Source organism: Dendronephthya gigantea, unplaced genomic scaffold (genome assembly GCF_004324835.1).
Source record: "Dendronephthya gigantea isolate DGI-Jeju-01 unplaced genomic scaffold, DenGig_1.0 000060F, whole genome shotgun sequence".
Classification (NCBI taxonomy): domain Eukaryota; kingdom Metazoa; phylum Cnidaria; class Anthozoa; order Malacalcyonacea; family Nephtheidae; genus Dendronephthya; species Dendronephthya gigantea.
Window position 1 is genome coordinate 365,631 of NW_021163070.1, and position 72,089 is coordinate 437,719.

At 37.7% G+C, this 72,089-nt stretch overlaps 6 protein-coding genes, 1 long non-coding RNA gene, 1 other non-coding gene and 3 pseudogenes across 8 annotated transcripts; 4 read left to right on the forward strand and 7 right to left on the reverse strand.

Moving 5' to 3' along the window:
* Positions 1 to 1,014: 1,014 nt before the first annotated feature.
* Positions 1,015 to 2,403, reverse strand: LOC114530138 (zinc finger BED domain-containing protein 1-like). The gene has a single exon (XM_028551722.1). It carries the CDS (start codon positions 2,401 to 2,403, stop codon positions 1,015 to 1,017), a length of 1,389 nt encoding a protein of 462 aa, XP_028407523.1.
* Positions 2,404 to 16,012: 13,609 nt separating this feature from the next.
* LOC114530139 lies at positions 16,013 to 16,459 on the forward strand. Its single transcript, XM_028551724.1, has one exon. It carries the CDS (start codon positions 16,013 to 16,015, stop codon positions 16,457 to 16,459), a length of 447 nt encoding a protein of 148 aa, XP_028407525.1.
* A 16,754-nt stretch (positions 16,460 to 33,213) lies between these two features.
* On the reverse strand, positions 33,214 to 34,441 carry LOC114530176. The gene is made up of 3 exons (XR_003687746.1): positions 34,343 to 34,441; positions 34,036 to 34,207; positions 33,214 to 33,610 (listed from the first exon to the last, which is right to left on the reverse strand). It is a non-coding gene; the product is annotated as an uncharacterized LOC114530176 (long non-coding RNA).
* A 3,861-nt stretch (positions 34,442 to 38,302) lies between these two features.
* Positions 38,303 to 38,421, reverse strand: LOC114530188 (annotated as a pseudogene).
* Positions 38,422 to 38,542: 121 nt separating this feature from the next.
* On the reverse strand, positions 38,543 to 38,661 carry LOC114530187 (annotated as a pseudogene).
* A 609-nt stretch (positions 38,662 to 39,270) lies between these two features.
* Positions 39,271 to 39,389, reverse strand: LOC114530183. Its single transcript, XR_003687748.1, has one exon. It is a non-coding gene; the product is annotated as a 5S ribosomal RNA (ribosomal RNA).
* A 124-nt stretch (positions 39,390 to 39,513) lies between these two features.
* LOC114530185 lies at positions 39,514 to 39,632 on the reverse strand (annotated as a pseudogene).
* Positions 39,633 to 41,435: 1,803 nt separating this feature from the next.
* On the forward strand, positions 41,436 to 42,065 carry LOC114530140 (putative nuclease HARBI1). The gene has a single exon (XM_028551725.1). The coding sequence runs from the start codon at positions 41,436 to 41,438 to the stop codon at positions 42,063 to 42,065; it is 630 nt and encodes a 209-aa protein (XP_028407526.1).
* Positions 42,066 to 55,168: 13,103 nt separating this feature from the next.
* Positions 55,169 to 57,003, forward strand: LOC114530141. Its single transcript, XM_028551726.1, has 2 exons — positions 55,169 to 55,414; positions 55,518 to 57,003. Exons 1-2 carry the CDS (start codon positions 55,251 to 55,253, stop codon positions 57,001 to 57,003), a joined length of 1,650 nt encoding a protein of 549 aa, XP_028407527.1. The 5' UTR covers positions 55,169 to 55,250.
* Positions 57,004 to 57,556: 553 nt separating this feature from the next.
* Positions 57,557 to 60,286, forward strand: LOC114530142 (zinc finger MYM-type protein 1-like). Its single transcript, XM_028551727.1, has one exon. It carries the CDS (start codon positions 57,557 to 57,559, stop codon positions 60,284 to 60,286), a length of 2,730 nt encoding a protein of 909 aa, XP_028407528.1.
* A 1,020-nt stretch (positions 60,287 to 61,306) lies between these two features.
* Positions 61,307 to 62,936, reverse strand: LOC114530143. The gene is made up of 2 exons (XM_028551728.1): positions 62,905 to 62,936; positions 61,307 to 62,795 (listed from the first exon to the last, which is right to left on the reverse strand). The coding sequence occupies exons 1-2, from the start codon at positions 62,934 to 62,936 to the stop codon at positions 61,307 to 61,309; spliced, it is 1,521 nt and encodes a 506-aa protein (XP_028407529.1).
* Between the last annotated feature and the right edge of the window lie 9,153 nt (positions 62,937 to 72,089).

Below are 72,089 nucleotides of genomic sequence, written 5' to 3' on the forward strand. Positions count from 1 at the left end.
ATTTTTTTTTCATTAAACGTTTACGCCATAAATGCTTTATCTATAAAAAAGTTTTAAAAAAATTCTAACATGGGGAATTTTTTCTATTTACAAAAACGTTATTTTTGCTTATTAAAAAATTCCCCTATGTTAGAATTTTTTAAAAACTTTTTCATAGATAAATAATCTATAGCGTAAACGCTTAATGCAAAAAAAATTGGGGATCACCGAACTCGTTTGTGATATAAACACGATAAAACCTTGTTTGGCGGCCATTTTGAAACGTCTCTGTTTCCATGGTTACGGATGCCCGGCACAGGTTCTGAGAATATTTCCGCTCTACATATGTTTCCTGCAAAGTATATTAACTTTTAGCCTTATAGTGAAATATTTAGGTGCTTAATATCCCTGTTTAAAATGAGCCCAAAAAAAATTCGAGAAACTGTATCGAGCCACCTTAAAGGCCTTTTATCAAGACTTCGAACAGGAGACATAAGTTTAAATTAGAGCTGCTCCCATCGGTTAATTTTCGTAATCGATTAATCGTTGTCAACAATCGATTAATATCGATTAATCGTATTGATAATTAATTTAAATATGACATGGTGGTTTGTCATTAACGTTTTTGCTAAATTTTTGGGGGTTGCACCAGTCACTATAAACGTTTTAAATCTGCGTTTTAAATGAACGTTAATCACAATTATAGATTGCCGATTGCGCACTTTCTCGCGCTCTTACGCTTCACACAAGAGACATGCATGAAAAGACAGAGACGATATTAAGGATGTTTAATTGTTTATGAATTATGACAGGCTTAATTAACTAAGACGTATTCGTAATCATAGTCCCTTATTACCTATCTGTTTAACAAAACTGTCAAATTGAAAACAAGATGTTTTAAGAATAATATTATCACTCTACAATAATTTTTCAAGTGAACAAAAAGTCAAAAACTAAAGAACGTAACAAATACAATGTATGTAAACTGTCTAAATTCTAATGCAGTTAATTGAAAACGTGACTCTCACCCAGAGTCTACATGTTATTTTTGTTTAAAAATAAAAGTGCGTCTACAACGGCTGGCTTAAGTGCGGCACGTTTCTTTGAGACGACAAGTCCAGCCTTGCTGAAAATCTGCTCGCTTGGCACAGACGTCGGCGGAGCTGCTAACACTCTGGCGGCAAGGTTCCGTACGAGAGGGTATCGTTTCTCGTTTTCTTTCCACCACATTAACGGATCTTCCGTCAAACCAATTGGTGCCTCGTTGCTGAGCTGCTGAATCTCCTTATCAATCCTTTGGTTCTTTTCCGCGCGAGATTCTACTTCGCAGGTGGATTCCCCAGAGCTGTTCAACGATTTTCCTTTACCAAGCAACTCTTCCATGGCTACCTCTGACTTGGACTTTTTCTTTGGCGGTGGCAAGATCTCCGGTTCCAATGAAGTGGCAGCAGCAACATCGCTGCTTGCAGGTGATGATGGCATGGCTTTCAGGGTCTTTGACGCAAACTCCACTAATGCACTCCGCTCGGTTTCGCTCAGAAATGACAGATCACGAAACCTGGGATCCATGAATGAAGCCAACAGATAAAATGGAACCGTTTCACAGGTGTCTGTTTGTTCACCGGTAACATCCAATTGGTCGAGAAAGAATCTGTCAGTCAGCGACTGGACCAGGGTATCCCTAAAATTCTGACCTGGCGGAGTGGTTGCTCGCCGTCGGCCATCGGTTACCGCACGCTCGAACGTCATGGCTTTCAATTGATGAACTAAACCGGTAATAGCAGGCAGGACAACACCGGATGTTGTTTTGGACTGCGAGCTAAAAAGAACAGTAGCCAGCTCCACCTTCCTAAGAACTGGAACTATTTCCTCAGCAAGTTTCCAAGATTCTACGGGCATATCTAGGACCCTTGCTTCTTGTGGCTTGGTCAGAGATTGATCAGACAACACCGCAACGACTGGCCAACGCAACAGCGACAGACGCTCCAACATGTAAAATGTTGAGTTCCACCTGGTAGACACGTCCTGAATCAATCCCTTGCCATGATGTTCAGACGCCATCATCTCTTTCACTTTAGCACGAAGACCATTTGTTGCCAGACTGGACATTTTAAAGTGCCCCACTAGCCTCCTGGCTGCAGCAACCATCTTTTCAAAGGGCTGGTCAACCCCTTTCTTCATTGCATCTCCGATCGATAAATTCAGACTATGCGCCGCACAGCCGATATTGAAGGCTATCGGTCTCTCTTTTGTGCCATTGATCATTTGGCCGGCGAGATTAACATTTGCAGCGTTATCGTGAATACAGGCAAACACATGATCTTCAAGGCCAAATTCTTTCATCGTCTCGTTCACCTCAACAGCTAAATTCACCCCGGTATGACGATCAAGGCTTGCTCTTGTCGCGAGGACATTGCATGTCATTTCCCATTCACGAAGGAAGTGCACTATAAAAAAATATTAAAATAAGATATAAATTAGCAGAGCAAAACATGAAAACAGGTGTAGATTGAAAGTTAACTTAGGAAGAAACTGTCAATTTAAATCTGTGACTTACCGGTAATTGTGCAGTAACTATCCTGAGCCATACTAGTCCAGCCGTCAGTTGTAATAGAGACGTCTGATTTCAATCTTTCCAGTTCGCTCTTTAATGCTTTTATGCCTGCAGTGTGCCGAAGCATGATCAGTTGGCGGATCGTTTCTCGTTTTGGAATTTGATAGGTTGGCCATGCATGCTTAATGAGAGCACGGAACCCAGCATCTTTAACAATACTAAATGGACGCAAATCTTTAACACAGACGTTGGCAATATGCGCAGTGATCTCTTTTGCTTTGTCTCCTGATGGGTCAATCTTCTTTTGAAAAAAGCTCGTTATCGATGAACTGCCAGCGCTAGTTGATGCGGTTGGTTGGTAAACATTCGAGTGGCGTCTAATAAGGTGTTCTCGAAGATTTGTTGTATTGCCATGTCGGCGAATTGTTGCATCGCAGTGCTTGCATTTTGCTGATGTTTGATTCTCGGCAACAAAATGATCCCAGACGTCACTTCGGCTTTTAGACATGACGAAAAAACAGAAAACTGTGCGACAAAGCGCAAGGTGGATGCCTCTCTAAGACTCTAACTTGATTAAAACTTGCGTCCAACCTTGCAGCATGCGGATTTTAAAACCTTATTCACGTTTCAAAACGTTTGTTTCACCACGCCAGGTGTCATGTTTGAGCAATGAAACTGACGTTTGGGCGGTTAAGTTAGCTAACAATAACAAACATGTTTTGCTCATGGGCATGGCATGCACTTGAAAGGCTTCCCGATTTTTTCGCACGTTTGTAAGCAAGTATTATACCTGTGGGCTGTGGCATTACTGAATAAAGAATACAGTTGTATTTCAAAACTTGATTGAACGTAACATCAGCATCATAACTTTATTCTTTATTACCTTACAACGTTGCTTACAAACGTGCGAAAAAAAGGAAACCTTTCTCTCACGCTGCGATTGAATTTGATATTTGCCTTAAGGTCGACACAGACCGGACGCGAAGCGGCAAAGCGATGCGAATTTTGAGTTTTCAGAAGCATATAAATTAAATACTGGACGCAAAATTTGGAAACTATGGACGCTAGAGCAGTCAAAATGTTTTATTGTTATGTAATCTACAAGAATATTATGATAGGTTAAAATTTATTTGATTTTGAAAAATTAAAAACGTTGAAAATTCGCGCCGCGTTGCCAATTCGCGTCCTGTCTGTGTGGGCCATTAATGTTTGTCATTTGATCACAATCTTGTCGCAATATTTTTAATCCGGAAAGAAATTAACTAATTCCCGCATCACGCTGTGTGGTGTTATAGATGATCCGATTATCTGATTACTGTTAAGCATAATCGATTGTGGAAAAATAATCGATTAATCGATCAATCGATTAATCGGGAGCAGCTCTAGTTTAAATGACTGGAAATTACTTCTCAGTCGTCAACCAAGTGTTGTGTCTAACACTCATGATTTTTCAAGTGCAACAAGGTTGTATTTTAGCAATGAAGAAGTAGCAAAATACAATTATGATCACTTAGTTAAGTTAAGAACACCAATCGCTGAAATCCAAGCTCGACATTCCAGTAATGATGCTAAACATATTGGTTCCCAAGATATGCTTGGTTTGCACCCATTTATTTTGATTTCCAAAGGAGCAAGAGTAATGTTAACAATGAATTTATGGGCATCTGTGGGTCTATGTAATGGCTCAACAGGAACCATTGTTAATATAATTTATGCAGGCAACCATGCTCCACCTGACTTGCCTATTGCTGTTATGGTAAAATTTGACAACTATCATGGCCCTTCATTTTCAAATATGCTTTCTTGTGTTCCTATTCCACCAGTGACTGCCACTGTAAGAGTTGAAAATAGCATACTTGAAAGACAGCAATTACCTTTAACACTTGCCTGAGTCGTCGTCACCGGTGAAAATTTCGAAGTTTCAACTGAAGAGGAATGACAGAACACATCAGGACGAGGTGCATATAAATAAGCGGACCAAATTGGCAGATCCACTAGATTCAGAGTATTCTTCGATATTAAGAAAATCGAGAATAAAGATAAATGTAAGCCTGGAATAACCACTGTCGCAGAGGTTTTCGAAGGAGACACCAACGCCGTTGTCAACGTTTGTAGGCCGCATCACGTTTACAGATGGCGAGGAAACGGTCTTGTCTAAAGGCAAGACACTTCGTAAACAAGAAGCCTTGTTCACTGACAACTCAGGCACAATTCGCCTTGTATTGTGGGAGAACGACATCAATTGGGTAACATCCGTGTTCGTTTACAGTATATTCAGAATTGTTGTTCGAGAGTACGAAATGGTCAAGTATCTCACACTCAATAAAGTGTCAAGCATCAGTAAATCCAATATCTCTATTACAAGAGAGGACGGGGTTGCCGAAGGGATGCCTAATACAGAAAAGGTCGAGTGCCCTGCGGAAGGTGTTCAATCTGTTCAACGCTTTGCCTCCTGCAAGAAGTGCCAAACGAAGCTGATTCGCAATGGTGCAAAACCACTGGTAAAATGTCCAGAGTGTGGTTTGGCACGATTATTTAACAAGTGTCAGCAGCGTTTAATCGCAAACATCATGTTCCTAAAGGCAGGAAATTCTTTGTCCTTAATTCTGTTTGAAGACAAACTCAAACAGTTGTATAATATTCACAAAAGTCAAATCGGTGAGGAAACCACGGAAGACTTGGAAACATTAGACGACGAGTCCATTATGGAATTTTTGCTAACCATTGAAGCTACTGTGTGCTTCAACAAGAAAAAGAATGTTATGTCTGTGCACAAAAAGAAATAAAAACCCTTATGACTATTTACAATTAAGTGCTTCGACAATTTATCGCTCACACGCAGTGATGCACTCGAGCTTCAATACATTTGATTTGTTCTTACTGTTTTGTTAGGTTAATAATTAGTTACGTTAATATTAGTTTAATAGTGACCTTGCGGACGTGAACTAATACTGTCGTCATTTCCACAGATCTTAAGGTCCCTATGTGTGTCCTAGAGTTCCATAAATCTAATTTAAAATAATATACAATTTTACAATGAACCAAGTCTGTGCTGTCTGTCTCGAAATTTACATTTACTTACTAGGGTATGTGCAAGCTCAGCATTGCTGTGTGCATTAAGCAAATAAGCAAATGAAACTACATGGCATATGACAAAAAGCAGTAGTAAATATAAAGAAATCGTACTCTTGCTATGTAGTTTTATTGGCTTATAATGCCCGCAGCAATCCCTACCTTGCAGGTACCCTAGTATTATCGTAACTTAACAGACGGATAATCCACGAAATTGTAAGTACGGCAATAGATGGCTGTTTATACAACGTTTATATTTATTAACTTGGAGTGTTACTTTGTTTTTATAGTTGACTCTGTAGTATCTGTACTGTATGAACCATACACGGCATATTGAATATTGAAGTATTGAACAATCTATTATAATATCGCCTGTACGAGAGTTACAGTTAGTACAAGATTAAAGATTAATCGTCTGTCTATTGTGATTTTTCGCATGAAGTAGTGTCCCACAACGAGGGTACGAAACACCTGGTGAAGTGAAATATGTCACATCAATATAAATGTTTCAGAGATACAGACATATACTACAGTATGTCAATTTTATAAATAATTCTATAATATATGACATTTCTTTGTACCCACAAAAGCCACCTTCCAAATTTGTATAACTGTGTTGCAGATTTTTGGATTCAAAACGACCTGCAACTTACAGAGTAATTCTTCCAAAAGAGGTTTCTTATCACCGCCCATTAAGCTCGTAAAATCATATAGACCACTCGCCCTACCATCATTCTCCCAGATGTTAAATGAGATACCACAACTGGTAATTGCACCTTTTAGAGCATCTACATGTGTGGTAGTTCTTTGACATGGTGGCTTGTTAATATTTTCCTTGGGGTCCCAATCTATTGCTTCGTTAACAAGGTTTTTCGTAAATACATCAGTCAATAGAAACTATGCCATTTTTTGTAATTATTTTGTGTAATCCACAGCGCTTTGGTAGAATGGGCGAAAGGTGAACCTTAGACGAACTTTGGGCAGTGGAGCCATTACTTGTGTTGCAAGCTTCTTACTTTTGTTTTTGCATTTGTTACATTCGTTTTCCCAGCTTCGAATCTCTTCCCGTGCTGCTATGATCCAAAATCTTTGCAATAATTGAGATAAGATAAAGTTACGCCCCCTGTGTGATTTGCTCTTTCGTGGTAATATTTAACTAGTTTTCTTACTTGGTTCCCCCCGGGGTAGGATTATGGGATGTTTTACGTCATACGGAAGGTAATCTGCATACATCAGCCTGCCGTCCATACGAATGATTCCGTTCTCATCAATTTGAGGTGATAACTTGATCAAAGAACTCTTCGATGGGATTGTCTTGTTGCTTTTCAGGGCTTGGTACTCTTCGGAAAAAGCTTCTATTTGTGCTTTGCGAATGATATCTGCTTCCGCATCCTGTGTGTAGTTCTATTTCAGATACCCAGTTTGATTTTTCTGCATGTTGCTCAAAACACGAATAACCCACGCGTGAATGCAAACCAGACACATCCATGATGTACTCATTGTGGATGTGTCTGGTTTGCATTCACGCGCGGGTCTGGTTTGCATTCACGGGTGGGTCTGGTTTGCATTGACAATCTATATAATATCTGCAGGATTCTGCTCCATAGACAGACATTGCCATTGCTGAGGGTTACTGAACATCTGTATTTCACCTACTCTATTAGCCACAAATACACAAAAATCCTTTCCATGTCAGAGTAGAATGTTACGGTGCTCATAGGAATCTCTAAAGCTTCAATAACTGTTTGCGTCAGTCATAGACCAGTTATTGCGGCCATTAACTCAAGACGCCGAACAGTGACTGGTACGGAGGGTGCAACTTTGCTCTTTGATGCTAATAGACAACATGGAGGAGGATGTGTGCGATTGTTGATACTCAAACCTCGCATGCACCACAGCCCCAAATGCGCTTGTCGAAGCATCAACGAAGGTGATCAATTTGAAAGACGTGATCGTTAATGCAAGTCTAATAAAACGAATGATATCTGCAGTTGTGCTACAATGGATAATTGAGTGAACCAAGCTTGAATTTTGCTAGGTCATCCTGTATCTCATCATCCCAATCATAACCTGGACTCCACAACGACTGAAGCAACATCTTTCCTTTAATAATCGCTGGCGAACAGGGCTGCTCCAGTTAAGCTTTGGCAGAGTCTTGCCATTTTTAGGCTAGTTGGTTTATTTGACATGTCTACTAAGCTCACAAACAGTCTCCAAAATTCTTCAAACCTTTTCTTGTCTCCGTCAAAGTTTGGCACCTTTAATGGCTTCAGCCGATGGGAAATAACATGCTCTTCGTGTCCACTACTAGTGGTTGTTACATCATGTGGGCCCTGTTGAAGTGGAACTATCGTGGTCACTAACCAATTGTTGCTAGTGATCACTCCCCCCCCTGATTCCACCGGAAACTGCGCATGAGGCCCCTGTTTTGTTACCTCATCCGGCACATTGAGTCCACCCCCATCCTCAGTTAAGGAATTAGAAGCCCCTTGATCATTTGTGACTTCAGCTACTGTGTCTCCCTCAGTGTTTGGGAAATCTTTATGAATGGTTTGACTTACCGCACAGCTTTCTGATGCATATTTAACAATAACTGCCTGCGCTTGTTCAATAACCTTTTGACATTCCGCGCCTCCAGCTCATTGGATTTTTGCATCCCTAGCTTTCGACTTTCAAAATCCTTTTGTCCCACCAAATGTGCAGACATTTCATCCATAGTAGTTTGTGTTTCGTCCAGCATTTGCCATAGTGTTTCTACACGATACTCCAATTCTTGTACATCAACCGTTACATTTCCAACTATCAACTTTTCAAGATGATGCCTTGCCTTTGTTGTATTACGTTTACTGGCTCGCTTTTGCCGGTTTAAATCGATCAGAACTTGCTTGTGCTAAACTTCCTCATCTGCTTTTGGTTCCTCTGATGTTTCACCAGGATCCAATTCGGAGTCTGACATGATAGCAATAAAGTTTCAGGTATGAAAACAAACTATCCCACTTAATACTTTATATTGTACTCCAAAGAAAGTCAAAGTGTACAAAAGGGGGAAAACCCACTTGGTCCAAATAGAGATAAATAATTCCATTTAAAAACAAGCACACACAATCTCTCACACGCTAAAACGTTTGTAATAAGTCCAATAATTAATACGATTCTTTGTTAAAGAACAACACTGTCTAAAAAATGTCTGTTCGTTCATTTATTCGATAACCGTTAATTTAGTCAATATTTTCAATCCTGCATTAATTACTCACTTACATGCTAACTTCGATATTTTCCGAGATCTTTTAATTTCCAATCTTTTTCGATATGTATCACCAATTTAAACCACATGCAACCGTACACACCAATTATAGACTCTCACTCTTTCGCCAAATAAAACCAGAAACGATACAAATTCTTTCTACCAAACGAATGCCACCTGTCTATATAATTTGCTATTACTCTCCCAATACTTCGAACGACAAATCACAATCATAAAAACTCCAATGTCCTGGCAGGATTGCCAAATATGTTCTCCAGAGTCAAACTAATTTATAAGACTTGAATTCAATAAAAGAAAAATTGAGAAATAAAAACAATAAGGGTAATATTTCCCCTTTACACTTTCGCGAAATAACTTTTTTTCACGAACCTTAAGCCCGTTGCTTGGCAACGCCCTTGTAGGTTGCCCAAACTTACTAAATTGTCTTTTCAAAATGTCAATTATAAAATGTCAATTATAAAAGATTAGAATTGTCTCAACAACACCCATTCCTGACCCAACCTGGAACTAAAAAAACAATGGAATACAATCATAATATCCCTTTAAATATTACCAGGCATAATATTGAAAATACATAAAATAATAGAGAACTTGTTTATAGATATTAGTTAAATTAGAATCATACAGTAATTTTGTATTTTGCTTCTTATAAGCAACATCATTATTTTAACTATTTGTGTAGTACCTCAATTGGAACATATTCCGTCCATCATAAGGTATATCTCAATTGGAACATTCCGTCTATTGACATCAATTTTTCCATCTTTAATAAGCTTATTTACTTTAGAAAATAGCTCAGAACATGAGTTCTTTAAGAGGTCATAGCTTTCATCTCTGTAGTGGAAGTACTGCATATTTTAGTATGGTAATTAACATCAAGTCGAGGGTATAAATATGGCAGCTTTTGTGTTAAGTCTGGTTAGACATATAGATTAAAATTTGTCTTTACTCAAAGGTCTGGCTGTGCTTTTGTACAAGAACACACAACATGGTGTCAGCAGGGCCGTAGCGAGGGGGGGTATTGGGGGGGTGGCTCACCCCCCCAACTTTTTGAGAATTGATATATTCGGAAAATTACGACAATTGAGAATTGATATATTCGGAAAATTACGACAACATTGAACAAGGAAAATTTCAGGAAATCAGCGGGAAAATTGCTTAATTGCATAATATTTCTACGATCCTACTGGCATGTACCCGGCTGCCTGTGGAATCCGTCAAACTTCGTGTCAGGTCAGCTCAAATAGGTATATTTACAGGCTGTTACAACCTATTCGCGGGTTGATTCGTAATACGTGCTATTTACATACAGCCTAGTGAAGTGTCAAGTGTTTACATTATGCCTCCAAAAAAGAAACGTTTTAAAGTAGAATGTCTTGTTTGTCATGCTACATTTGACTGTGACTACAGAAAGAAACACAACGAATTGTGTCATAGCGCTCTTTTAAAAGCGCGCAAGCAAATTGGTTACAAAATCGCTGGGGCACCAGATAATTCATTTCAGGTAAGCGCATAATGGTACTGGGACACAAATCATAGTAATGTAAACAGGCAGTGAGGAATAGAATGATCTACCCGTTACATATTGGGGACCTATTTAATGCTATGCCCCAAACTGCATGACAGAACTTTGTCAATTGCATTTATATCAAACTCTGTATCGACAAAAGGTATAGGTATATCGCGTTTCAAGTGAGCGTGCCTCTAGCTATGTAATTTGGCTCAAAAATCAGATAACACAACTCGATTCAGAATAAAAATATCTAATTTTCCGGTTTTATATGTCAAATTTGAATGTTTTGTTTGAACGATTATCATTTATCAAAGGACAAAGGGTAAATTTTTGGTCATCATTATTCAGGCTTCTGCGCAATCAACTTCCAAAACTGTGCATACAAAAACATCAAGTAATGAGCAGGCACCTGAGTTATGCAAAACACAAGAAATTATCCCTCCTGTGTCTGTGCCTGAAAATTTTGACAACATAGTCCCATGCACTGCGACTACATCTCCTGCCACCGAAACGGAAGAAACTGAACCCACCATCCCAGTCACTACGACCATGTCTGTGAAAACTAGTGAATCAACTGTTCCAGAGATAATCCAAGAAACCGCGCATACTTGTGATGAGTCTCACTCCGTGCTGCTTGCAAATCTTTCAACTGAGAGTACTGGACGTACTCGACAGGAAGAACGAAGAGATGACTTGGATAGTGAGTGTGAATCTTCAGATGATTCTGGTGATTTGATGTCCGAAGTCGATTGGGTGCGATGTGCTGGCCAGATGGGCCTTCTTATCCATCAGATGACGGACTTGAAACGAAATATAGAGAAGTGCGTTGTTCCGAATCAAAAAACTTCCTGATTGATGCGAAACAAGCGGCCATGTCATGTAGCGAAACAAGCAGCCATGTCATACAAATTGTTGTCGGGTTTATTTGGAACATGAAAATGCCAGGCTAAGAGAAGAAAATGCTCAGCTAAAGGAGGAAAATAACACTGTAAACGAGAGACTTGATGATTGTTCATACACGGTATCGGACTTAAAAACTAAATTAGAAAATATTGAAAACGAAAAGCGAAGTTTGCTTATGGTCATAAAAGTGCTACATGATGACAAAAATTCTATGTCAGCGAATAATAGTCAGTCGACTTCTAACACGTGGCAGGTTCCAAAGTCCAAAGTACTTTCTAAACCTAACACACATGAAATTTCAGTTAATCACGGGCAAAATAAAACCATATACCCTACTGAAGATAAACCACGGGAAACAATAAGAACATATAATAGATATGACCCATTATTACAAACTAAAGAAAACGACGAAGAAGTCTACACAATTGATGAAAATAGTTCGAATAAGTCTAATACACCGCCGGTGATTAAACGAAACTGTACGGGTGTCATTTTGCATGGGCATAACAAACAGCAAAAGGGAAATCAGCCAACTAAATCATACAAAACAGATGACAAAGCTGGTAAAACTAGTAAAACTAGTAAACTTGCATTTATTGCCGGGGATTCTATCCTGCAACATGTACATGGTTGGGAATTGTCTAACGCGGAGCAACGTGTGTCAGTGAAATCTTTCTCTGGCAGCAAAACAGAAGACATGCGAGACTATTTAAAACCTTTGATGCGTAAGAAGCCCGATACAATGATATTGCATATAGGCACTAACGATATTAAAGATGACACTAAATCGGCTGAGATAGTTGCAGCAGGTATATTAAACTTAGGTTCTGAAATTAAGGATAATTTGCCACAGACTAAATTATGTATATCCAGCATAACTGTCAGAAAAGACAAAGCCTCCATTCAAAACAAGATAAAGAATGTCAATAATATTCTTATGCGTGTTTGTGGCCAAAACTAATGGACCTTTATAGATAATAGCAATATAGATTACACTTGTTTAAATAGGCGTGGGCTACATTTAAATAAAAAGGGCAGTAGCATTATTAGCAAGAATTTTAATAATTATCTTAATCATCATAATTGAAATACAACAAGGCCAGGTGATGATGAACGAGCACCAATAAATCCAGACTTCCCTAATGTTAAAGGTTTTAAAATGAGTATGCTTAATATAGCTAGCTTACCTAAACATATTGAAGAAATAAGAATTCTATTAGCCGATCAATGTCTTGATATACTTGCTTTGAATGAGACACGGTTAGATGAAAATATCAGTAATCAGGATATCCATATACACAACTATGATGTAATTAGATTTGATCGCTCTAGAAAAGGGGGAGGCGTCTACATTTATGCTAAAAACTCTCTAAACTTTTTCGAGCGTAAAGATCTGGTTAGAGATGATCTTGAGGCTGTTTTTATCGAGATTAATAAACCTTTTAGCGCTCCTTTTATTGTTGGAACGATTTATAGACCTCCAAATGCTCCGGTGGACTCATTTTTAGCAATTGAAGCATTGGTGAAAATCATAGATGACGAGAGTAAGGAATTCTACTTACTTGGTGACCTAAATGCAAATATGCTAGAAACTTCAAATAATTCTACAAAGAACTTAATCTCAATAATGGAACAATATCAATTAACACAAACAATTAGCGCACCTACTCGTATGACGCTAACTTCATCTTCATTGTTAGACGTTTGTCTCACTTCGACTCCAGAGAAGTTAATTACATCCAAAGTAGTGTCAACTACAATTAGTGACCATTATATGATCGTTATCGTGCGTAAAAAAACGTGTTTTGTAAACAAAAATGCCACAAGAAAGTTGAGTTTCGAAATTTAAAATATTTTAATACCGAAAATTTTCTAACTGACTTGCGAAGCCAAGAATGGGAATTGATAGATAATCAATCCTGCGTGAATAAGATGTGGGATAAATGGAAAACGCTTTTTATGACTGTATTAGATAAACATGCTCCAATAACAGAGAAAAGAGTTAAAAATAAACCAAGTGTCCCTTGGCTAACCAATTCAATTAAAAGACAAATTAGAGAACGAGATCGTCTTAAACTCTTTGCAATAAGATATAAATCGAATAACTACTGGAATGCATACAAATTGTCCAGAAATCAAGTAACTGATACATTGCGAAAAACAAAAACAGCTTATTATAAAGTACAATTTGATAAAGTGAAACATGATCCAAAGCAAGCTTGGAAAACTGTCAATAAAATTTTAAACCGAAATCAGAAATTCTCTGAAATAAACTCTATCAAAACTCAAAACGGATAAATATCTGATCCAACTGAGTTAGCAGAATGTTTTAATGATTACTTCACAAATATCGGTCCAGATATTGCCACAACTGTCGAAAATTGTGACGAAAATTTTGCTGACTATATGACTAATAAAACAACAAGCAGCCTTAAGTTTCAAGCAGTGTCAGAATCCAAAGTATACAGACTTCTTTTGTCTTTAAATCCCCGTAAATCTACCGGAATTGATAAAATTCCAGCTAAAATTATTCGTATTGCGTCCCCAGTAATTACAAATTCTTTGAATATTTTCAATATGGCAATTAGCAATGAGTCCGTTCCGTCTGAATGGAAAGCAGCGAGAATTACGCCTTTATATAAGAAAGGTCCTCGAAATCTGTTAAACAATTATCGGCCTATATCTATTCTACCTATTGTAAGTAAAATTTTCGAAAAAGTATTATATGAACAATTATATGATTATCTTGTGGCAAATAACTTGTTATCCCATCACCAATTTGGTTTCAGGCAGTTTCATTCTACAGCGTCTGCTCTTTTAGACAGTACGAGCGAATGGTTCGTAAATATGGATCGCAGTCTTTTTAATATTGCGGTATTCCTTGATCTACAAAAGGCTTTCGACACGATAAATCATGATATATTATTGAAGAAACTTGGTTTATATGGCTTAGAAAAGCCAGCCTTAAACCTTCTAAAATCCTACCTAGCAAACAGAACCCAAATGTGCTCTGTAAATGGGGTAATTTCTCATAAAAATACTGTTACATGTGGAATTCCTCAAGGCTCAATTCTTGGTCCGCTTCTATTCCTAATCTATATAAATGATTTACCTAACAGTTTGCAGTATTCATCAACAAGAATGTTTGCAGACGATACGACCCTAACTGTTTCTGGTAAATCAATTTCTGATGTAGAAGTGGCCATCAATTGTGACCTTGCTAACGTCAAGCGGTGGCTCTCTGTTAACAAATTATCCTTAAATCTTATAAAATTACAAAATAGGGCTGCTAGAGTGATTACAGGTCGTAAAAATGAACACAGCCAATCTGAACTTGCGTTAAATGAACTAAAATGGACTACTTTGAAAGAACGTAGAATTCAATTTTCAGCAAGTCTCATGTATAAAATAACTCATGAAATAGCACCCAAGCAATTAACCGATCTTTTTCATAAGATGCCTTCCTCTCAGCATTATAATCTACGAGGTTCTACCACGCAGCTCCAATTGCCTAAACCTAAGACAGAATATCTTAAGAAAAGTCTTAGTTATAGAGGAGCAAAGTTGTGGAATAGCCTTCCAGATGAAGTAAGAAATATACAATCATTTAATCTATTTAACTCAAGTGTGCGACACCTGGCCAGTAGACTAAACTAATTTAGTAATATATGTGTTAATTAATAATTTGTAATTAGTAGATGTGAGTGTAATGTGTAATTGTAACTTTTCGTTTATATCTGTAATCTCTGTTGTAAGCTAATTATTTGTAACATTTTTTAACCTACGCCCCTCTTGGAAACCAGCGTATGCTGTAGGGGTTAGCGTAGTCAAATAAAGTTTTTACTTACTTACTTACTTACTATGTAAAGATATAGCTATCAGGCTTGAAGAGAGTGCAGACTTGGCTCTCACAAAATACGAAGAAAGAGAAATCCCCGTTGCTGAATATGATTTACCCGAACCGGTCTCGAGAGATCCAGGACTTAGACCATTGATTACGACAAAGCAACAGAGGATGTTCTTATCTGAAATTGGTCCTCAGCAACCTAAGCTTTTCAATTATCCCCGAAACGAAGATATTGCTTCAAACAGCAAACAAAATCGTTTCACGGCAGTTTGGTTTTCCCAGTATCCGTTCATAGAATACAGTATTCAGAAGGATGCCGCTTTTTGCTTCATTTGCCAGATGTTCCCAAAAGGTGTACATCGAGAACGTGCGACACAAAATTGGTCATCCAATGGAGTGAGAAGATGGGACAAGATGAAAAGCAGAGGTGCAGGAAAACCTGGAAAACTTTCAGAACATTTCTCGTCAAAAGCACACAACAGAGCATTTCTTGATTATGTCCATTTCATGAGTGGCAATTCTCACATCGAGGCGTTACTTGACCAGGAGGTTCGCGCCAAGGCAGTTCAGTTGGAAGAAGATAAGGAAAATAACCGAGCTATTATAAAGCTAATTTTTTATCTTTGTCGCACAATGGCAAGGCAGGGTATATCTTTTCGAGGCTCGCAATCGGACGCCAATAGTAATTTTTCCCAGCTTCTTTCCCTTATGTCAAGGCATTGCCCAAATTTAAAACGATGGATGGATGAGAAACACAATAGAGCGTACAAAGTTACCTACACCAGTCCACAGTCGCAGAACGAGTTCCTTTCCCTACTTGCTCTGGAAGTAAAGGACAAAATAACGAAAGATATCAAAGACGTCGAGGTTTTCTCAATAATGGCAGACACAACGCCTGACGTTAGCCACAAAGACCAGATGAGCGTTGTTTGCCGATACGTTGACCACGACGGAGCTGTGCGCGAACGTCTTCTTGACCTGAAAGAAGTCCGCGATAAAACTGGAGAAGGACAAGCTACCGCTACTATTCAATCAGTTGATCGAAATGGATTAAATAACGAATACATCGCTTTCCAATCGTACGATTTTACAAACAGCATGTCGGGACAATACAATGGCGCACAGGCAGTCGTCTCTAGGTTACTCGGAAGAGAAGTACCGTACATACCATGTCAAGGTCATCGTTCAAATACAGTCAATGAACATGCTTGCAAAGCTAGCCCAATTGTTTCCGAGCTGTTTGACATCCTTCAAGCCACTTACGCCTTCTTCTCTGGCAGTACAAAGCGGTATGCTATTTTGCACGATGAACTTGAAAAGGGTTGAAAACTCACTGAAGTTAAGGAATCTTTCTGGTACGAGATGGACAGCATGGGCAGAATCTCTTAGAGCGATGTGGATATCTTATGAAGCCGTGATTGAGGTATTAATGAAGATATCAAATACAGATTCCGTTGACGCGAAAGGTAAAGCTGCTGCGACTGGTTTGTTGGCTAAAGTTCTCCGCGTCGACTTTGTGGTCAGTTTGATGTTCATGAGGATTATTCTCTGGAAAACGAATATCCTGACGGAATCGCTCCAGAAGGAAGAATTAAATATTATTGATGCACTGGAATAATTGAATGGCACTGTGAAGTCTTTGGAAGATATAAGAAATGATGACGAAGGAATTGCAAATCAAATTCAGGCTTCAGTTGACATGTTGTCGGGAAAAGATGTTGATGCTGCTGCTGAATTTGCGAAATTGCATCGACCACGTAGGCAACCTCGCCGTTTAGATGAAAACCCAGAATCGGCCACTCATAGTTCTATGATATATTTTTATGACAGGGAGTTCAAAGAAGTCCTTGATATTTTAATACGGCAGTACAAGGAGAATATCAATGCCAGTTTAGAGAAGGTGAAAGCTCTTTCCATTGTCCTCCAACCACCGTTGATCCCTAATCATAATGAGAGAGATGTGAAACAGCTCCTTAGTCTCTTCCCGCAACAAGCACCTGACCAAGCTGCATTTGTTGCCGAATTCGAAATTTTTGTGAATGTAGTGAGCAACGAGCAAGACACAAAGCCTATCCAATCACTGGCAGATGCTGCAGCAGAAGCTGAAAAACGAAAACACATTTTCCCTTTGACCAATCGAGCTTACAGACTTGCATTGACAGCCCCAGTGACTGTGGCTCAGAATGAAAGAACATTCAGCAAACTAAAGGAAGTAAAAACTGCTTTGCGGAATTCCATGTCTGATAATCGATTGCAAGATCTAATTTTGTTGCGCAGTGAAAAAGATTTTACAGATAGCATCGTCTTGGGCAATTTAGTAGAGAAGTGGCTAAAGAAGGCCAACCAACGAATTGATTTGTAGACAATTTATTGATCTATTTTAAATGATATATAAACATATATCATCTCACAAACTTTCTAATAAACTCTCTATATATTTCATTAGAATGACAGATAATTTGATACACTGAGTGATGTTTGGAACTTTGGATACTCAGTACACCCAGTTCACTGTTAATTGTAATATCGTTTCAGTAAAAATTGTCTATTTTGTGCCTTCTTTTTTGTTTTTATTAATTCATTGACCTTCTCTTGCCCCAATGGTCTCGTGTCTGCTTTTGCCTGTTTTAGCATAAAACCGTGATAGAAGTTTCGTGCACGAAGGTATTTCTCTGTGATCTTATGCTTATATTACAAACATTTCCTTCTGGTGCTTATTGTGCGCGAAACTAGCCAAACGAAAACGAGGCAAAGCTGTAAAAAATAGTACAGTCTAGGTAATTATTCATTTCTGGCATTCGGAAAAAATTACGCAATTCGGAAATTTTCGTTTCACACCCCCCCAACTATAACAGGCTAGCTACGGCCCTGGGTGTCAGGTGTAAACTGAATCACATTGAACACAGTATATCAGTATATATGCTAAGTTGGCCAAGGAATTGATAAAGAAATCAAGCCGACAGTGCAACACTTTGCCGTTTGGGATAGTTGCCACGAAACAAGATTTTACCATATTGACTCAATGAAAAGAGGTAAGTAGACATTTATGTATAGTTCATGCTGAAATACAAATATGTCAGTTGAAGAGGGAACTTTACAAACACCGCTAATGCCTTCAGTAACTGTTTACAGTCAAATACCGCCGCCTGTGTCTATGAATACAAAAGGAAATTTAGCAGATAATTGAAAATACTTTAAGAAAAGTTGGAATAATTATAAACTAGCTACGGGACTAGATAAAAGTGTAGTGTTGGCCACATTATACACCGTGCTGGGTCGAGAAACGAATCAAATAGCTGAAAACTTAGAAGTTACAGATCCTACTGATCCAGATAGTTTATTAGAAGCATTAACAAATTGTTTTGAGCCGCAAAAGAACACAATTTTCCAACGTTATGTGTTTAATACTGCAATACAAGAGGATAATGAGAGTATCAGTACCTGAAAAAACTTAGAAAATTGGCAGCAACATGTGATTATGGGGCTCTTACCAGTCAGCTAATTCAGGACCGATTGGTGATAGGAATCCTTGATCAAAGTGTAAGAAGTAGACTACTCCGACATTGGACAGCGCCGTAGATTTAGTCCGAGCTGCTGAAAGATCCAAAAGTCAAAACATTGCCAGGATAAAATGGAGTTTGCATCCAAATTTTTTTTGTCCATTATCTAAGAGATGCAATAATTTTTTTTTTGATTTGAAAATACCTTTCATCAAGTTATTCCATATCGTGGAGAATAATGAAAAATATGATGTTCTAAAAAAATAAATTGTGCTTGAAAGGCCTGACTCTTTTCTCTTCTGACGTCGTATAAAACGTCGTGGCATTGATTAAAGCATGGCTTTCATCATGCTTGGCTTTTCTTGATATATGATGGTTCCGGTAAAACATTTTGATGTGCTTGAAGTGCATATATATTTGTCTTTGATATGCTGAAAAAAAAATGTTACAGTTGTTATGTTCGCAAAACTAAAAAGTTAAAGACGATACAACGCCTTGAATGAAATGGGACAGTGAACAATTGAAACATTATTGCCAGGATAAAATGGAGTTTGCATCCAAATTTTTTTTGTCCCCTATCTAAGAGATACGATAATAATTTTTCGATTTGAAAATGCCTTGTATCAGTTCGTCCATATCGTGGAGAAAAGTGGAGAATATTATATTCTAAAAAAAAACAAATTGCGCTTGAAAGGCTTGACTCTTTTCTTTTCCGAAGTGGTAAAACATGTCGTGAGGTTGATTAAAGCCTGGCTTGCTTCATGCTTGGGTTCTCCTGACATATGATGGTTCCGCTAAAACATTTTGATGCCTTTCAAAGTGCGTATAATCGTCTTTGATATGCTGAAAACAAAAGTTACACATGCTTTTCGCAAAACTAGAATATTTAGGATGAAACTACACCATAAATTGAATGGGACAGCAAACAATGAAACATTATTGCCAGGATAAAATGGAGTTTGCATCCAAATTTTTTTTTTCCCTATCTAAGAGATACAATAATATTTTTTCCATTTGAAACTACCTTTCATCAGCTATTCCATATCATGAAGAATAATGGAAAATATTATGCTCCAAAAAATTAAATTGCGCTTGAAAGGACCGACTCTTTTCTCTTCTAAAGTCGCATAAAACGTCGTGGCATTGATTAAAGCATGGCTTGCATCATGCTTGGCATTTCTTGATATGTGATGGTTCCGGTAAAACATTTTGATGTGTTTTCAAAGTCCATATAAATGTCTTTGATATGCTGAAAAAAATGTTACAGATGCTTTTCGGAAAAGTAAAAAATTCAAGATGATACAACACCATAAATGAAATGGGACAGCGAACAATGAAACATTATTGCCAGGATAAAATGGAGTTTGGATCTAAATTTTTTTTTGTCCCCTATCTAAGAGATACAACAATATTTTTTCGATTTGGAAATACCTTTCATCAGTTATTCCATATTGTGGAGAAAAATGGAAAATATTATATTCTAAAAAAAAATAAATTGCGCTTGAAAGGCCCGACTCTTTTCTTTTCCGAAGTGGTAAAACACGTTGTGACGTTGTTGATTAAAGCATGGCTTGCTTCATGCTTGGGTTTTCCTGGCATATGATGGTTCCGGTAAAACATTTTGATGCGTTTCAAAAATGTGTGTACCATTCCGCCATTCGTTTTCCTCTGAAATTAAAAAACGAAATTCAGAAAATCAAATCAAAATTTCGTTTTTCTTATTTCGTCAAATTCAAAAATTGAATCTGAATTTTGTTTCTTGTTTTTTATTCCTTGACAAAAATCGAAAATTGAATCCAATTTTTGTTTCTTGTTTCTCAAAGTTACAGGGAATGAACTGAAGCAGAAAAATGAAAAAACAAAGTCGTTTCAGCTCTGTTAGGTCAGGGGGTGTGTAATGTAAAATGCGCAAAATAAATTAAATAACAAATTGGCGGCAAAACCAAGGTGTGACTTCACTTCAATGTATTAAATATGGCCACTTTGAAAGATATTGGCGTCGATTTTGTAAAAGCATTTCTGTTAAATGGGAACAATACAGTGCACGACCTCTCTGATTTTTTAAAAGAACGCTTTCCTGATGGTAGAGGATCTAGTACTCATACTATTGAACGTTTCTGTCAAGAGCATGGCATAAAGAGAAAGGGAACTGTCTTGGATGCAGCTCTGGATGTATTGGTCGAACAAGCAGTTCCTCAGGTATTAATTATTATTACTCCGGCGTCAGCAGCGACGGAGTTGAAAATTCGCCCCGGTTTTGTTTTGTTTTTTATTTTTTTTTATTTTTCGTCGTCGCAAGTCTGTAATGGCGCGAAATATACTAGTATTTAAAACATGTATGTGACCGTATTTATCTACGTCCCAGTCTTATCTCCCAAGAGTTGTGGTGCACAGCTTTGGCTAATTTTCCAATGCGCGATTTGATTTCGCTCGCATGATACGGCAATTCCTCCAAGAGGAACAAATAAACCGTTCTTTTCATGCTGTTCGATTAAGTTTAGATTGAATTGGGGTAAGATTATATTTAATACATGTAGACCCGGTCCTATTTTAATAATATCGCTGCTATTTCGCCGTTTAACAAGATGATGTGGTCGTGTATGGGCGTGTTGACACGTCGCGTAGTTTGCACAGGATCGAAGATTTAATACAACTATATAAGCGCGAATTCCAAAGGCAAAGTGTAAGACGAAGCGAATGTATCATGCGGTTTATTTACATTTTTGAACAATTGAACTTCTATACTGCGATGTGCTTCTGAATTTCGCGATCGAACATTTAGGTTCGTAAGGCATCTAAATGCGAATATGTATGCGAAACAATACGCGAACTGTATTGTTTATGTTCAGAAACTCTATATTGAAGACTGGCACGTGCGCCGGAGTTAACGCCAGAACGGCGTCTTGTTTATATAATTACATTCATCAGTTCATTATGATATGCCGTATAAACATTCCATACTCAATTCTGTGATGCTACAAATAAGCATATCAGGAAGAGAGAGACATTAGGCTACGGAACTATCAACTGGGAAAGTGTATCACGTTTAGAGGCTTCGCATGGGTCACATGACAAATTTCTAAATGCTCATATAGTAAACCTGTACACCTAAAATGCTAAAATTGAATTTTCATATTACAAGTACCCCTGACGAACATCAAGTCGACTCATTTATTCCTTAGCGATTTAAGGGTTTTGATATTTATACCCAAAATCAAGGTAAAAGGCCCTGGGAACAAGGTTGACTGCTGACGTCATTTTTATGTTTTTCGTAAAATCGGGCAATATAGGTCGATGTGCTCAGAAACCATAGTTTTATTAGTGAGACAGAACTTGTAATTAAGTTTATGCTGCAAATTATATATATTGCCAGCATTTAATTTTGATCCTTATGTTGGTGGTCTGAGATTGCACAATTTTGGGCAACGCCTGTATTGGTCGAAAGATTTGTATTAGTCAGTCTATGGCTGCCATGCAATGGAGTTTTTAACAAACCCTTAACTTTAAAAAGGGCTGGAAATCTGTCTCGTTTGCAATTTTTGGACCAGGAACTGGTCCCTCTAATCGATGCTAAACTTGTTGTTGTTGTTGTTAGGGGGCGATGCTCTTTAAAAAACCCCTAAGGCTCTAGCATTACTTGTTTGATCGGCACAATTATTCTAAGCAATATTCCGCATCGATTGACGGAGTTTGAATTTTTTCTTTTGACCTTTGAAGCAAGTTACAAGCAATTCTTGATATATTTGCAGCAAATAATATATACAAATCAATAATATACAGCCTATATATAAGTAAACGCAAACGATTGGAAATGCATTGTCCTCTCCTTTGTTATAAATACAATGCAGTTCAGGAATAAAACTTGGTTACGCAGTTCCTGGTCCACTATAGTACGATCGTACTTGTTCAAATGGAGTTCATATCCCTTTTTTTTTAGCTAATTGTAGGTTTGCATGTCGATCTCTGTTGAAGAAGCACTACATCTACGTGTTTACATGTAGTTTTATTGTAGTTCATAATTTTCGAACAGGTTGGCCCCGTTTATGGGCGATAAATGATGAAGGGGTTTCTGTTTCAGTCATGGCCAGAAAATTCCGACATAATTAACATTCTACTTCCGCCTAAATTTGCATATGGTGTCAAAATAAAGCTTCGTGAGTTTATAGTAAACTGTAATGTGCACAGTACTAAACGCTAAAAATACACCTTTATGTAGGTCAATTATAATTTGCCTTAATTGCTTGTTGCAGAGCAAGTTAATCTTAATATTTTTATATAGTATTTCCAAATGTTTTATTAGTATTCATCCTGCATTTTCAAAACAACGTTTTGGTCATTTATCAGGTTGAATACCACATAAAACGAAGACCGTAATAGCGTAGAAATAAAATAAAAATGCAGAGCCGACATAAACCTTTACCAGCAAAATATTACCTCAGGATCTTTAATATGACACGAATTACAAGGAACAACTAGGGCAAATTGCAAAGATGCAATGATTTTCTTAAATGTTGCAAAATTTAAGAATGCGCAATATGATTTATAGTTCTGGAAACGAATAATATTTGAACAGATATGCAAATTTGCTAGGGCAATCTGCATATTCCATGTCCGCAATTTCTGGCCATGCGGATGAAGCAGTTGCATCACAAAGCCGCATTGGAAAGTCACTTGCAAGAGTCAGTTCTTTTTACCAAGAACAAAGACTTTGTGGTACAGAAAGACAAACAAATCCTTTACCATATTTTGCTGAATATTATGGACACAAATTGCATATCGATCAGAACGAGAAGTTGATGATGTATGGTATCACGCATGTGTGTTCTATAGATGGTTATTCCAGATACGTCCCAGCATATTCTTGTATGTCAATCAAGGATAATTCCGTAAGTATACAACGACATTTTCTGGTACTTTTTATGAATGTGCTGCATGCCTCCATATGGTAGTAGTTCAAACACATAAATTAACATTTAACCTTCTAAACAAGCGAATAACTTATCTGATTGCAGACCACGAAGTACATACGATCATTTGGAGTTCGTCCTCCAAATCATCCTCCGCTCGCTCTTTTGGGATTTCTAGCAGTGACATATAAGACATGACGAGTAGAATGACTAGAATATCTGACATTAGTGAGAGGTTAGACGAAAAATTACGATCTTCTGGCAACTTAAAAAATAAAGTTAAAAAAATTCCGAATCAATTACAATTACACATCTCTAACAATATATTACTATTCTATACTAACAATGTACTACTATACATTTCATTCAGGAAAGTTGTGGTAGAAGAGGGTTTGTTTGACCAGATCAGAGAAGACCATGGTAAAGAGTTTTACCTTACTCTATATGGGCAAGAATGTTTAGCTCAGTTGAGAGGGAATCCAAGAAGAGATCCACACCGTCAAACAGAGTCCAAGAAGGTATATCAATTTCGTGCATATTTGTATTTTACGTGTTTAATTCTTTTTCACAGTCACAGAAAATTTATGACATGTGAGATATGCACCCCTCATGCCCATTTATTAAAGCAAATCATAAAGTAATAGACCTTTAATTAGCCTTTCCCATTTATTCACTTCTGCCCAATGGCTTCATAATTATTCGTGTCAGGTATTTACTCTTGTTTGTGCAAAGTCATAATAGTGCATAAATAAAGAAACAAAGCTATTGGGTGAAAAGTGAATAAAGTCATTTAGGTTTATCACTTTATCGTTTTTGAAGAATCTTAGAATCGAAAGATTTTGGGTGGAAGTTAATGCAAGGGTTAACCAGGTGGTGTGCGACACAGACCGCAAAGCATATCGGGTCAAATAAAAAAAATTCATTAGAACGCATTTGATCGTTGACACGAACACATGACAAGACAAAATAGATACCGGTATGGGTATTTCTGGGCTTTTACCGATTTTAACATCAAAGAAAATTCATCTTCGAGAGTTTTATGGGAAAGTCGCTGCGGTTGATATTCACTGCTGGCTTCACAAATCTATCAGTATTCACTGTGAAGACATTGCGCTTAAAAGAGGAGATTTAACCAGGTAAATAATCCGTTATAAATGTAAATTTATGTAAATTGAGTATGAAATGCCATCCTCGATAAATGTATGTTTTGATTTTCAACTTGCAGATGTATCAACTCCTGTTTATTATTTGTAAATATATTGAATGACCATAATATAACGCCACTACTCGTGTTCGACGGAAGAAAATTTCCTCTGAAAGTTGTAAATACAGAAAGAGAAAGGTAAAAATCACAGTACATTATGTGGAAATACGACTTGTGACTCTGGAGACTAGGTTTTATATACTCTATATTGTATACCCTAATTTATCGAATATATTTTTAGAGTTCGCAACGAAAATCTTCGTATCGGACTAGAGCTATGGAACAGAGGTTTACACAATGAAGCCAGGAAGCATTTTAAGATGGGTGTTTCTGTTGGGCAAGATTTGATATCTGGGCTTATTAATGTAAGTTCAGGAGAGCATTTTTGTTCAGGAGGGCCAGGGGGAATTTCGAAGTTTTCTAGTGCAGAGATTTTTTAAGCGGTTCTTGTATGAATACCTGGCATGAATACCTGTCACCATTGAAGTATACCTGCTATAATTATTTAATACCTGACATTTATACACAGCATTAATACCTGGCATGACAAGAAACTTCTATGAAATGTTGAAATCTCACTCCAATATATTAATTGACTATTAACTGGACCATAGCTGTTTAAATCTGTCATTTATGACACACCCTTGAGCATACTCTAAACATTTACTCATTCATTTGTTATAATCTGTTTCATTTTATTATTTAAGGAGTGTCGAAGGAGAAAAATTACCTATATCATTGCCCCCTTTGAAGCTGATGCTCAGATCACCTTCATGCTGCAAAATGGTTATGCTGATTTTGCATGTAGTGAAGATTCAGATTTGCTTGTGTATGGCTGTAGTGAGGTAGAAGTGAATTTAACATGATAACTTTTTAGGACATTGTAACATGTATGAAAGTAGTAATTTTATTTTTTGCTTAATATTGCTACATGCATGGCAACCTTGCTCTTTCTTTATAGGATATTTAATTGTTTTAGTACTTAGTACTCAGATCAATCCTAATGAAGACACAAGATTGTTGGAATATTGGGCTGTTAAATATAACTAAACTGTTTAAATATTGCAAACCAGAGTACTGTGTACAGTGTGAAGTTTATGATATGTATACCAGCTAGTATAAATAATGTCAGTGGTAATGATATATTTTTTCCATTTTTGTTGCTAGGTGATATATAAAATTTCCTCTGATGGTACTGGTACGTTAATCACATCAGAGGATCTTGGGCCATCAATGAACTTCAAGTATTGCCCATTTTCTCTGGAAAGATTTCAGGAAATGTGCATTTTAAGTGGCTGTGATTACTTAAAGTCCCTCCCAGGCATTGGAATTCAGAGATCCAGAAAGGCAATTAGTCAATATGGATTTCGTGGTATTGATTGGATAATAGATAACCTATCTATGGTAACTGGTATTAAATCACTGAAAGTACCAGATGATTATAAAGACAGTGTCCATCTTTGTATGAATATTTTCAAACATCATCCAGTGTTTGATCCACAGGAGAAAGTTATCAAACCTCTTCATTTATCTAAAGGCATTAAAGATATTGCAGATACATGCATGCCCAGGTAAGGGTTTGTCATTGTAGTTACCATAATAACCAGCCTAGCTCAAACATAGTATTTTAAGTAACCTGAACCAACTAACAATACACATAATAATACTAATAATACCTAGACTAATAAAACTGTAATAATACTGTATAACCTATATATGTATCTTCTTACAGATTGGAAAACTGTGATGCAATTCAAATTGCAATTGGGAATGTGTGTCCAGAGACTCTTCAAAAACTGAACAATTACCCAGTTCCACATGTACAGTATAATTATATTTTTACACTTTATTTTACTGCCACATTCAAAGTACCTCAGTATAATAATGACATAGCTAACTCAAAATCATTTGTCTTGTGAGGTACGATTATTGACAAATTTAACTACAGTAATTTTTGTAATCACACCACGGGTTGATTACCTACTAATTGTACCTCATTGTTTATGTGCATGCTTGTAAAAGGTTAATTTGAACTTATGCAAACAAATAAAACATCCTATTCTCAGTAACAATATTACTAATTCTCCCTCTGCTTTCAGGTACATTTATTCACTAATCAACCTGAATGCCATAATATCATTTATAAAAGTTCATTTTAAGTTTTGACTTTCTAGGGCTGTTTGGTTAAACAGCAGTACACAGCTGAAGTAACTAATTTGGTTACAAAAGAAAATGCTGGAAACAGGGGTAATTATTAATAAGTAATTATTGTATGATTTTTATTAATAATTTATTAAATAATGTAACAGTAAGAAAAATTGTGTACTAGAGTTGTCAAACTGTTCATTGCAGTATAATTGCTTTACTCCTAGATACTACTGTAGACAGTGGACAAGGACACAACCAACTTCTATTAAATGGAAAGTTGGTTAAAGTTTTGAAAGCTAGTGAACACCTGATGTGGACAGTCCCTTGCTTCCCAGTTCTTACAATCAACTTCATCATTGCTGAAATTGATGTAAATGGTGAGTCTTTTTTGGCACTTTTTAAAGAAGAAGATGTTACAAAATTGAGATCTCTTCCAACCACCATTGATTGTTTGTCCACCTGCAACATAATGGTAAATGATGTTACATACAAAGTGATATGGGAGTGGTCTACAGTGTTAGCTGACAATGAAGATTCTTTTGATTTCCTAACATCTCTCTCAAGTTTGCATAATGCAAATTCTCATCAGTTGCACCACGAGGTGGACATATTGCAAACCCATGCCGCAGTCGTACAGGACCATGATAACGAGGAAGACATTGAACATGAACTTCCTTTTAAAGTCATGGGTGCTACTGGAAATCAACAAAGACAAAATTACCTCGAGCATGCCTTTGAGAAGATGTATGGTGATGAACAAGCAAATGTTGATGTGTGTATAAAGGCTGACCCTACTAATGCGTACGACGCCAATGCAATTTGTGTTCAAATTAATTATGGACAGGGTTGGAAATTAGTTGGTTTCCTATTGAAAGATCTTACACAGTTTGTTCACCCAGTGATGCAGTTGCACAATATTGTAAAAGTAACAATCGCTTACATTCGATTTCGAACACATTGGGCAACACCTGGCTTTTACATGAAGATTAAAATTAAACGTAAAGGTGTCTGGCCACAGGAAGTTGTAAGAGCAAGCCAGAGGGTGCGATAAGGTACACTTAATATACGGCATCGGCCATTTACTTATTGCGAGGAACGGGTTTCTTAAGATTTATTGTCAATTTGCACGCTCATTAATAAAAGCCACCTTTATTTATGAAATTTCTTAAGAAGTTTGTGTCATAAATGTTTCGCTTAAATTTCAAAAGTGCACACTCAGAATCAGATTTGGTACATATTTTAAAGATCTAAGGTACACTGCTATAAAGTTATACTTGGCAGCATATCAGGGGCCTTGTGAAACTTTGCCCGTACTGTCAGGGTGTTCTTTTGTGGCAAGTGTGCTCTGTTGTGGACAAACAGACCAGGATCTGATCTTCTTGATATTTGGATCTTGTCTAGCCTCTCAATACCACTAGAAGAAGGTTCTTTAAAACTAGGTAAGGGATCAGTTTGGTAGCGCTCTTTGTATTGCGTCCAATAGTAGAATGGGAGGTCAGGATCCATTCTCTTCTTAAACTCGTTCTGCACTTTTGGGAGCTGATCAATGAATGTCTTGTGGTCGAAAACTGGGCCAAGAAGGTCATGTAATGTTGATACCAATCCCTCAACATCATCTGTGGAACCCGCTCTCGGGTGCTCCGGCGGAAGTTGTCTTTCTACATACTCTTGTCGTCTTAACTCCTGACTTTCTATGTTGGCAATAAGCCCAACAATCAGTTCCCTTGATAGGCCTCTTATACCCTTTATCGGCCTAAATAGAACCAAATTACAGTTCGAATTAAAAAAAAATATTAAAACTCCAGATATTACTTGGTTGATATTACCTTAGCTACTGAAAATAAAATCTTGTTCTTGACTATCCAGTCACGAAAGTATTCTAGGGCAAATGCCCTTTGTCAAGAATTTACAAAAACGAATGCCTTTTCTTGAGGTGTACAATAATTTTAATAATTATACAGTTTTTAATAGGCTGCCCTGTTATCTACATACATGTATTAGTTAAACTGTTTCAGAAGAGCACTTTAAGCATTCCAGATGTAATATTTTCAAGGGACAACATCTGTCAATATTAAGGCTATATGAAAAACTAATATTTACCTATTTATGTCAATAGTGCTGTAGTCTTTGATGTAACGATGCCATGGCATCCAATCATCGAGAATCCAATGCAACATGTTCATATTTGCTTCTTTCCTGAATTCCTCCGTCAATCCTCTTCCATCAGATGCTTTATGCCAATCATGAACAAGCTTTACGAATTCATATTCTTTTTGATGGCCATTTTCTTTCATGAACTTGATGACACCTACAGAAAAAATCTTCTCGCAGTCAGGGACAGATTGTTTATTGACCCCAGTAAGTGCTGTCTTCGTAAGGCCACTTTTTGGATCGTGCAATGCATCAACAAAACACTTCAAATTGATGCCAGGTATTGATCCAACTCTCAAACAGTTTGTTAGTCTCTTGAGCACGTGGTTGTGATCTTCCCTTTCATGGAAGAATTCTTCGATTTCTTCGTCGTACTCTGGGATGTACAGATGAGTACTGAAATCTCTTCCATTGTCCTTGCTAGTAGCCACTTTACTCTTGAAGAGGTACATTGCCATTAGAGACTTTAAGCAGTCATTTGCTGTTTCCGTTTTACCTTTGGAGTAAAAAGTAAAGAACACACTTGAATTATGGTACTGAAAGATAGAATAATAAGAGAAAACAGTAGCTGTGGAAACTTTGAGATCCTTGGTAAGTAAATGGTTTGCATCATCCAGTTTCATCCTTTCCAATTATTGGCTAAGACAGGGTTTCTTTTAGGAGGGGCCTTGCCCCCTTAAAAACCTGCAGTAAGTTTGAGCTTCACATGAAATTGTTATTTTTGTGGTTTGCTGCCAGAAAGATAAATATAGTTTCCATGTTTGCAATATGCACTAATGGCTCATGATACAAGTTCCTGAACCATTCATACGAAAACTACAAAGATAAATTATTTACAGTACCTACAACCCAGGGGTATGGATCATGGTGATGTGGGAAGTGTGTCCGCCTAAGAATGTGAACGGCACTTTCAAATGATGCTTCGGAAATAGCCATGTAATGGAATAGCCACTGCACATCCTCCACTGGAACAGCAGGATGAACCTTCTGTGGCAAAATAACACCTGCAATTAAAAAAAAGCATTAATTCTTGTCTGACAGAGGTTCCAGAAATATTTCAAAACTGTAACATAAACGTTATTATTGTTGATATTAGCGACATTGCTTCATATTTAATTGTACCTTCTCTCTCAACTGGCGTCAAATACTCCAGTATCGTCTTCACAGATATTGACTGTGCCTCAGATTTTGACTCCATTATCAACTTAATGATGCTAATTGCATCATGATCACCTGTGGTTCGCAGGGAATTAAATTCGCCATCTGTTACAAAGCCTATAACAGCCAAAGACAAAATTAGTATTGAATGTTTAGCAATTTCTGTTTGGGGAAGTTTTGTTTTCAGCAGTCACAAAGCACATTATGTTTTGGCACAACACTTCATCTAAACAATGCATTTAGACAAATGCATTGCTTGAGACAGAAAGTGTCATTAGGTTAGGCCAACCATTTCATGTTTTCATGCTGACACTGCTGATTTGATTAATGCAGAAGGGTAGTTACATACACTGAATACTTTACAGTATATACGGCCATATTTTGAAGCCTGACAAGATTTCAGTTACGGCTCTTCCTACATAAAATGCCAAATGGCAACACCCTTTGGGAAGTGATTGCTTTCAAGACTATATTAAATCCTTACCAACTGGTGTCATGCTAAGCTTCTTCATTTCTGTCACCAGTTCATCTTTTAGCTGGCCAAGCTTTTTATCTGTCAATCCCTTGTACGGAAAAAATCTGACTGGTATGGCGTAAGGCTTCTCATTCCTTTTCTCATCAGATAACATGAAAGCAAACACATGACTTGCAGCAGTTCGTTGCTTACCAAACACACCTTTACAATATTCAGTCAATTTACTTTTCATGGAACTTAAGTGCTTTGCAACATTATCACTTGCATTCGTACATGAGTCGTCCAATTTGCTCAGGAGTTCGCGAGTGTCAGTAACAAATGTTCTATTTTGCTCTAGAATTGTCTCAAAACCAACTACATCCCAGGCCAATCCAAAAAGAATGTTTTCCGAGACACGTGCTTGAGCCCGTTTTGTCTCATACTGTTTTTTCTGCTCCTGATAGGAAGTTTTTAAATTTGTATCATCTTCAAACAACAAATCTAAAAGCTTCCGTAACTTTTCCTTTAGTTCCTCAGGCTTTTTGACATTAAGGCTGTTAACAAAAGCAAGCCGCTCACGATACTGTTCTTCCAACTTTTGCAGTTTTCCATCACACAAATCACAGTCTCCTGACCATTCTCCTCACGCTTTCACGCAGACCTTCGCGAATATCAAAGGCATCTCCTTTAATCCACCATCTGCCATCCGGGATTTTTTTCTTGGCCATCTTCAATGATTCAATCTGGCAAGAGAAATGAGACATTCGTAGTATCAGTTGTATTTGCATACAATATTAATAGTATAATTACATTACGCAAACAAACAATACTACTCACTTGAATAGCAGTATCTTTAGAGAATCCAGTATTTTGGATTTTCCTCTGCAAGGTGCGCACAGAAAGACCAGCAACATTCACACGAGCCTAAAAATTACATGTTCTATTTGTAAACGATGTTACTAGTAATAATGCATATGTTAATAGCCAACTTCAAGCATGCCATTTCGTCAATACTGTAAGAATGACAAAGACATTCTAAAAACCTCATAACATGTATTAATAATTAATAATACAGTAGGTTCCTGTACTATACACTAGAGCACACGATTGCAGTTAGTAGTTATCAGTGTGTGTTTATCAAATATATAATCTATGATATTAATCAAACCAATTGTTCTACTCTAATTGTGCAAAGCATTGCTGCAACTGTTAATTATAATTTCATTCTATCTTTGTTGCTCAAAGGGTTAGAAGATGCAACACTTGAGTTTCAATAAAACCAGATTATATATATTATAGTAGACAGTAAGATATGAAAAATACACAGTAACATATTTTCCATATCCTCACTAATGAAGATATCGATCAAAATGGCAATGCTTTTGTAAAATGTTCGAACGTGATGATAACGTTTCATGATATAAAGGTATTCCTCTAGTTTTTTTTCAGTGAAAAGAAATCTTTTTAAATTATCATTTTGATATGTTTTCATTTTGAATTTGAATAATTTTAATTTTCGTACTTGCAAAAAACAGTGGTTTAAAGATATGACTTTTATCTTCTCGTGGTAAAAACAATAGACTCTGGTTCTGTACTGTATATAAATAAAATCTGGCTTTATTTCTCAAAATAGTCTATGAATGTCTTTTAACCTCCACTTAGCCAATCTTACAAAAAATCATATGAGCAACTTGTTATTGATTTAGTAAGCTGAGATCTGTAAACATTCTAAGAAGCACTTTGAGTCAACTTTACTTCTCAAATTTACCAAATGAATTCATAAACAGTTTCCCCGATGCTTCTATAATCTATTGGCACAACTAACTAGATAAAAACAAAAGTAATGAAATGTAAGATAACTTACTTTAATTGGGTCTTTCTTAACAAGAACCCTCTGTTCTGAACTACAATTCTTTGATATTCTAGGGTCTGCAAGATTTGAACTTGTCATGTCAGCCATTTGCAAATCTTCAGCATCATCACATGTTATGCCAGACCAAAGAGTTGAGACAAAGTTTGATGTCTCTGCAGGGTTTAACGAACATGTTTCAGCTTCATCATCTGATGACATATTACATGCAGCATCCATATTATTGATGTTGCATGAATCATATTGAACAGCTTGCTGCGTGTTACAGGAAGAATAACTTTGATAATTTCCAACTGTCTCGCTAAAAGCTTGTTGCACAATGTTACTTATGTCACCTGTAAGCTTGGTTGCAGCTTCATCTGGCTTCCCCATGCAGGTTACATCACATGGTTGATCGGAATAAAATTCATCTGCCTTTGAATCTTTTGTTGACCACATTGGGCCATTGTATAGAGCTGCCCATTTATGTCCAAAGTGTGTGAACATTGTAGAAAGCCACTCTGAATAATGATCTTCTGTCCTAAGACCATTAGCATCCTCACAAGCAAAAAACATGATGTTATGACTCAGTAAGCCATAAGGCATTCTATGCAGTGGGAGTCTGCATTTTCCATTACCATCTAATGCTAAACATTTTGCCAAATTGTACACAATGTTGTGTTTTTGGTTCTCATAAAGATTACCCATGGCTGAAATTGAAATGTGGAGAAAATCTTTAGGAACAAATGACTGAGGGATGTTTTCATCTATTAGGAATTGGTTATATAAACATGTTGTGAGCTGTGCTCTTTGGACTTTTGTGAGGTCAGAAAACATTTCACAAATCAACTTCATTGCTTGTCCTCTTGAGTTCACATTTGAATGCTTTTCGGTGAAGGGACTATGTTTAAATACTGGTGAAAAGTTTGCTGATGAGTGATAATACTGTGAGGCAGAAATCGGAGTGGATGTATTCGTGTCTTCTGTAGGTATTCTGAGTGGGACATCATTGTCAAAGTATTGGATGTTGAAATGTTCCTCTGCTTCATCAATAGTTTTGAATTTCTGCTTGAAGAATTTAAAAATCTTGGATCGACAAGCGGTTTCTAAAAAAAAAGTTTTATTTTAGTTGAACTACACTGTACTTCCAATTAACAGTAAGGGGCTTATTCAAACAATGAGCAGCACATGGCAAGGTTGTATAAATACACCAAACCTTTTCAAACACATGCTAATTACTATTACCAACACCAGCTACTTTCAACACATCCACTGTTAAGAAGACAATTGATCATCCAGACTATTTGAGATTGTCATGAGAAAAACATTTTAGAATGGAATTAAATTATATTTAATACTAGAAAATACAGTAAAAATGTCAATCAAAATGTTATCATGTTCACGAATGAGAGCATCCAGGTGTCCGAATTTAGACCTGTTTTCAGGCATAGTTTTGCATTATTTCCACATTGCCTTCAAATTTGATTCATGAATAATAATGTATATAACGACTTATAGGAACACATTCTACCTGATCTTGATGGTAAACCAGTTGATTCTGCAATAGCAGCAGCACATTTTCCCCAAAATACCATATCTTTATGTGTTGGCCAAACAGACTTAGAGGAATCATGGTATAGTGCCACGAACTGAACAAAAGCTGAGAGTTCTTTGTCAGACCATGGTGCTGATGTAGCTGTTATCTAATTAATAAAGACAGGTTGTCAAATTGATGAAGCTCTAATATACCAGTTGCAAACAATAATAAAACTAACGAAATACTTCATTGTAGACTCTATGAACAACGTATTCAAAGTATTTTGAAAAATATAAGATACCTCTGATTTATAGACTGGCATATCTTTTCCTGGGCTAAACAGCAGACTTCGCTTGCTTTTAAACGTAAAACCATCATGAGAAGTTCTTGTTTCCTTTTGTGCGGGTTTTCCCAGCGTATTTCCTGGCGAATATGGAACTTTTCGTTTACGCATTGCCATCACCTGAAATATTAATAAACAAAATGGCGTGTCAAAGTACTGCGAAGGGCTTAAAATAGGGTGAAAAGAAACGCGAATATACACTAAACGCGACGAGGTACCCCCTGGTACTCCGTAATATTTTGATTTATTATGTCTTTCTCTGTTGAATTATTCATATATAAAGCTTTAACCATTAGGAATAAGTGAAAAATTTTTAAAGTTTGAAGAGCTTACGAAAGCGAGCTCACAAGACATAAACAAACGCACGTTTGCATAAATCATGAATAAAACATTTATACAAATGAACTTACCGGCGGTATATATGGATAATTGCATGAAAATGTCACATCCTTCCGTTCCCAAAGAGAGATTTCTAATTTAACAATGTTTTGTACTGTAAAAAGACTCTTTTTTGTGCGATACTTTTTCCCTAGTGGCAAGCTCAAGATTTTGTCTTCTGCAGAAGCTAACGCTGATTGGCGCAATTCGACCACGTGGTCTGTGTCGCACACCACCTGAGGGTTAACTATCCTTTGAAAAATGCATTGCGGACAATAAGGAAGATGGCTCTATCGATATGGAAGTTGAAGAAACTAAATTATGCGTGTCTGCTGTTTCCAGTAAACTTGCAACAATGGGTCTGAACGATGTTGTCCAATCGTGGAACCATCACCCAATTCCTGGTATGGTACACCTTAACTTAACAGTTTTTATAAGCAAATATTGTATGGTCACAGAGCTCAGCTTGTTCATTTGAGAGAGCAGCAATTTACTGATATTGTAAACATACAAGAAGCAAAGAAAGAAGTTGTAAATTGAAGATATGGGTTATTCAGAAATGCCATCACAACTTATATGGATATAACAAGAACACTATCAAACAGATAGGCCCTCTTTCTCCACTTTTAACTAAAACATGTTAACTGTTAACAAATATGAACCTAACAGTTTAGAGATCTGATGATAGTAGTTTCATGATTTACTCATTTAGTCTTGACATCCCCAGAAGAACTCATAATAATAATATCTCAATACATATATTGTTAACTTTCGACACTATGTACAATAAAAAGATAAAAGGTAAGGCGATTAAAAGTACTAGTTTCGTCCTTCGGACCTTTTCAACAAATCGCCATTTAGTAAACAAATGTTAAAAACGTTAAAAAACTTCATGTAATACAAATTTATTATCCATCTACTGTTGAAACTTCATGTAATAACATGATCAATCTACTGTCACGATAGCACGGGGAATTTTCACATAATTCCATTCATTCTTTGTGTTTATTAGTTCACTTTGCTTTACTCTGTTGATGTTTACTGCTTCTGTAACCTGTCTGTAACATTGCATCGTCACGGCATCCTATACATGGGCTTCTTCAGTCGGTTGTCCTTCATTCCATTCTCTCTCCTCAATCCAAACTTTTAAGTCAAGTATGGGAAGTTTGTGGTCATTATGGCGTGATGGGCAATCAATTTCCATCTCAATGGATGGGTGAATACTGTTGGCAATAGATTTGAATAAACGCATCGCTCTTTCATCCGCCTCTATCGACCGGTAGTTTATCACCATTAAACCTCAATCCCAACTGGGGCACACCCATTATAGAGTTTACATTGTCCACATAGCGTTTATACATCCATAACTCCAATCTCATCACTTTCATCTTCTGTTTAAACTCTCTATCCCACCAAACCATAAATAGTTGTGCAAGGACCCCAGTCAGTTGAAGACCAATAGGGCCACCTTTAGACTGTAGCTTTATCTCGCTGTCAAAGGCATATATATGGTTTTTCATGATAAACAAGAGGGTTATCTTCATGGCTAAAGTAAACATTCTACGGGTTGTTTGTTCGTCAGGTTTCGCTTCTGGTGGAAGCCATGGTCCAAACCTTTTATCATTGTTGTTATCCATTGCACATCCTGTGATAGTTGGTGGCCTACCTCTGTTCGCCTTGCATGTCGGACAAAAAGGTAATAGACCTAAGTCTGTCAATTCATTCTCAGTTTTATTCAATGCCAGGTATAGCCCTAGTTCCTCTAGGTCTATACCAATCACTTTCACGTTACTCAAATAAAAGATCTCGCACACCTTTTCGACTGTAAACAGGACATCCAAACTCGGGTACAACACCTTCACATCTGCTGATCCTACAATAATATTTTCTGTGATATGACCATCATTCAACCGTTTGAAGTCGGCTAGCATCTCTGCAGTATTCATACAGACACTCTCAGCTTCTTTCCAAACCTCATTCAGAATAAAACTCATCACGTATGATAACTTTCTACTGTATGCTGAAACAGCTCCACATGAAAGTTAACAATATATGTATTGAGATATTATTATTATGAGTTTGAGCAAAACTTTCTTGGCTGCAGCAACAGATATATCTAGACATTGTGGAAATCCTAAGAGGGTTCTAGCAGCCATGAGACACACTATGAAACAGACCACCAAACTTTTGAACGCTTATCACGTAGCAGATTTATTTGAAGACTAGTTGAAGAAGAAGTTACCTACAACTGCAGTTAAATCTTTATGTAACAAATTGTGTACGAGACTACCAAGTAATCGGAAAACAACCCTTATCAACATTGTTATGAAATGGAAACGGAATGATGAATGGAAAGTTGTGAGGACAGAGAGATACAATAACACGAAGATATGGAGGGAGAACAGACCAGTATTAGAAAGAGAGAACATGGCTCACAAATTTAATATTATATGGGAGAAAGAAAAGAACCAGTGTAGAACTTCCCTGTGGCAGAGCAGAAAAAGGAAAGTAGATTTCTTGCAACGGAAATTTGGCTATGAAGAAAAAGTTGTTATGACAGAGGTAGCTAGTATAACTGTGGCAGATCAAATAATACCACCAAATTTTTCAAGTCAACATTGTTATGGTAATGCAACAATAACTAGTAACGAGAAAACGTTGCTGAGCTTACCACCAAAATTTGCTGTTGTAGTAGATTTAGTGAAGTGTGAGTCACAAGTTGAGAAAGCAAAGCTAAGCAAAGCTAAGATGGACAACCCAGAGAATTACGCAGTCAATAAACGAACGAGTCAATCCAAAACCATAGAAACCACTATAATGCAAGAGCAAAGTGAAGAAATCAGAGTATTTAATGAAGAGACTAAAGCATTAGATCTACGCCTGCTTAAACCTACAGATCTACCCTTTAACAATTGAGTAGTGTTGCCAGCACCTTCAGACAACGAAAAAGAGGTGGCTTTACAACATTAAGAGACAGGTTGTCGGAAACAACCAAAAAGTATGTTAAGAGCACGAATTACAGAGTTGCATTGAATGGAAACCTAACGAAAGCAGAGAAGAGTGGACTCAAATCATTGAAAGAAAGAATGAATCAGCAGGAGATTGTAGCGTATCAGACAGACAAATCGGGAAGATTTTCGGTGGATACTATAAATAACTATCGCGAGGCATGTAACACATATAGGGGATGACTACACTGTCAGACATTAATTTCATGAAAAGGTTCAAAAAGAGGCGAATGTGCATTCAACATTTTGGATAAGGATACTGAAAATGGGTGAATGTACAGATGGACAAGCAAGAATAAAGAGTAATATGCTAATCAAAGACTGTACACTTCCTCCTCTATATGCGCTCAGGAAAGACCACAAACACGTCCCAGAACTTTCCCACTTTCCAAGTGGTATGGACGTAGACCTGTTGTTTGAGAAAACAAGAACTTTTGATCTATGAATATTTTTGGGGAAAGTTAAACAAAAAATTCCTTTTGGGCAAATTGATGAGAACATTGGAATAATTTTCTAAAAATAAATTAAAAAGGGTCTCCAACACAAAGTATTTCCAAGTGGTCACCCATCCAATTACTAACTTCGCCTGACTTGTTTTAACTTTGGTGATCCGACGAGAAACGGTGCTTTCCAAGTGGTATATACACAGACATCTTGTTTGAGAAAACAAGAACTTTTGATCGATGAATATTTTGGGGATTAAACAAAAAATAGTCATTTTGGGCAAATCGATGAGAACATTGGAATAATTTTCTATGAATAAATCAAAAGGAGCCTATAACACGAAGTATTTCCATGAGGTCACCCATCCAAGTACTAACTTCTCCTGACTATTTTTAACTTCGGTGATCAGATGAGAACCAGAGCTTTCCAAGTGGTATGGACCTAAACATCTTGTTTGAGAAAACAAGAGCTTTTGATCTATGAATATTTTTTGGGAAAGTTAAACAAAAATATTCCTTTTTGCCAAGTTGATCAAAACATTGGAATAATTTTCAATGAATAAATCAAAAGAAGCGTACGACACAAAGTATTCCCATGAAGTCACCCATCCAAGTACTAACTTCGCCTGAGTTGTTTTAACTTTGGTGATCCGACGAGAAACGGTGCTTTCCAAGTGGTATATACACAGACATCTTGTTTGAGAAAACAAGAACTTTTGATCGATGAATATTTTTGGGGAAAGTTAAACAAAAATAGTCATTTTGGGCAAATCGATGAGAACATTGGAATAATTTTCTATGAATAAATCAAAAGGAGCCTATAACACGAAGTATTTCCATGAGGTCACCCACCCAAGTAATAACTTCGCAACTGTTTAACGTTTGGTGACCGACGAGAACCAGTGCTTTCCAAGTGGTATGGACGTAGACGCGCCTCTAAGAAACAAGAGCTTTTTGATTGTAATATTTTTGGATAAAATTAAAAAAAATAAAATATTCCTTTTGGGAAAATTGATGAAGTATCATTGAAATAATTTTCTATTAATAACTCAAAAGGAGCCTACGACACGAAGTATTCCTAAGAGGTCACCCACCCAAGTACTAACTTCGCCCGACTTGTTTTAACTTTGGTGATCAGACGAGAACCAGTGCTTTCCAAGTGGTATGGACGTAGACATCCCCTTTGAGAAAACAAGAGCTTTTGATCTATGAATATTTTTGGATAAAATTAGAAAAAATATTCCGATTGGGAAAATTGATGAAGTATATTGAAATAATTTTCTATTAATAAATCAAAAGGAGCCTACGACACGAAGTATTCCTAAGAGGTCACCCACCCAAGTACTAACTTTGCCTGACTTGTTTTAACTTCGGGGATCAGACTAGAACCGGTGCTTTCCAAGTGGTATGGACGTAGACCTGTTGTTTGAGAAAACAAGAACTTTTGATCTATGAATATTTTTCGGGAAAGTTAAACAAAAATAGTCATTTTGGGCAAATCAATGAGAACATTGGAATAATTTTCTATGAATAAATCGAAAGGAGCCTATAACACGAAGTATTCCCATGAGGTCACCCATCCAAGTACTAACTTCTCCTGACTATTCATACTGCATAAATTAGGAGCAGAGCATAAAAGACCATCAATTGAGAATAATAAATCACTTGGACTCAACGATAGAAGCATTAACCATGGCTGAAGTGCAGTTTCCTCAACCAAAAGAACAAGAACCTGTCGCTCCTCCACAACAGGAGCCAGAAGTTGCTGTAGAGCCTCCAGAACCTCAAGGAGTCATCGAGCCTCAACAACAAAACGACCCACAACAAGGAGATTTAGAGGTATGGTTTATTAGATTACATGCAGGTGTGGGGGTATTATCTTAGTTGGTCATTATTCGGCAATTCTCACTCACATAAAAATGTTCGGATTCCTCTTGGGGTATAGTGGTTGGCAATAGCCGTCCTCTTCGGCCGCACTTTTCTTATTTGATCTCGCTATGATACCATAAATCTATATGAAGAATTTATATTAGAGTCACCATGGCTGGTTGCCTATGCTTATTCCTTTGTTTAATCGCCCGGGCCATACTATAACCATCGCTCTTTTCCACTTGGCTGGTGATTGTTGTCAAAATTATTTTACCGAAGCTCTTTACGCCAAACAAATAGGTCCTGGATTTGTATAGTGTTCGCTCAGTTTGGCTAGTGCTATACCTGTACTTAGTGAACGCCTATGCATGTAAAAATTAAACAATAATAACCGTCAGCTTAACATACTTAACATATATGATTCATGTAATACACTATTACATGTTGTATGCGGCTTGGGTTCTCTCGCTCTCGAGCGCGTGAGAGGATTACAAGTAAGTGCAAGTGGTGAGTGCAAGCGGCACTAAATAGTGAGTGCAAGCGGCATTAAATAGTGAGTGCAAGCGGCACTAAATAGTGAGTGCAAGCGGCACTAAATAGTGAGTGCAAGAGGCACTAAATAGTGAGTGCAAGCGGCATTAAATAGTGAGTGCAAGCGGCACTAAATAGTGAGTGCAAGCGGCACTAAATAGTGAGTGCAAGAGGCACTAAATAGTGAGTGCAAGCGGCACTAAATAGTGAGTGCAAGGGGCACTAAATAGTGAGTGCAAGCGGCACTAAATAGTGAGTGCAAGAGGCACTAAAGAGTAAGTGCAAGAGGCACTAAAAAGTGAGTGCAAGAGGCACTAAAGAGTAAGTGCAAGAGGCACTAAAGAGTAAGTGCAAGCGGTACTAAATAGTGAGTACAAGAGGCACTAAAGAGTAAGTGCAAGACGCACTAAATAGTGAGTGCACAAGGCACTGTAAAATAGTGAGTGCAAGAGGCACTAAATAGTGAGTGCAAGAGGCAATAATTCGTGAGTGTAAGCGGCACTAATTAGTGAGTGCCAGTGGCACTAAATAGTGAGTCCAAGACGCACTAAATAGTGAGTGCAAGACGCACTAAATAGTGAATGCAAGAGGCACTAAATAGTGAAGGCCGGGGCAATAAACAGTTAGTGCAAGGACACTAAACAATGCGCCCAATGTAACTCTAAACAATGAGAGTAGGGGTACTTAATTAATAGTGAGTGCAGTCATGGCCTAAAACACTGACGCCTGTATTCTAAAACCTTACTCACACTCACATTAATGAGTAGAGGTTCATTACTCGAAAGTGCAACTCTGTACTCACTGAGTATTCTTTCACTCTCAATGAGTGGAAAGTTACACTTGCCCTTGGACCATTCACAAACGGAACTCACTCTCGAAGTAGAGGCCGAGTTTGAGTGGAGTATGAGTGTAGGTTATACCTCCCTTCAACCACACTCAAACAAAGTTGTGATAAACAACATGGCGAATCTATGGCTTGAAATATTGCAACAATTGGACAATTTGCAACGCAATAATGGAAAGGAGAATAGAAATTATTATTTCAACTATGAAATCTATGATGAAGAACAATTTAGAAGTAGATTTAGATTAACTAAGAATGGTTTTCGGGAGATGTTTGACATTATAGAGGCAGATATATCTGCTCATAATGAACGAGGGAATCCAATTCCTGCAGAAATTAAGCTTTTATTGACTTTACGTTATTACGCAACTGGCACGTTTCAGGAAGCATATGCGGACCTTAAGTGCGTATCTGAGGCCATTGCTCGACTGAAAGTTCATTACATCAAATTTCCTGCTGTTGAAATGCTACAGCAAACCAAACTTGAATTCTGGAGAATATGCTCGTTTCCTAATGTTGTTGGGGCGATTGATTGTACCCATATAAAAATTCCATGCCCAGGAGGAGAAAACGCAGAATTGTTTAGAAATCGGAAGGGTTTTTATTAACTGAATGTTCAAGCAGTTTCTGAGTCAAGTCTAGAAATACAGAACATTGTATTGCGGTGGCCAGGCAGTGTGCACGACTCGAGAATATTGGATAACAGTCGCTTGTGCTCTCAGTTTGAGCGTGGTGACATCCAAGGCATGCTTCTCGGTGATAATGGCTATCCTTGTCGACCTTACTTGATGACACCTATAGTGAACCCACATACACCCCCCGAACGTAGATATAGCTACAACGTTTCCCAAATTCGTACAAGAAATACTGTGGAGAGGATGTTCAGGGCTTGGAAAAGGTTATTCCCCTGCCTCTCTATGTCCATTAGAACAAAACTGTCCACTACCGTTACCATTATTGTAGTGACAGGAGTCCTGTACAATTTTATAAGAAGAAGAAATGATCCTATAGAAGAAGAAAACCTAGAGGATCCGGATGAAAATCTTTTACCTGCTATGAACGACTAGACCAAATCCCTGGGAAATGCAACACGTCGTGCTCTCTTAATACAGCAATTTACATCAATTTTTCAAGGAACTGCAACTCGTTTTATTTTGATATTATTATAAAATGAATATGCAAGCTATATGCTTGGTCCATTAACAATTGTTTTTATTCCTTTGCCGTGTAAAGCGCTTCGGAAGCTCTTCTGGAGTATCAATATCAGCCGTTCTTTTTTTGGTAGACGTCCAATATTGTAACTCCGCTTCAAGGACCTCCATCTTCTTCTGGTGTTCCTCCACAAGGTTTTTCCTCTTCAGTTGAAGAATTTCCATCTTCATTGCGTGTTGCTGTTCTTGCATATCCAAGCATCTTCTTTGCGCTGCTGACATTCTACACTTTTTGTAAGTGCGCGGATTCAGCGTCTCCTCAATAACCTCTGATGTTGGTGGTCAACATTCGTTGGAATTAATATATTTGTTCTTTCTTCTACTAGGGATTCATCGTCCTCTTCATTTCCAGTGGCTTCTAGGTTATCTATAGACCAACGGGAAAATATATTGTACAGACTACCGTATATACTTTAATTGTATTGTTATGGTCATAATAGTAGCTATTGATGATGATAATATATGTGGTTTTAATTGTTAAAACTGTTTTTGAAATCTAAAAAACGTGGAGAGTAATGAGTTGTGGGCAAGTATGGGTATAGGGAGGATAAATGCTGCATGGATAGATAACAATGCTTTTATGCATACTATTCCGTATTTATACATATTCAACTTAAATATCTGTGCATATAAGTTTAAATCGAAATTAAGATCGTCATCAGCAACCTACAATTTTTTTCAGTATTATGTATATAATCTGTAACATTAAGCAGTACATATATTTATTTGCTAAAATTCACTTACCGGGTTGATAATTCGTCATTAAATGGATTATCCAGACTATTAATTTGACTTGGAATTATTGCAACAACGGCTTCTGCACCTTCATCTCTCTCTGTCAAAGCCCTACCACCACCAGTCAGTTTGGCTTCTCTCTTCTCCTTTGCAATACTTTTCTTCGCCCGGGACTTGATATCTTCCCAGCATTTCTTTGATTAAACTAATTGTTTCGATTCACGCTTCTGGACACCCGCCTGACTGTTAACTCTTCTGTCAGAGTTACCCAGGCTTTCTTTTTTTGCTGTATACTTTTGTAATCGTTCCTTTTGTTCTCAAGGACATCCTTATGCTTTGCAACTAATTCTGTTATAAGCGACTTCTCTAATTCAGAAAAATATAGTCTTATTTGGGACATATTGCCTGTATTGGTTATGCAGTATCTTGTCTGCACTAAAATAAGCTACACTTCACTGATTTTGATAACAGAGGCGAGTGCGACTCGTATAAGTTATACTTGAGTGACCTCAGTGAATACAAATTGAACAACATTTGTTGAAGATGAGTGTTTCCTCAATGAGCAGAACATATCGCTCACACTCCACTCATGCTCACACTTTAACTCTTCTTGAGTACACCTCACTGGAATGGCACTCAAGTGTTAGTGTGAGTAAGCTTTCAGAATACAGGCGTAAGTGCAGTGGTGCTAAACATTGAGTGTAGTGATATGAAACAGTGAACCCAGTGGAATTCTAAACAATGCAGCCAAGCGGTAATCTACACAATAGTACAAGGAATTCTAAACAAAGCAGGTTGTAACACTATAAATAAGGATTGATTTTTACCACTAAACAGTAAGGTCCACTGGTAGTACTAAACCGTGAATGGCACAAAGTTGTGAGGGCGGGGATGCCAAAGAAGGAGGGTAGTCGTAATACACAATGCATACATTGGTACCACACAAAGAGTGTAGGACCATTATACAACGAGTGAAGGGGGGTGTTTCGCCAAGGACGTTATGGCAGCCTTCATTATCGTATCCCTCATTCGTTTTCAACAGCGGGCATGTATTGTAAGTTAGGCCTGTTAGGGTGGAGTGCTATAACAACCATTAATAACGATAGGTATTGATGTTTTCCCCTACTTTGTTCTTTAAAAACTAAAAAGTGAATTGAGGGAGTTACAAAATTTCTACTCTAACAAAACCGTCGCTCTCAGCCACAAAAAAGAAGATTATTGACTACGCTTCCCGGCCCTTGTCTGAGTTCAACATCCATGAGGCTCTAGATATGTTGGAGCTGCTCGAAAATACCGCAAGAGATTTACAAGATGAAAAGGCTTCATACTACCGCGTGGCATTTCAGACGGCGCGTTCAAAAACAGATTACCCCAAAGAGCACTTCCGCTCTTTAGTTCTTAGGCTGCTAGGGGATAAAGACCACCAGGCCGTGTTCGACATAATTGGTAAAATTGAGAAGACCATGTCCAAACGCCGCTCGGCAATTTCTGTGAGCCGCTCAACTCCACCTTACAGGCGTGAATCACCAAGACGAGATATGTAAAACTTAAAATATTCAGTAAATTTACAACGTTTGCGTCTTTCCGAATATATCGCTCCTTGAATAAATTCTCGTGTGGAACGCGTGCTTGCCCGAAAGGCAAGCTAAGCCCGTTTTCCGTGACGTAATATTGATGCTCTTGATTGTTTGGGATGCTTTCGATTGCTTACGGAAAAAAATCCGCATCGGCAACTTTGCACATTAGTCGTTATAGATGCACACCCACGAAAATATTGGTGGCCAATCTTACACCAATACACTACACAGATGCATAAATTAGCATGTAAAGGGGACAGTGTGTTATTGTATCCCTCGACCCATGGATGGGTTTGCCCACATCCCCTGGAAGGGGACCTTTGGGCACTCCGTATAGAATTTGAGTGACGCTACTATACTCGTGTACTCTCAGTACATAAGATATTCCTGGATTTATTATGGCAAGCCAAACATGACAAAAGTGTATCGAGAATACAAAGCGGTAGTCGAAAATATTAACCTACGTATGAGAATATCAACCGATATTCAACATAAATTAACTATACAGTTTGAGAATTTCACACTGCTGTCGAATTTGTTAAATATGGTTTTGACAATTAGAGGGAGAATTATGAATTATATATCGGGTCGAGATTTTTGACAGTACAAATGTACAGCGGTTGATTTAAAATTATGAGACACTTCATGTAACTCTTCATAATCACAATGCTCATTTAGCCTCATTTTTCAAAATGGCAAATAACACAGATGAACTAAGAGCCTTTTTTCTTGATTGTGAAACACTGTCTGACCGTACTCAACAAATTTTGGAAGATAATGACACAATGGGAGCAGAATACTACAAAATAAAGTGGCAAAACTATATTTCAATTGTGACGGCTATGTGTTCTGCTTTGTCTGTTAACATTGAAACACTATCGGCGGCATTCCAAGAACACAACGAAGGAAGGTTATTGCATTTGCTTAATGAATTGCTTACAGCAATGGAACAAGAGCTTGTAAAACTGACAGGCGTTACAGGTTCACTCCCTGTAGGAAACCCGAGTGATGTGAACATGTGTATGACTATGCCAAGCACCGGGGGAAGACCTGCTTTCAATATATCAAAAGACCAAATTGAAACACTGAGAGATACTACTGGTATGAATTGGAAAGCAATCTCAAATTTTCTGGCTGTTTCAGAGAGAACTCTACTTAGAAGAAGAGACGAATATGGAATACATCCAACGTTTTCCAAAATCAGTGATGAGGATTTAGATGAGCAAGTAAGACAAATTCTTTGCCTACAGGTAACCCAAAACAACTTCATTTCTGACCGAGAAGCCCTGGGTTACACAGATGAATTATGTACATCAGTTGGCATTTAGGGAGGTTTGGGAATGATTTTGTGCAATATTTATTTTTCTTCGTGTGATTGTGTCCTTGTGCCTCGTGTTTGAATCGACATTCTTCCCTCGTGAAAAATATGAATGTCGAAGTGAAAGAGTTTTCAGAACCATGTTCAACAACTAAAAAGGTAAGTTGTTAAGATTTAGATTGTATTCATATGCTGTTGCGGTAATAGCATATTAGTATACCCAAGATTTTCTGTTTTATAGCTGAAACTATATTCAAAGTACTGTTTGCTCTCAGAAAATATTATACATACTACAAATTTAGCGACCCTGCAATGCAGGGTCTGCATGTTTAAGAATTCGATATTTCTATTTACTAGAGTCTATTTTAAAGCCTGTTTTATGCCGAACCAAAGTAATTTTAGAATTTTAAATTAAGTTGCCAAGCTCTGTCGTATTTCAGATTACACCATGACATTCTTTTATCACAAATAATTTCTTTACTATCTTGATGATTACACTGCAAAAACTACCCAAGTAACACAAGATTGCATGGGAAAACTCCAAAGTATTAAATTACCACTATAAAAAATCAATACATGGTCAAAGACTTTGCCCAGAAGCATGGCATATAAATATGAGTAATCATGCTCTGAATAGGGATGACCGTACCCATTTGCCAGAGGAATATGCATCTTATTGGCAGGTGACATCATCCCTTGGGTATCTAAGAAGCTTTGATTCCAGCTTTAGATCACCCCTGATGAAGACAGTAGACTGGACTGTCGAAACGTTAGGTCCTGATTACAATTTGACCAGGTTTTGTAATCATTTATATAAACCAGAGTAGTGAGCGATAACATTGAATTTGATTTGCCAAACATATAACACCCTATTTTTGTTCTAATTTCCAGGTTTTGGTGCCCTTGAGTGTGAATTCCATGAATGCACATTTGAATACCAAGTCACATTTGAATGCCAACTTAACTTTGAATGCCAACTTACCTTTGAATGCCAACAATGAAGTTATAATGAATAAAGTTATATTAATTAATGAAGTTACATCAGTAAACAATGTTAAGCAACTGAATGAAGTTACATCATTAAATAAAGTTACACCAATGAATAAAGATGCATCAATGAATAATTTCATATTAATGAATACAAAATGTATAACAAAAAATCCCAAAAGTATGAATGACAACAGTATGACATCCAACAGTACAAAAAGCAAAAGTGTACATGATACCAACAGTTTTCAAACCTGTACCAATAGTGTTACACCGATTCAATTACATTGTTTTAGATCTCGTTATGTGAAATTTATATCTGATAAAAATGCCAAAAGGACAGGTCGTCGTGAACAAGAACCAAGCAGAATTCCAGATAAGAGACTCTGCCGCCTATTCACAAAGAGTAGAAAGTTGAGGAAAGCTATTCGAAAAGTAATAAAGAGAACAATACCTGCATCATCCCATATTCATTGCTACACAAAAGCATTCAGTCATGAACGTCAGAGAGTTTCAAGTAACAATTGTTTCTATCAATACATTAAAACAAAACTAATACATTGTAAGAATTCAGAAATAACAAAACGTCGACCAAGGCACTACAAAAAAGTTAACAAGAAAAATAGACAGCAGAATTACAACATATTCAATTTTGGTAAAACACAAAAGCCTATTATACATAAGGATTTAAACCACAGTTACCGAGTGAATTTTTGCAAGCTCACCCTTTGTGGACACTGTATCTATCTTTATTGATCCCAATGCTTTACTAAAGGTATTCAATTCCCATGCTAGAGATTCTTTTGGTATGCCTCATCCACACGGGACATGCATCCTATTAGAATTTGACTCCATTAGAAATTTGACAGAGTATTTTAAACTTATTTACAGGCCAGGTGCTATATTTGAAATAAAAGGTGTGAAAATTGTAAATGATACAAGTGATGAATTTTCACAAATTGTGAATACTAATGATGTTAGTCCAAACACTAACACAAATTTATGTTGCTCAACATCAAAACTAACAGTTCTAGATGACACAATGAATGATAACTGTGATTTGAAAAAAATGCAAAGTCAATATATCCTCCTTTACGCTATTTGTTTCTCTACTGTGAAGACCCGTAATTATTGGAATGATGAAATGCGAAACGCCATTGTTGAACATGCTATAGAATCTTTCCAAGTAGCCCTTAATGAAAATCTGTTGTCGTCAACTCATTTTCCTGAAAGCATACAAATATGTGGTTCAACAATTGACATAACTTATACAGCTAGACCTGAAGGAACGTTGTGTTATGCTTCTGTATCCAACAAGATAGCTTTGGAAAAAGTAATCTTGGCAAACACCAATAGCAATATAGGATTTTTAATTTGTTTGGGAGACGATTATTTAGCTTGTATAATTCAGAAAAAAATGCATGTTAAGAAGCACAGACAGATAACAAAGTATGTTTTACTTGTTCCAAATGAAATTCCTCAACTAAATCTTTCGAAAGAACTTTCTGACTTCTGTTGTGTTGTTGAAGGGTTATGCGAATATCTTAATCTCAAAGAACCTGACCTTCAGAAAACTGAATATATTCTTCAATTTTTGTCAAGTCCACAACCACTAACAAAGTCAGAAAAGCAAAGAGTCCTACGAAAACATACTTCCAATAAACAAAAGGAAAAAGTACGTGAAAATAAGAAAAAGAATTATAGCTCTATGAGCCCTGTCAAAAGGAAAGCTCTTCTAGATAGTTTAGAACTTAAATACAAGGAAATGGACCCTATAAAAAAACAAGCACTAAATGAAACTAAGACACGTAAATACAAGGAAATGGACCCTATTGAAAAGCAAGCACTAAATGAAACTAAGACACGTAAATACAAGGAAATGGACCCTATTGAAAAGCAAGCACTAAATGAAACTAAGACACGTAAATACAAGGAAATGGACCCTATTGAAAAGCAAGCACTAAATGAAACTAAGACGTGTAAATACAAGGAAATGGACCCAAAAAAAGCAAGCACTAAATGAAACTAAGACACATAAATACAAGGAAATGGACCCTGTCGAAAAGCAAGGACTTCTTGAAAATCTAAAACTTAAGTACAAGGAAATGAACCCTGTAAAAAAGAAGTCTCTTTGTGAGAATGATGTACATAGATACAAGTCTATGGATCCTTTGGACAAAAAGATTTTACTTGAAAAGCGAGCAATGAATTATCAATCAATGGGTTGATTATCAATTATTGCCACATTGCCACCATATCATATTCAAAAGGCGCCCTCCAACAACCCTACAATGAGGGCATAGCCATCTCCACAGGATCCGAATACCTGCAACTACATATAAAATAAAAATATTGACTAAAAACGAAATCACTTCACCTTCAAAAACAAACTTTACCTCCAAAAACATGGTACTGCCATGGGCACCAAAATGGCACCCTCATTTGCAAACATCTTCAAGGGTGCATTGGAGGACTCCTTACTTTCATCTTCACCAAACCACCAACATCCTCTCCTGTGGAAAAGATACATTGATGACATATTTCTACTTTGGACACACGGGGAGGATGCATTCAAAACATTCACCACACATCTAAATACATTTCACCCAACCATCAAATTCGAGGTGACACACTCCACAAAAAGTGTCAACTTCCTTGACACAACAGTATACATAACACTTCTCAAACACCCTCGAAACCACCCTATACATCAAACCAACCGATCGCATGCCTCTCCTACATAACAATTCACACCACCCAAACTCCTGCAAAAAGGGCCTCATCTACAGCCAAATGTTAAGATACAGGAGGATTATCACTAAAGATGAAGAGTTTCATCAGAAAGCTCAGAATCTAAGAGTAGCCCTCATAGGAAGGGGCTACCATGACAAGGATATCCTACCACACATTAACAAGGCTGCCACATTCACTCAATCACAACTACTCTCAAAAACCACTTCCACCAACCATACACGCACACTCCCATTTGTCATACCATACAACCCAGACCTAAAACCACTACGCCACATTCTCCCACAACACTGGGAATACATTCAAAATGACCCCACTCTATCACAAATATGGCCAAATCATCCTGTTGTGGCTTATCAAAGACACAAAAACCTAAAAGAACATTTTGGGCGCACCAAACACATCAAACCATTAAGTCACAATACCACAACACACCACCTAACCCCGGATAATACCACACATTACCTCACCCCATCAATTAAACCAATGGGCCATCCCAAATTACCTTTGACCAAAGATTAAAATCTCCACCACCCAGACACAACTCACAGAACCAGCTCCATCAAGCGACAACCAACAAATCGAAAGAGCACACCCATGGAGACCACATTGGAGTCATTCAACAAACTACAAACCACCTGCAGCCACGTTGACAAATCTGGACCCCTCAGACAACACAACCTTATCACGAATAAACATTTAAGATCACATAAACAAACAATATGTACAAGAAATACGTACAAAAAAATATGTACAAAAAATACATTAATTAATGGCATGGATGGCAGACAATCAAACCATACGATGTCGGCCATAAACATACAGTTGTACAAATAGTTATAATATTCATTATTCAACCACCATCACACAGCAATCCAGGGTGCATTCCGTGCACGTTTCGTGGAAGAACTTCGGCGTGAGTTTTGGGTTGCTGGCGCACAATCACGTCGAGGTTGGCGCACAATTTCAGAGTTTTCGTAGTTGGCGCAGGATCACATGGTTCCGTCTGGTGTTTAAACGGGCCTGTAATTTCTTAGAAAAATCGGGAATTTCCTAATTTTGTATAATAATTTAGAGTTAGTGATGTAACTATGATTGGCTAAATAATATATCTGTTCAGTGTTACAATTGAGTCATTGAGATCAGTAATGAAAATTAGATTAATTCGTACTGGGTTATTTGGGTTACCTGTATACAAAAAAAGGGCGCGAAATGGGCGCAAGCAAAATACAGACTTCAACACATCGGCACCGCTAAATTGGAAAATGATCACATAACTCGCCATGTAACTGATGCCGTAAGGACGAGTTGTTCTCCTACTAAGAACGCATTTTTTAAAAGTATTTAATCAATTTATCAGTTTTAGCCATGGAACACTATTGTGCAGTTTGCTCAAACGTGGTAGGCAATGCGCATACATGCTACACATGCAACAAGTTTGTACACATCATATGTGGTATTCCAGAAGGAGAAGAAGGCTTTGGTCAGAAATTGAAATGCAACAACTGCACACAAAAAGGTACGGTAGCAAGTTCAATTCATTGTTACATCACATTAATATGTTTATCACAGACACATACATATTACATTTAAAGCTGAAACTGAAGGAGATCAACATTCACATGTGCCGAAAACAGCTAACTCATTGAAGAGAAAGTTAAATTGGGATTGGTTAAAAGGAGGCATGGTTGAGCAACCGATACCAAAGAAAATCCAGAAGATAAGTGAAACTTATGTTTGCCTGGAATGTCTTGAGAGGTCCTTGAAGGGTAATTTTGAAGAGAAAAATGCGAGTATTTGCAGAAAAAATGTATCTACTATTGATCGGCATAAAAGAAGATGGCACACTACTACAAATAATTATTCCTGTACAGTAGTTCCATCTAGTGCCCCCGATGTCCGACAGTTGTATGCGAGGTATGCTAAAGCTAAAAAATTTTATACAGAAGCTCCAAAGGATAATAGTAGGCCTCAAACAACCAATGCTCTTGCAAGTACAAGTCACTCAACTAGCCAAAAAACGTTGCTGTCCTTTTATCACTCGAAAACCGTTGAAGATCCAATTCAACCAACTGAGCAAGGAACCCATCAGAATTCTAAGGAAGTAGCGCCGTTGACCAAAGCCTGTAGTGATTTGCCCGAATTAGGTGATCAGGAATTCCAAGAAAATAACTCAAATTTTGCAGATGGGACGAAATTCACGAAACCCAACAGAGATTCATCTCGATCAACTAGCCAAGCTAATATCGACGACGTAATGAAAGCTTTAACTAACTTGTCTTTAAAAGTTGAAGACTTTGGTAAACGACACAATAACTTGGAGCAACTCGTGGCTGAAGATAATGAAGTCCTCAAATCTCTATCGGCAATGCGAACGGCGAGCAACATCAATCAGTTGGCCGAGGCATCCAAATACCTCGAATTCTTTTATGACGATGACTCGGGCACTGGATTATTACGTTGCAACCCTTGCTTTAAGATGCAAGTTACAGCCAGGCCTACTCTTAATAGCCTATCCCCATTACAAGCCCAAAGAATAATTAATTCTTGTGGGACTGGAACACTTGGCACCGGAAAAATCTTGAGCAATGATGTCACTCAACTCCTGATAGAGGGTCACAACCAGACCTGGTATAGGCAGAAGAAGTTGTGCATTGACCACATGTGTTTGCTGGGTGATGGTAACAAATTGCACAAGAAGGCTATGGAAACGCTCAGGAAAGAAGAGGAAAGGGAGAAAAGAGATCAGCCAGCAAGCAACATATTTCGAGCGGCTATTGTTGATCTGAAGCTAGGAGCAGCAGCAAGACATTTGGAGACTTTGATCTCCTTCTTGTCATGTTGCTCAGTCGATGTTGGAAATATCGGACATAGCAGAAACAATTTCAATGATATTCTTTCTTGCTTGGAAAAGTCAGTGAACCGCAGAATCAATTCGTGGTTAAACGAGCCTCTACCTTCAACGTTACTACCACCACATTTCTGGGCCACAATCGATAAAGCTACACCATCGCGCACAACTAATCAAGCTGTCCTTGTTGTAGCTCGGAACGAAAATGGAATTCCCTGTCCAATTCCTGTTGCTGCTCCGCAAGTCTATAAAGAGTTCGCCCCAGCTACGTATGACGCTATGGCAGAACTTTTAATCAAGTCAATTAAGGACAACTTCTCAAAAGATGTTCTGTCAAGGCTATGTGGTATCGCGGCTGATGGTCCTTACCAAGCAGCAGGATTCCGTGAAAGGCTTTTACAAGAACTGGGAATTGAAGACATCGATAATAATCAACTTTCATTTCCAGTAACGTGGGATGCAGCTCATCTGCTAAATCTTGGAGTGGTTGAAGTAAAAGACCGAAGTTCCAGTAGCGATCATTTCAAAACATTCTTGAACAGATGTAATGTTTTTAACACCATTCTTGCAAATGGAAAGGGCTTTGCTTTCCTGCAACTCGTCGACAAAGAAGCAAGAAGGCCAGTTGCTTATGCTGCTCAAAGATTCGCCAGTTCTTCGTACGAACAGTGGCTTAAAATTGAAAAGAGTTACAGCGCATTGTGGAAAGCGTTCGACATGTTGTATCCAAACCGAACTGAAGACGAACAGTACCAGTATATGATAGCTGGATCAGATTTTATTGCTGACCTATTGTCATTCCTCGACATATTGGAGCCAGTGGTTGATTTGATGTTAAGAGTCCAGTCACTTGATGTTCCCATCTGGAAGCTAAAACTTTGGTGGCCCAAAGTTAAAGCTAAACTGGAAAAGGCTGCAAACGGCGATGCAAACTCCTTTCCGAGACTGCAAGAAGTTGGAGATAGCTTTCATCATTACCAAGGTGTTGAACTTCTTCCCGGGTGGTTGGTGACTAATCAAGGTGGTGGAGACGGAGGGAGAGGTGTATTAAACTGGACACAACGAGAAGAGGTGGAAATTGAACAAGACCGTCTGCAACTGGCATCTGACCTAATGAACGCTCTTGACAGAAGGGTTCAGACAATTCTTCACGATCGCTGTTTGTCCACGCTCCAAGTGTTTGATGCTTCGGCCCTTGTTGCTCTACAGTGTGGTACTTGTGAAGACGATATCTTGCAAAAGGATGTGTCGGACGGAAAATACGAAATGTATGGCGTGGAAGAATGTCAAGCGGTATTGGCTGCTGTTTCAAAAATGACCCATATTGTGAATTCAGGAATGGATTTTGATCCGCGTTTGGCATTTCGATTCATGGAGAAGATTAAGAAAGCTGTCAAGATTGGTATTTGGGATGGACTTTGTTTAGATTGGTTTGTACTCGCTGAAGGCACCACCGCATTACCTGTGAACAGTAAGCTTACGTTCTTCAAGCCTGTTGAGACAAAAACACTTGACACAATGTTCAAATTGAGATTCCAAAATGGTCAAGAGTTCAAACTGGTGTTTGCCCCCATTGAAGAAATGTGACGACATCATCAAAGAGGCTGTCAGATTGTACTTCACAGGGGACGGTCCTGACGGTACGTTGAGACGTCACCGAAGTTATTATGTGCAATCTAGCCGTGCTAATGAGTATTTGGTGTCTAAAGTTGTCGATCGATTGGATGGCGAATTAGGTCGTTGTCCTTTCCTGGCAAATGAATAAACTTACAAACGTCCGATATCAAAAACATTGCACAATTGAGTTAGTAACTTGCGTTTTAATACCTTTCATAGTAGAAAGTCATTGAAGTTAAACATTAGGCCAAGTGTACACTGAGAACACAACTAAGTACCATTACGAACACCTATGAACATTTCACTTACTTCAATTATGTTGATTTGTCTGTTCAGTAAATGAAATGTGAATTGAGAAAGTCTAATTGTTATATTTTCTTCTGTACTTCTCTGAATATTTTTTTTTACAACGGTACCTGACATCATAGGGAGCGCACAAAATGGGCTCACTTGGCGCATGGCAAAAGAGCCTCAAGTCACCTTCGGCGCGAGGTCTACACAGAATGCACCCTGGACAGCAATACATGTAAATAATACACGTTATCGGAAACTAGGAATGTTCGCTCCGTTGTTGCGTAGCAACACGCTAATGGAGGTAAACAATTCAAAATGGCCGCGCGTAGTAATAATATTTCAACCACTATATCAATTAAATTACATGAAATTTAAGTCATCGAGGGCGGGAATGTATATGATATGTATAATTTAAGTATAATTTTATAAAATATCTTTTTAAACCAACAAAAATGGCAAAAAACAGCGATGATGGAAGCCGGGATGCAGATGTTGCAATTATGAAACTTGATATGACTCTAAGTGATTTCAAATTGATGAAAATTGAAGCACTGAGAGATTTTCTTTCATTACGTAAAAAGTCAACCGATGGTGATTTTGAGACACTAGTATCGAGGTGCGTTTTATTTTATACCTTTTATAAACTTTGATGCGTTTAGGCTACTCCCTAAATTTGAATTTTTCACGCTTCCTCACAAAATACATTATTAATATTTTAGGGCCTTTGCGGCGTGGGAGGAAAATGTGCCAGTAGATATAACTGCTGAACAGCAACTAATATCTACCAAGAAAGAATACAAAATGAAACTCATAATCGGAAAAACCATTTTGCCAGATCCTTTAACACTTAAGAAAAAAGAGTGGATTGGAGAAGAGAATGGTGGTCTTCAGGAATGGCCTCCTATTTATTATCACGATATTGCAAACTATCTATATGGAATAAACGCACCAGATGATTTATTGCATCGTTTAAACAATGACTATAAAGAAGGGAAAAGTTACAGGTATTTCGCATGTGACTTTGTCAAGGAGATTTTCTATCACCCTGTGAGTGTAGAGAGCAAAATATGTTTTTTAAAATGTAAAGTCACACCCTCACAAAGAACATCTTCAACTCCCTATAATGTTTGGGTTGCAGCTGAAAAGAAGGGACCCGGAGGAAAAATTGTAAGTGGTTATTGTACATGTACTGCCGGCCTTCTTGGAAGTTGTAACCATGTTACAGCAATGCTCTTCCGGATAGAGGCTGCTGTTTCAAGTGGCGTAACAAAACCTACTTGTACCAGCAAGTTATCAACATGGAATGTGCCTGCTGCAACAAAGTCACTTCTTTCTATAAAGCCAATTGGTGAACTCACTGTTGTGAAAGCAAGTTACAGAAAAAGAAAAGGAACATCAGAAAATGAACCCAACTGCACTGCTTACAAAAATTTTTCACCTTATGAAACGAAAGAGGTTGAAAATCCAGAATCAATGCGGAAAAAAATATACAGTCTTGTAAAAGACCACATCCCTGAATCTCGCTTTGTAGAAATCATGGAAATTAAGAAAAAGAGAACATCTAGTGTGCAAAGTACTGATACTAATAACCTCCTGTCACACTCAGTTATGAAAAAATCAGATGCATATGTGTATGATGAAAACAGCTCCTTGGAAAACAATGTCAGCAAGTTTACATTGACTTTGGAAATATCAGAGGATGTGGTAAATAGCATATACAATAACACCAAGGATCAGGCAAATTCAAAACTGTGGCATGAGCTTAGGAAAGGAAGAATAACAGCTTCCAAATATCACAATGTCTACACTAAAATAAACTCAGTCAACAACAATCCATCAGTATCCACAAATGCTCTTGTTAAAGAATTAATTGAAAGAAAAAAATTTGAAACTGTTGCAACTAAACATGGTATAGCAATGGAAACTCATGCAAAGGAAAAAGTGAAGAATATTCTGAGTAAAACACATATCAAATGTCAATTTCAGGAGTCTGGGATGATTATTGATAAAGAACTACCTTATCTTTCTGCAAGTCCTGATTTGGAAGGATCTTGCAAATGCTGTAGAGACTTTGTTGTTGAAATCATAGGCGTACGGGGGGGTGGGGCTGGGGGGGCTGCAGCCCCCCTAATTTTTGGGGGAATTAATCTATTCGGGCAAAAAGAGTCTTGTCATTCGGGCAAAGACGTTACGACGGTCTGGTGATTACACGGGGAATCTATTCACCCAATAACGCTAAACTGAAACTGTTGTGTATATTAGCATAGATCGCATAACTGGTTCAAGCATGTGCGTCAAATTAACCTTTATTAAAGGTTAAGTGCTATAAATTAACCGGATTTGGTTTTGATCACAATCGGATAAGTAATTTTATACCACACAGTTTAGACTAGTGTAACGGATATCGGATAATGGATTAAATTTAAATATAGGCTAATACTAATAGAATAAGGAAAAGTAAGCTGCCGCGGATGCACCATTGCAAGTGCGTCCGAGATTAATATATAAATATAGCAGTTGATAATAAATATAGCATTCTAGATAATAAAGGAAGCGTACACGCCCTATGGAACGAGAGCATAAATACCAAATGCGAAATATTGAATAATAGAGTTGGATCTAAACCACATGTGTGTGCATGTGAAGTAAACTTACACTAGTCTTTCCTCAGGCCTTTATCTTTTTTGACCGCTTCGTCGCTATATAAATAATCGCCTGGAATATTACAAAACTCAATAACCAAGCTCTAATAAAGCGTATGGCATCTCGTAAAAGGCGGTACCGACACCGTGTTCGGTGCGAGGAATGCAATAAGGAAATCGATAGTGATTATCAAGAGGTGCATTCTCGATTGGTTCATAATGGTAAAAAAGTAAAATGCCATCCAGTAATGGAATCATCAGACTCATCCCAGTCGAAAATCAGTAATTTCTTTCTAAAAAGTAACATGACAACCAAGGACGATGACCTGCAGTATGACATAACCCAACCTGGAACTGAATCGAGTGGTAGTAAAGACTTTGCAGCCACAGTGTCTTTTGATGAAGATCTGCCGGACAAAAATGTGAAGGAACTCGTGAGCAAAGAACCAATAACGGCGTTCATTGATGATGTTGAATTAAATGCATTGTCACAGCTCAGAGAAAATAGTGAACAGAATACAGTGACAGATAGCGAAAATGTTACACCAGAATCAATGACGATGTCTAGTATTCTAGCAGCTACACCAATGGATGATCTTAGTTCACCAGCACATATTCTAGACGAACAGCCTGAAAAGGTTTCCATTCCCAGTGAAAATACAGAACAGATTTCGTCCCTTCACGCCCCAAAACAGCCTATATTAGCGGAGTATCCTGCAAGAAAATTCGGCAATGAAACATTTGTGCGAAGATTTCAATCTGAATGGTACAAGAAGTATCCGTGGATAAGTTATGAAGTGGATAAGGATGCATGCGTGTGTTTTGCCTGCGTGGAATTTGGGAAAGATACTTCATTTGTGTTTAAGAATTGGAAGAAGTCAGCAAAGCTAGCAAAACACGGCAAGAGCGAGAACCATGTCAGGTCCATGGCAAGATGGCTTCAGTTCAAAGCAATGCAGAGAAACAAAACTTCCGTCCTACAGCAGCTGAGTACTGCACACAAGGACCAGGTTGCCAGTAACAGACAATACTTAAAAGTAATCATACAATCCTTGATGTATACTGCGCAACAGAATGTTGCGATTAGAGGTCATGAAGAGACCCGGAATGATATATGGGAGGTATCTGACATAAATCGAGGGAACTTTCTCGAGTTACTTTGCATAAGATGCAACGATTTGCCTTGGCTGAGGTCTAAACTGCAAAGCCAGCTCCAGTTACATGCTCAGTGGACATCGCCTGTTGTTCAAAATGAACTACTAGAAATAGTAGCAAACGTCATGCTTGAGAGGATAGCAGCTGAAGCGAGAAGTAGCGACTATTACGGAATAGTTGTAGACGAAACAGCAGATATCAGTCGAACAGAGCAAGTATCCATTTTCCTTAGATATGTTTTCAATGGCGAAACTAAAGAGACATTTATTGGTTTCTATTCAACTAAATCCACGGAAGGGGAAGTATTATATGAGCTAGTGAAGACAGCCATTAGCAAGCTGGAGTTGAAGTTAGAAGACATAGTTGCAGAATGCTTTGATGGCGCTGCAAATATGAGTGGCGCTCGTAAAGGGCTTGCCGCACGTATGAAGGAGTGTTCACCTCTTAGTATCTACGTTCATTGCCATGGACATCGGCTTAACTTGGCGCTACAAGATACTATGACCACAATTGAGCCACTTCAGAAAGCTTTAGGCGTGATCCAGAGTCTCCATAATTTTTTGGAAGGAAGTCCCAAACGCCACGCTATCTTCAAGGATATCGAAGTCGAAGATGAGGGCGAAGATTTTAAACTGACAATTAAATCGCAGAGCGCTACTAGATGGTCTTGTCGCTGGGCAGCTGTAAAGGCAGTGGTAAACCAAATGCCTAAGATCATCGAGGCTCTTCTCTCACTCTCAAAAGATCGTGATCCGAAGACGTACAATGACAGCAATTCCCTACTTAACTCGATTTGTGACTTTCGATTCGTTTTTGGTTTGATGGTATTAAAGGTTGTTTTGTCCAACACCGATGGTTTGAGCAGATACCTACAAGGAAAGCAGATGGATGTCGTAACGGCAAAGAAGAGTGTTGATGGCGTGATCAAAACACTAAGTGAATGTCGTACCCAGGAAAATTTTGATCTCTTGTGGTCGCGCGCTGAAATCATGGCAGACAAAATCAAGGAACAAATTGAGGGTACTGATTTCAATTTCAAAGATGCAAAGGTACCAAGACTCAAACAGCCATCACGCCGGCTGCAGACACTTGTCGGCGAAATGCCTGAAGTGAATGCAGAAGTGGAGTACCGAACAGTGGAAGACCACTATCGTATCACATGTTACTACCTAAGCATTGACAGGATTGTCGCGGAGATGAAATATAGATTTGAAGGTAATGATCAAGAGGTGCTATTGGCACTTGCAGACATAGTCTTCAGCAGCTCTCCGACCATGAAGAATATTGAGTTGGTATCAGACTTCTATAGTATCGACAGTGAGCTTCTTGGCAGTGAGAAAAACGTCTATGAGAATATTGATGCTGATAACCCTGATCCTGAAAGAAAAAACGCCGCTGAAATTGTGAGGAAAATGTTTGAAAATGGTGTTCATGAAGTTCTTCCTGTTGCTTACAAAGTATTTTCGATTCTGGCCACGATCCCTGCAACATCCTGCTCTGCTGAGAGATCTTTTAGCGCTCTTCGCCGCTTGAAAACCTATCTTCGAAGTACAATGGGGCAAAAACGCTTAAACAGCATTGCCCTTATCAATATTGAGAGAGCTTATGCAAATAGCACTTTAAAGAACGATATGGAAAAGATAATTGACATTTTTGGACAGCGACGTAATCGTAAATCATATTTCTTCTAGTCTAGATTATAGTTTTACAAAACTAAATTCCTTGCATGTCTAGTGCAAAACATGACGGAATTTCATATATCAAATAAAATGTTATTATGTTAGTCACTTTTTCTTTCGTTGTAAATCGTAATGAATATATTTAGTTTAGAATTTAAATGGCTAGGGATGATATTTCTTTTTATATTACGTCTGTCAATCTTCAAAGGAAATCCTTTCATTTGTAGTCTTCTCAGATTATATAATTTTATGATGACGTCACAAAATCTATGACGTCATGTCATTCGGGCAAATTGAGCGCAGCCCCCCTAAAAAAAATATGCCCGTACGCCTATGGTTGAAATCAAATGCCCCTACTCTATTTGCGAGACTACACCTTCTGCTGAAAACTTGAATTATTTGCAGGAAGTCAACACTCATCAGACAACATCACTCAAGCTTAAACACAGTCATTCATATTATACACAAATACAAGGCCAACTGGCTCTAACAGACAAAACATTTGCATGGTTTTTTGTGTATAGTCACCATGGTTACCACATGGAGAAAATTAATTTTGATGAGGATCATTGGACAAAAGTGAAAGCAAATTTAATTCAATTTTGGATGAGACACTTAGCTCCTCAGCTTATTCAATATAATCATTCTCAGTTGTTGGTAATTACAGAGTCCTCTACTTCTACAGACATGGTGAGCATGCCACAAGAAAATTTAGATACTATAGGTCCATGTGTGAAGTCTTCTTGCATTGCTGCCAAGAAAGTAAAGAAGAGAAAATCGAGAAAAGAAGTCATGCCAAAGCTCTACTTGTGTTATGTTTGTTCTGAGGACTGTGTAGACAATCCAGATACATTTGAGAAGAATAGCATTTGTTGCTCCAAATGTGGTCGGTGGCTGCACTTTGGATGTGTGGACATAAAAGAACAGCAAGACGTGGCAAGGCAAAGTGGTTTTGTAAAACATGCAAATAAACTATTTATATTACAGATAAACTATTTATATTAGCTTAAGAACTAACTCTATAAAATAAGTCTAGTCCTTGAAAATTGGTTTTTTGAAATTTGTTAAGGCTGCACACACAACTGCTGCATCATCTATGCATGGTAACAATGTAAGTGGAACCTCTTGAGCCAAGATCTTAAAACTGCGGACTTGTCGAATAACTTGTTCAATAAGAATTCTTAAATTAGCAATGCGTTTGGTTTTTTTTATCTCTGCAGGTAACATTTGGTAGCACCCACGTTTTCCAGGGGGGATGTACAAACCAACATTTCTAGCTGCACAGTCGTCTTGGATGCTAAAGCCTTTGTCAGCCATAATATAAGAATACCTGGGGCATGTGTCCAAAAAATTAGACTCTTTCACGATTTTTTTGTCAGAAATGACCCCTGGGTATGAGCATGACAGAAATGATACATTTGAGTTGGGTAAGCATCCAATCAAAAACTTAATAGTGTTATGATGCTTGTATTCAGACCATGTAAGTTTTTGAAGTTCCAAGCTCTTTGGCGTCTCGATGAACACTTCAAAGCAATCAATAATTTGAGAAACATGTTTAGCATTGTCAAAGCGTTTAGGGCGGGTAACATTCAAGCTTTCTTGATCTGGCACAAATATAAGACATCCAAGTACTTTGGCTAGCAACCGCACCCAGCTTTTGAAAATAGCAGACACAGTGCTCTGTGCGATTTTAAACCTTGCTGCCAAGTCTTTTTCAGTTAGACCAAGTCGAAGTTTTAACAATGTTAAAAACATCCCATCTGTGCTAGAAAGAGCTGGTTTTCGTCCTATTTTGGATGATTTTGAACCTTGCCTTCCAACTTTTGATTTCTTTTTACCAAACCACCTCTTTTTCAAATATGGAGATGCCAACTGGTGAACAGAATCGAAACAAGCCTTGTTGGGGAGTCCAGTGTAGAATGTCACATCACTGTCACTTTTTAAGAGAACTGTGTGCAAGGGCTGTTTGCATTGACAACTTTTTTGGTCGTTTAACATTTTTTTACGTAAAACTTTTATTCTCCAGCTTTTTGATTTGTTCTCTGAGGCTAGGCTTCTGGCAACTTTCTGGGATTCATCCAAAGTGTTGCTTAAAGCTTCTTTCTCTAAAGTCAAAGCCTCTACTTTTTTCTGCAGCTCACTTATCTGTGATGATACACTCTCATCCACTAATTCAGACATGCCATGTTCTCTATGTTCATTAACACCAGAGTTACTAACATCTTGTTCATCAGTTGATTCAGGAGGAAGTACCTGTGATAAGTCTGATGGCACCTCCTCTACATAATCCAGCCGTCTACGTTTCCTCTTCGGTGATGGAAAAAGTTTGAACATTTTTTCTCTTGCATCATATCCCAAATTTTTGGTTGGATAGGAACAGCCTTCTTCAAAATGCTCTGAGCACACCCTGGACTTTGAACCTGGGCTCCATAATTTATTGGTTTTGCTTTGACGATTGATAAGAACACGCCATTTCTTTCTATCCTCAGGGTTTTTCTTTTTCCCAGGAAATGTGAACAGCCTACAATAAAATAATTTATGTTGAATAAGTTAATTGCCATTTTTATCTAATTCACTCGCTGAATAAAAATTAGGTAAACATTAAACTACTCACTTGAATGGTTCAGTACAAGGGTGTCAGGTCGTTTCGTACTCTTGTCATTTCGTACCCATATCCCTGGTCGTTTCGTACTCTAATTGATGGTCGTTTCGTACCCCGATTTTAGTCGTTTCGTACTCAAATGCTATATGACTGCTTTTATTGCAATCAGTTCAGTTTTCATTAAAAGCGTTGATAAAAACTACTTTCTTTGTTGACTTGAAACTCTGTATTGCAACATTTAAGTTTTTCATTCGGCAGTTCAAATTTATCGTTTTGAAAATGGTCCGAAAGTCTACACGCACACTTAAGCGCAAATGGCCATGTGGTACTTGCAGTCTGCAATGCAATGACAATTCGATCTTTTGCGAAGGATGCCGAATGCATGTGGTACCATTCTTGTTGTGAGAACCTGTCTCCGAGAGATTTAAAAATTTTACAAGACCTAACCGAAGATTATCTGTGTTCGTGTTGTACGCGTGTTGGACTGTTGGCGATGTCTTTGATTTCCAAAACGCGCTCCAAAGTGCGACACGTGTTGGGAGGCTAGAAACGGTGCTGCTAAAGTTGAATGTATTTTGGTCGTCGTGGAATACCGTTCTACAGGCTAATTGAGCTATTTCATAAGGAAGCCTTGCTTGTAGAACTTAACATTCAGTTAGTTTCTGAAGGAAAAGTGAGGCGGATCCTTTAATGTAACCCTGTGTACAAAGATCTTTGTGTCAATAGTTAGTGTTCAGTTGTATAAGTAAAAAATAAACGGACAGATCACGGATATATTTTTCGGCAGTTGAAATGAGCTTAAATAAAATATATTCGTCTTCTTGTTTCTGCAAAGCTAGCTCATTAAGTCCCTCATGTGTAAAGTTCGAAACGACCTTGTCTGGGTACGAAACGACCATGTCTGGGTACGAAACGACCATGTCTGGGTACGAAACGACCAGGCCTGGGTACGAAACGGCAGAAGTACGAAATGACAAGAGTACGAAACGACCATAAACCAAAAATACAAACAATTGATGGGGTAAAGCCTAAATATAGACTTCAAAGGACGATGATGTAATTGAAATGCACATCTTTGTATTTAGTTTTTTTAACTAGAAAACAAAAGATTTGATAACTCCTTTTTTCACAGGATTCTATGGATCATACTGATGACATAGGAGCAAACATTAGAGAAAATATATATCTGTTTTTTAACCATTGTTTATATTATTTATTGTTCATGTCTATTAACGTAACAGGCGTGGTTTTGGCGTGTTATTCAAAGACCGGATAACATCATATTTTAGTAAATTTCAGATTTGTCAGTCTACTTAAAGAGGGCTGGGTGCAGTGATTTCTGTGCATCACTTTTGGTTATAATATTGAGGGACTCCATCATTTATTAATTGTGAAAATTTTGCATGTTTTGAATTTCTTTGAACATAAATTTAATGTCATTGTATTCTGCCTATAACGCTGATGTCATCAAAAAGTTTTTGTGACAATTTATATTTAGAACCAAACAGTAATAATAGTGGCAGTTCATGGCTAAATATATAAGCTGAGGTGTCTGTTACTTCAGGAAACGATGATGTAATTCATCAAGATCCATATCTCTATTTTAGTCTTTCTAATTAGAAAACAAAAGATTTGATGACTAGGAGTAATTTTAAAACTCCCTCCCCACTAAACTGTCAAAAATTGAAAAGACGATATTAAGTGTCAGTTGGTGTTTTTCGTTTTAAAATTGATTTTCTTTTATGCATAAAATCTATGATAAGAGTTATTGATTTTTATTTAAATTAAAGAGGAACAATTTGGCAATTTAAAGTTGTTTTGATTGTAGCAGGGGACATAACGACTCTAAACAAGATATTTCTCAAATTCTTAAGATGAATGTCAATTCCGTAAGTGAACATAGGGTTGGTTTACATTTTAAACTTCATACACTTTTTAGAAATACAATCCGTTCTCTCAATGTCCAACAACATTTCGGTCCTCTATGAGCTATTATTTTCAGTGGGGAGGGAGTTTTAAAATTACTCCTAGTCATCAAATCTTTTGTTTTCTAATTAGAAAGACTAAAATAGAGATATGGATCTTGATTAATTACATCATCGTTTTCTGCAGTAACAGACACATCAGTTTATATATTTAGCCATGAACTGCCACTATTAATAATGTTCTGTTCCAAATATGAATTGTCAGAAAAAACCTTTAGATGACATCAGCATTAATAGGCAGAATACACTGAATTAAGACATTAAATTTATGTTCAAAGAAATTCAAAGCAAGCAAAATTTTGGCAATTAATAAATGATGGAGACCCTCAATATTATAACCAAAAATGATGCACAGAGATCACTGTACCAGGCGTTCTTTAAGTTGACTGACAAATCTGAAATTTACCAAAATATTACGTCATCCCATGTTTGAATAACACGCCAAAACCACGCCTGTTACGTTAATAGACATGAACAATAAATAATATAAACAATGGTTAAAAAACAGATATATATTTTCTCTAATGTTTGCTCCTATGTCATCAGTATGATCCATAGAATCCTGTGAAAAAAGGAGTTATCAAATCTTTTGTTTTCTAGTTAAAAAAACTAAATACAAAGATGTGCATTTCAATTACATCATCGTCCTTTGAAGTCTATATTTAGGCTTTACCCCATCAATTGTTTGTATTTTTAACGTTGAACTCAAAATATTTCCACAATTATTTTTAAACTTTTCCATGACATCATCTTCACACTGTTTGGCTGAGCTTCTCTATAAATATGGGTTGCAAACACTCTAATTTTCATTCGATTTTGAATATTCATCTGCGACGAAGATAGAAGAAATCCAAGAACGGCTAGAAAGAAGAGCAACATGACGTCAACGCCGATTAAACGAAAGTCCACCACGATTGACGAACTAAAGGCATCGCCAGTTTCCAAATCTCTCAGAAAAGTCTCGAAAAGCCTGACGTACGCGGTGGTTAACAAAAGTAACTTGCGTCGAAGTTCGAAGTAACTTTCGGCAAGTTCGAAGCACAGAAAAGCTACTACGAACTGAGCTCGTTCAAAATCAAGCAGTCTTATGACAACAACCCCAATGCCGTAAAGATACTCCTCGACAAAGAACTGCTGATGGCCAACACGTCGAAAGACGTCCCCATCGTCGGCTGCTCCACCATGAAAATCCAACAACTTCTTGAGTCAGACAACCTAACGCGTCCCAGATTCATCAACGTTAAAGCAAAGGTCATTAAGATTGAAGAACCATACGAGGTCGGTGCGTTTCCTGATTCGAAAACCAAACGCGAAGTCGTCTTAGCTGATGAGACCGGCCAGGTGAACTTGGTCCTGTGGAGACAACAAGCACAAAAAGTCTCCTTTAACACCGACGATGTTATCCTTCTTGAAAACTTGGTAACAACTACCTTAAATGGCAAAATGAATCTGACCACCAGTTTTGAGACAACCATCAAAGTTCAGCCTGGAGATAAAATAGAAGTCGTTGCGAATCTGGAAACTTTCGCTACAAAGATCGAAATGACAACGGCCGTATTGGCAATTAAAAAACTTTCAGTACGCATGCAAGTGCTTCCTCTGTAAGTCGACCATTGTCCAAACAGCTGTCAACATGGTCACAAGGGATTGTGCATCCTGCAAGGGATCTTTCTTATCAAGACTAGCTACTGTGACAAACCAGTGCCTGGTGATGCTTTTAGATAATAACTGGTACACAGCAACTCAATCTGTAAGTATATTAATGTCACAGTGAAATAATTTTAAATCATGTCAAGCCACTCAACTATTCTTCTTTAAGGTTTAACCAAGATTACCTTCTTTATATGTAGATAAAATTAACAATTTCTTTACTCTCTCCTTAGGTTATCTTGAGCTTGTTGAACTGGACAGAGCCAAAACCTCAGCTGGATGAAAAAGATAAGGTTCTTCTGCTGACAACAAAATACACACTGGAGATAGACCCAAACCGAAACATCATAGAAAGTGCTATCCAGTATGAAGATTCTGAAATGCCAAAAGATGACCTTGAAACTTTGGACATTAACTAAGTTTTTAATTGACATTCTAGTCTTTTATATGCTTATATACAGGCTGTTCAAGTTTGAAATTGTAGTTTTTTCTGAATAATTTTCATCATTGTAAATACTTGCTTTCTAAAAAAATCCATTTTTAAATAAAAGTTAATTGAACAGTATATGATTGTTCACTTTCATTATTTGTTCTATACTTCCTAGTTTCTTTTACACTTAAGTTTTCAATCACAACTATGTGCTTTAATTATCTCCTAGCTGCATGAGCAGGGCCTATACATGTTTATAACTTTCACAATTAAAAATTCCTCTCCCAATTAAAGTCTGACATATCCTATATATTAAACAAGGATACTGGACACTGCCTTTTCATACCCAAAAATTAAATTTTTAGCCAGACATGCTCATACAGAACATTTAAGCTTACTAAATACTCAAAATACCTGTCCCTTTTTAACTACATCTTGTCAACACAGGTCACCATGTCTTATAATGAAACTTCCAATCTAACAATCATCTTTATCTAAGAAAAACCACTTATGAATACGTTTTGTCTCTTAATACGTACACCTCTAACACGTGGGGTGAGCGACCATAAAATACACCTTAGTCGTATACGCTAGTTTAACTCAAATTTCTGACAAATATAAGAATCTTCCCTTGCATTTCAAGTAATTCACCTTTCACAAAAAAAATTGCACAAAACTTTCTCAATCCCTCGAATATTTAAACAAAATAAAAATGAGGATCGAGCATTCGATTGTTAAACTAGCCTCTATTCGGCCTCATTTCGCATGCTTTAAATTTTCGTGACGTCATCAATGGCCAATTATCTGAGAACAAGGATGCTCGCCACTGAACTATATAATGTTTTAATAAAAAATTATTATATAGCTCAGTCATGCTGGCCCATCCACTGGTGGGGCACACACGCCGGAGTTAACGCCTGAGCTGGCGTCTTGTTAATCTTGAATTTGAAGTCCAAATATTTCGCTTAAGTTGTTTTCCGAAACTTTCTACAATAGCATGGTTATGAATGCCTACTGTGTGAAGCAGCCTCTGCAGGCTCAAGCAAAGTCGTTTGATTTTGACAACCATTTTTGTAGGTATTGTCGCTTACGGCTTGGTCAGATTCTGAGTGAGTTACATTATTTACATATGATGGATTGTACTGAACGCTGTGAGGTGTTGCTGCCTACTGAAACGTTGTTGAATTTACATGTGTTAATTGATGTTGGGGAACAATATACTGCTGATGCTGAGGAACGTAGTAGTCTAGTAGAATGGTCGCGACACAAAAAGGGTTATAATTTATGAAAATGATAACCAGGGACGTTACGTTGTGTTGGAAATGGGAGTGTTGTGTGTAAAACAGTTGGCGAGAAAGCATTTTGATGAACAGATGGAAAGGTTTGATGGACAGACAAATTTTCCAGTATGGTTTTATCCGCGCAGTAAGTGGTATAATCAGCGACAGTAATAGTCATACCCTGAGCATTTACTTTTGGTCTTTTTGCTGGTGGAACAGGGACTTCATTGACATCACCTATGGCAGAATGGAACTCGAAATCTTCATCGTTCAAAAGAAAATTGTCAGTAAGCCGGGATCGGCCTATGTCCTCCTTGACTTTATTTCTTCCTTGGCTAATAAGTTCTTCCAATTCTTGTTTTTCATCAGCTGTTTTTGGAAGAATTTTGCTATATCTATATCTATATCTATATCTATATCTATATCTATCTATATATATCTATCTATATATATCTATATATATATCTATATATATATATCTATATATATCTATATATATCTATATACATCTATATACATCTATATATATCTATATATATCTATGTATATCTATATATATCTATATATATCTATATATATTTATATATATCTATATATATCTATATATATCTATATATCTATATTTATCTATATATATCTATATATCTATATATCTAGAGGGTCCCCTATACCTGTTCTGAAAACAGTTTCACACAAAAGTAATTGCCCTTTTCATGCATCACGAATAATTCGAAAAACAGTGTCACGTTCACAGAAAAAAGTAAGCAATCACGTTTCATGTAAAAATGCAAAGGCTAAATAATTTTTCACGTAAAAATACAAATTCTTTCCACGTTTAGCAAAACATACAAATATAATCATTACAAAAATGTACCTGGCAATAGTACCACAGTAGATATAGTTACATATGGCCATCTTTTGGTAATTTCAGACTCTGTTCTGGTCGTCAGCATGTTTAATCTTTTGTAGCTTGGTTGATTGAAAACACCTTTGTGGTAGAGCGTAGGATGTCTATCCGCTACGGTAGTTCGGCTAGTTTAGTCGATTCAACTCATTTAAACATCTACCTCAATCTCGACATGCATGTATTTCATTTCATTTAGAGCCACTACAAATAAAAGGCCATAAAGACAGTTACACATCATACTTCTTATTGATTGAGACATTGCGTCCTGAGCGAGTGGGTCTCAAAAACGACAAGTTTTGTTTGGTCAGTTCATCGTCACTCAGATCACTGCCAGGGTCACTACCACTTTCATCACTATACTTGTCACCTTAAATTTCTTCTTGCCCTTCTTCCCTGTCCTCACTTGCCCCATCAAACTGTACTTTCTCTCCAATTTGTTCTTCAGTCTGATACATGTTCAACGGAAGTGTGCCTGATTTGTACTTCGTAGTCTCCTGTCTAACAGTTCTTTGCCGCACAGTCTTCCCATTATTTCTTGCCCACTCTCTCATGAAATCCTTATGCACATTGCTCATTGATACAGCTGGCAGTGGTGGCAGTAAGGGAATATCCCAAAATCTCAGCAAGTTTGTTGGGATGGGATAATATGACTTTTTGTTGGTGAAATAGTAGGCAGACCACATCGTTGTTCGCTTCAGTCCTTCTTTAACGGTATTCCCAAATGACCGTGCGTAATCGAGGACATGAGCTCCGGCATCATGTTTGAGGTGGTGTGTTGCATGAAGCGATTCCACTTGCTCCGTCATGCAGCTTTCCAGGTTCACCTTGTATTCCCTGTTTACTGCTAGCAAATTGCTGTCTAGTTGTAGGACACCATCAACTATCATCTGAACAGAATCAACTGTCTTCAATGCAACTGTTCCGTCAGGCCCATTTAAGCTTTTCTTTTGGTTTTCGGTTAAGTCCCTAACTTCGTCAACTGAGTGCTTGATGTATCTTGCAATGGACATCAGTGTTTCTTCATATTTGTCAGCTTCCAATAGGGTTACCACTTGGTGTTTCTTGTGGACACCAAAACAACAGTACAACTTTCCAACAACTGAAAGAAAATCGCATGTGCCTTGCAACCCAGTAACAATAGAAATCTCTCCGAGTTGCGAGGCACAGACAAACAGGTTGCAATTAAACTCCGAACAAAGTCCGGTTGGTTGCATGAAGTTTGCGAATTCGGCCCGTCCTTTGCCCCTTCCTTCCTCACCATCTCCAGCTAACACAGAAATGCCAGTGGAAGGGCTGTATTGCTTGATTTGGTGTGCTTTCGGGTCCGAGAATGCTATTCCCTCGTTAAATGTAGCAACGCCGTGCACCTTACATTGTTCTGAAGCTGCCACGAGGCAAGATGTAACACTAGAACCAAGATTAAACTGGAAAAGCCCTCCCTTTGGCCCTTCCAAGGAAAAGTAAAGGTGTCCATTGCTAACAGTCATGCTGGCGACTTTCTCGGTACCCTCAGGGTAGGCAACTAGCTTTGTGACACTGCCAGTTAGTCCAACACCATCCTTCCCGACTGAAATCTGATAAATCTGTTGTTGTGTTTTGCAACTTGCCAACAACACTTCATCTGATGAAGAACATATTGCATCAAAAACAGTCACGTCCTTATTCAAATGGAGGACATCGTCGCGTTTCTGCTCAGAAGTGTATCTTGTTTTCAGCTGCAGAAATTGTGCATTTAACCTTTCTATCAGTTCCTTCACATTACCAGTAGCGTCGATTCCCTTCTTTGTTAGTTCAGCAATAACTTCTGGTTTCTTAAGTGAGTGGACCTTGATGGCTCTTTGGTTGGTCGCAAAGGATACAGTTGCTTCTGTTATCACCGACTCTTTAAGAAACTCCGGAGTTGGTTTAGGGTTCTGTTGTGCAAATGTGAGGTCTACGTCCACATTTAGCCCTACAACTCTTTTAACGCTTTCGTTGAACCTGACCCCGGGTTTGAGGGCAGTGCCATCATTAGCTATTGCTACTGGATATACCCTGGCTATGGTCGAGTGTACTAGTGGTTTAACAGTAGCAGAGTTATCAGCAAGCTTGATCATGGTGCTAACAAGATCCCGGATCACACCACTTTTAACAGTATAACCTGCTTGATGTTTTGCGCATGTTGCAGCAGATGGGCCATGAAAATTACCCCTTTTAGCGCCTTCCTCAAAATGGCCTTTGCCCTTTCTCCCTTGTCCGTGCCAGCCTTTGCCTTTTAAAAGGCTCACAGTGCTCTCCCCACCAAGATATCTTATTGAATTGTAAAATTCAATTACCTCTCTGTCGTACTGATGATGTTTTGGATCATGCAACTGGTTTACAACATCTCGGATGAGTTTGTAAAAGATTCCTTCTTTAGACAACGTTCCATTTCGGACTAGTGTATCAAGTTTAACGCAAACTTTGTCAGCTGCTTCGATACTAATAGGAAAAACCCAACATTCATCATCAAAGTCAAAATCATTTGCACTATCTGGTCTATCTGCCTGATCTGCATAGGGGCCATGGTAAGTATCTTCACTGGAAGAGCTGGGAGTATTCAGGTCACTTTCACTGCTTTTGCACTGAGGGTCGCATTCCCCTAAGTCACTCTCACTACTGCTTCTTTCAATATCAGAATCCCTGGAGATAGAAGATCAACACACAACAGTTTACTTATTTATGTGATTTATTTCAAACCAATTACACAACTTCTCTAAAATAGGTACATGAATAAATGTGGTATTCAAAGTAACTGACAGCTGTGAAGTATTGGAGATCTTACGCTGTGGTAACTGGCTGGGTTATAACTAGATCTAGATCAACATCTGAGCCTGGAGAATCTTTGGCCATTCCATCACCTTCAGCCACATTAAGATCTTTCGGCTTTTTGGTCAGAAAGGAAAGCATCTCTGTTTGTCGTTTTCTCTTCCTGCTATTTTG

Coding starts and splice junctions, on each gene's coding strand:
- LOC114530143 (XM_028551728.1), bottom strand. CDS start 62,936: ATGACAAGAGTACGAAACGACCTGACACCCTT. Junction 62,796..62,904: donor CGAAACGACCTGACACCCTT/GTACTGAACCAT, acceptor ATTTTATTGTAG/GCTGTTCACATTTCCTGGGA.
- LOC114530139 (XM_028551724.1), top strand. CDS start 16,013: ATGGCAGACACAACGCCTGACGTTAGCCACAAAGACCAGATGAGCGTT.
- LOC114530138 (XM_028551722.1), bottom strand. CDS start 2,403: ATGACATGCAATGTCCTCGCGACAAGAGCAAGCCTTGATCGTCATACC.
- LOC114530141 (XM_028551726.1), top strand. CDS start 55,251: ATGGCAAAAAACAGCGATGATGGAAGCCGGGATGCAGATGTTGCAATT. Junction 55,415..55,517: donor TTTGAGACACTAGTATCGAG/GTGCGTTTTATT, acceptor TTAATATTTTAG/GGCCTTTGCGGCGTGGGAGG.
- LOC114530140 (XM_028551725.1), top strand. CDS start 41,436: ATGAGTGGAAAGTTACACTTGCCCTTGGACCATTCACAAACGGAACTC.
- LOC114530142 (XM_028551727.1), top strand. CDS start 57,557: ATGGCATCTCGTAAAAGGCGGTACCGACACCGTGTTCGGTGCGAGGAA.